The sequence below is a fragment of the Ochotona curzoniae genome, unplaced genomic scaffold, assembly GCF_017591425.1.
Source record: "Ochotona curzoniae isolate NIBS_2020 unplaced genomic scaffold, NIBS_Ocur_1.0 patch345, whole genome shotgun sequence".
In the NCBI taxonomy this organism is placed as follows: domain Eukaryota; kingdom Metazoa; phylum Chordata; class Mammalia; order Lagomorpha; family Ochotonidae; genus Ochotona; species Ochotona curzoniae.
This window is the reverse complement of record NW_024466912.1, coordinates 914,584-982,809: the sequence shown is the minus strand read 5'-3', so window position 1 is coordinate 982,809 and position 68,226 is coordinate 914,584. Positions and strand designations below refer to the sequence as shown.

The following is a 68,226-nucleotide window of genomic DNA, read 5'->3' as shown; positions in this document are numbered from 1 at the left end:
GTGTGGGATTCTAAAGAGTCCTCCAGAGTCTGGTGTCTGGACCAGAGGCTGCTGTGCATCATTGTGGCCCCTTGGTCTGTTGCAGGGAAGCCCTCCATTCCCCTGCCTTCCCCATATGCCACATTCTCATTGGTGGCTTGGCCAGGTCTGAGGGGACCCAAACGTTCCTTGGGAACCAGCCTCAGTTCTGGGAGGGTGGGCACGCCATGGGGCCCAGAGTGGGAGGCTGCTGGACCCGGAGTGGGTGGCTGCTGGGCCTGGGGTGGGCGGCTGCTGGACCTGGGGTGAGCACGCCCATGGGGCTGGGTGGCCACTGGGCCCGGGGTGGGCAGCTGCTGGGCCTGGGGTGGGCGGCTGCCCTGGGCCATGCTTGCAGCCTGTGGCTCCGAGCCAGCCTGCCCTGGCCTTGTCCATCCCTCAGCCCTTCCTGATGTCCTAGCAGAGACTTGGGACGAAGGGACAGATGTGACCTCATCCCACCCACAAGAGGCTTCTGGAGGTCACTCCGGGAAGGCAGGGCCTCTGGGCCTCAGCCGGGAGTGAAGTCAGAGCTGTGAGCAGAAAGCAGCCTGTGGCAGTGGCTCTATCAGCAGCGTGGATAAACCCATTCCGGCAGGCGCATGCCCACGTGTCATCGCCCACTGCATAAACTTGCTGCCCAGACTCGGACACAGCCAGAGGCCTGAACTGTCTGCTTCTTGGCTGAGTTACACCTGCTCCCAGAGTGGCTCGGCATGTGGAGGAGACTCAGCGCAGCTGCTGGGCAGTCAGAACCAGGTGACTCGGGGTGCTGGTTACCCCCTGAGGATTACGGCTCAAGAAGACCTGCCGTGGGCTTTCGTGACCTGCTCGCAGACGACACATAGCGGGAAGGATAAAATAACATCCTGTGAAAGTGAGAGTAGCAGCGACTGAGACCCGTGACCTGTTAATGTTGCCCTTTGTAGTGGCGTTGTCCTCCTCGGCCGGGCCACTCGGCCTTCCCGTGACAGCCACCTTCGTGGTGTGACCCCTGTGTTCTGAGTGATCAAGTGGATGGATTGTCCTGACTGTGTGAGCCACGTGGCTCGCCCTGTGGGGTCAGCGACTGCATCTTCTGGGGTTGGGCTCCTGGGCATGCGTGCGGGCCATGCACGTGACACGTGGGTGTGTAAATGCAGTGATGGTGTCTGAGGCTGCTGTGGGGCCTTTACTCTGTCTTTGGCCTGTTCTTGGTGACCATTGGAACCCTCTGAGAGGGCTGTGCCCAGCCACCCTCTTGCCAGGAGCAGGGAGAGGCGTACCTGTGCCCGGCCGGGTGGTCATTATTGGCAAAACTCGGCCGCCTTGCTCCCTTCCCCTCCACTTCCCCGTCATTTTCCACGAGCACGGGGTATTTTTGGAGAAAATTGCCAAGTTGATTGTACTAATGGAAATTCATGAAAACACTCATTTGAATTGTTGAAGGATGTGCGTTAAAGAACTTGAGTGGCAGTGCCCCTTGGCGCGGTGGGTATGCCGAGTTACAGTGCATGCCTCCGCTCCGCGTGGCTGCAGTGTCTGCTGTGCGTGCTGACCTCACGGCTGCTTCTGTCTGTGAGAGCAGTCGGTCACTGATGTGCTGTTTTGGGGTGTTGTACCTGGGACTGCCCCTGCGTTGGCCTTTGTGGATGGGCTCGTGGGAGATTGCACTGTGGTCTGTCCTGCCCTTCTCTCCCACAGGATCGCCACCCCTCCTACAGTGGCCCGGGGTGTCCGTCACTGGGGCTCTGCTGGGTAGGACACGTCCGACACACACGTGGGTGCCAGGGGAGGGTTGCGCCAGGCAGAGTCCATCTCTAGCTTTGGCTCAGGGCTGCTGCCACCCTTGCTGCTTGCTCGCCTGCTCTGTGTGGCCAGCGCGGGCTTGGGGTTGGGGCAGCTGTGTTGGGGGACCCTCCTGCTCTTCCGTGTCTCGTCAGCACCCCTACACCCCTTCTCCTGGTCACGGGCATGTCACTCGTGGTATTGCTTTGTTTCTGGGAAGTCTGTCCGTTTTCTCTGAAGTCCATCGGTGGGCCAGGTGCATTCCGCCGCCTCCCGCCTGCAGTTGGCCAGCCACGTTCCATGGTCTTCCGCCTGCGGTGGGCCAGCCACGTTCCATGGTCTCCCGCCTGTGGTGGGCCAGCCGTGTTCCACCATCTCCCACCTGCGGTGGGCCAGCCACGTTCCACGGTCTCCCGCCTGCGGTGGGCCAGCCACGTTCCATGGTCTTCCGCCTGCGGTGGGCCAGCCACGTTCCATGGTCTTCCGCCTGCGGTGGGCCAGCCACGTTCCGTGGTCTTCCGCCTGCTCTGCCCCAGAATGGCTGCTGGGGTCGTGTAGCACGCCACACAGGCCAAGCTGCTGCTGAGGCCTCGGTTCCCTTTGGGCGATTCTTTTGTTTTTTAAATGTTATTCCTTTTTTATTCATTTATTTCAGAGGGAGAGTTACAGTTTTACTGGCTCACTCCCCAAATGCCCGCTGTAGTCAGGAGGGCCCCAGGCTGCAGCCTGTTGTGTGGGTGGCAGGCACCCAAGGACGGAGCTGTCCCCTGCTGCCTGCTGGGGTGTGCGTTGGCAGGAAGCTGGAATGAGACGCAGCGCGGGACTCAGGCCGGGGTCCTCTGATGTGGGAGGGTGTGTCCATTCCGCAGCACCACACTCACACTGAGGGCCGAAACAGCCCCAGCTGTCCACTTGTTCTTTAGACTACGATTTCTGAGAATTCCTTTAGGTTTTTGGAGAAGATGCCTCTGTGTCCACCAGGTGTCCCTGCACTGCCAGCCCAGGCTGACCCAGTGCTGTGGGCGCCACTGGGCGCCAGCTGCCCGTGGTGGGCCCTGGCCGCATGTTTCTCCTGCTTTGCTCACTGCCAGGGCTGCTGTCCCCGGAGCCTTGAGCCCAGTGGTGGGGTGGTGCCTGGGCAGGGCCTTGGGCTTGGCCCTTGGTTTCTGTCCCTTGTGGAGTGGACGCGGTCTCAGCACCCAGCAGACCCCTTCCTGGCATGTCCTCATGGCTGCCCCAGGTGGAGGGGAGAAGGGCAGTGGGCAGTGTGTAGGGCCCAGGCCCTGGCTGTCGCCCCCTCTCCACGCTGCCCAGGTGCAGCTGTGTGCTGGGCCGCAGGGGGCCGTGCGGTGAGCAGCTGTGTGCTGCGCTTCCCTGGGGTCACTGGCAGAGGGCAGTGGGGACAGCGGGAGACATTTCTGTCAAATTTGGTTGCAAAGTTTTCCTACACATTCCCTTTCTGCAAGGGGGCGGGGCAGTGCTGCCACCTGCTACCAATGGCCAGCAGGGTAGCTGAGGCGTGGCCCTGCCCAGCCACGGTGGCCACATCACTTTTTCCAAGTTGAGGTTGTCTCCTGGGACCGCTGTCCAGTAGGTGGCTTTGGTGGCTGTAGTGCCCGGTGGCGCATGACTGGATAACACTTGGACTACTTAATAAGTGACCTGACTGAATGCTTTCAAGTTGCTGTGCTGTGGGGAGACATGCGGGGGTCCTGTGCGTGTCCGAGGACCACTGCCGAGTGGCACAGGCGGCGCAGGCAGGAGGGCTGCCGAGTCGGGTCTGGATCCAGGGGACTTTGCGGGCTCCATGCTCCGTTTTTACCCTTCAAGCTGCAGAAGTGTCCCTGGAGTTTGGGTCCGTTTGATTTTTAATTCTTCCTTCCACTCTTGGAAGTACTTGTTCTATTCTCAGAAACTTCTGGTTCTCTGCACTTGTTCCTTTTACAGACGGCTCTGAGTCAGTTTAGGAGAGTGTGCTGAGATCGCACGTCCTCTGGCGTACCAGGCAGGCTCTCCAGGGGACGGGGCGCCAGTGTCTGCACAAAGGAGTTGGAAACGGAGCCTTTGAAACGGGAACGCTTCGAAAGCACGCATGCCAGGCCTTTCCACAAGTTTTAGCAGAAACCTACGGGTTCCAGAAAACTTGCCATCAAAATGAACTTTTGTTCCATTTATCCATGAACATGCTGAAGTGACTTCAAACGCTGGTGTGTGTTGAGGCCTGCATGTTTGCACGTGTCTGTGTGAGCCTGCGTGCCTGTGTGTGGGTCTGCGTGTGTCTTCACGCCCGTGACTGGCCATGCCTGCTGGCTGTGACTGGGCATACCTGCTGGCTGTGACTGGCCTTGTCCCCTGGCTGTGACTGGGCATACCTGCTGGCTGTGACTGGCCTTGTCCCCTGGCTGTGACTGGCCTTGCCCACTGGCTGTGACTGGCCTTGTCCTCTGGCTGTGACTGGCCTTGTCCCCTGGCTGTGACTGGCCTTGCCTGCTGGCTGTGACTGGCTGTGTCCTGCTGGCTGTGACTGGCCTTGTCCCCTTGCTGTGACTGGCTGTGTCCTGCTGGCTGTGACTGGTCTGCCCGCTCGCTGTCACTGGGTGACTGAGGCTGTGATTGCAGAAATGCACTCCCTGAGGGCAGTGAGACATTCCTGGTGGAATAATGGAACCTTGGTTGTCACAGGACCCAGCAGGTGCCAGGGCCGACCGATGCGTCCTGTCGCTCCCCTGGTCCCAGCAGACCACGTGCTGTGTGATGGGTGGGAGAGCAGGTCCCCCCGCCCGCGTGCCCTGAAGGCCGCCGGCCGTGTGACACAGCCACAGACATGTCATGTGGCTCATGGCACAGAAGGTGCAGCTCGAGAATGTCTGTTTTGCTGCAACCGTTTTTCGTTGGCATCTGAGTGTATTTTCATAGTGACCCTTCTCCGTGAATTTTCTGTTTTGCTGCACATTTTAATTCCTGCAAACTTCTCATTTGATTCCATTGTCTCCGTGACTTGTTTGAGGAACGCTCTTGTCTGGCAAAGGGTAGACAAGCGTGGCACGGGTGGGGCCTGAGGGAGTGTCTGTGGACTGGGGCCTGGTCCCTCACCACGTGTGGCCACCCCAGGGCCTCCTGTCGGGCTGGGCAGGTGCGTGGGCCTGTCAGCACGGCGGGGCCAGCGCGTGCCCTCACTCTGCCCGTCTGCTCTCTGTCTCCACTTCCTGCCTTCTCTCTCTCTCCCTCTCCTTTCGTCCTCTCCTCTTTCTCTCCCTCTCTGCTCCTCTGTCCCCTCTCTCCGTCTCTCTCTCTCTCCTCTCTCTGAGCATTCAGTTCCTTTTCAGTGTTGATAAACCACGAAGTCTAGCCAGGCCGAGACCCATCCTGTGTAATGAGCTGTTTTAATGTTTGCCAAAAGCTTTGATTTCCCATAAAGCCTATGGCTGCTGAGAGTGTGTGTGGGGAGGGGGACGTTTCCTCTCTGGTTATAAAGCATTTCCAATAATGTCCACTAATGCACTTCCAAAAATTAACACAGCACATTTCAATGGAAGCCAGAGTTGCCTTTAAAAAAAGAAGTCTGGTTGGGGCATAATTGGACAAACCATGCAGCTTAGGGGGCCCAGTGTGGGCCATGTGGAGACCCCAAGAGAGGCCACGTTGGTGGGGGGGCAGACAGACAGCTGCCCGGACCCCGCGCCTGCTGCTGCTTTGCTCCCAGCCCCAACTGGGGCGTATTGGCTGTCCTCTCCGAGTTCTTTGTCAGCACGTTCAGAGTGTGAGCCACTCCTGGGGAAGTGAGGGCGCCAGGGCTGAGGCTCAGGCTGTGACAGGCTGTGACAGGCTATGACTGGCTGTGACAGGCTGTGACTCGGGCTGTGACAGGCTGTGACAGGCTGTGACTCGGGCTGTGACAGGCTGTGACAGGCTATGACTGGCTGTGACAGGCTGTGACTCGGGCTGTGACAGGCTGTGACACGGTGTGACTCAGGTTGTGACAGGCTGTGACAGGCTGTGACTCGGGCTGTGACAGGCTGTGACAGGCTGTGACACGGTGTGACTCAGGTTGTGACAGGCTGTGACAGGCTGTGACTCGGGCTGTGACAGGCTGTGACAGGCTGTGACACGGTGTGACTCAGGTTGTGACAGGCTGTGACAGGCTGTGACACGGTGTGACTCAGGTTGTGACAGGCTGTGACAGGCTGTGACACGGTGTGACTCAGGTTGTGACAGGCTGTCACAGGCTGTGACTCGGGCTGTGACAGGCTGTGATTTGGGCTGTGACAGGCTGTGACTCGGGCTGTGACAGGCTGTGACAGGCTGTGACAGGCTGTGACTCGGGCTGTGACAGGCTGTGACAGGCTGTGACAGGCTATGACTGGCTGTGACAGGCTGTGACTCGGGCTGTGACAGGCTGTGACAGGCTGTGACTCGGGCTGTGACAGGCTGTGACAGGCTGTGACACGGTGTGACTCAGGTTGTGACAGGCTGTGGCTCTGTGCGATCTGGGCTGTGGTTCTCAGTGATCAGCTGTGGTGGTCTTTGCGCATCCTATCACCTGTAATATCTGTTCATGTCATTGTTTTTGGCTGAGAGTTTAATTTAGGAGGCATTACCGTGACAAGGTATGTGTCATTCACACCTAACATAGGGAAGGTCACTGCTGCCACCGTGTGAGGTATGTGCGGCTGTTCCAGGTCCTCTGGGAAGGCACCTGTCCGGGTGTGCCCTCCCTGCAGAGCGGACAGCCCGTGCTGCACCCCCTGGCTCCCTGGCTGCCGAGCCCTGTGAGTGTGCTTGGCCTGTGGCTGTGGTCTCGGCAGATGGGACTTGCTGTGCTCCAGTGTGGGTCTTGGTCGCCACACTGCCTGCTGCGTGATCTTCCTTCTGCATCGGCCTCCCACGTCCCTGAGCCCGGCCGGGCGTTCCCGTGGGAGGAAACTCGTTCCAGCCGCCGGATGGAGCTTGGGACCCCGAGTCCGTTTTATTGTGGTGCTGCTCCCTGCCTGTCCTGGGGGAGGCTCTGCATTCACTGGGGCAGCCGACACCAGCCATGCTGGAGGCCCTGGTGTCGGCTGACTGTGACTGGCACAGCTAATGTGCTGGCGCCAAGGTGGGCCTGTGGAGCGCTGGCCACGTCACTGCCTGGCCCTCCACCTCGACGCAGCATGTGGGTTCTGGTTCTAGTTTGTTGCCAACACCAAATGTGGGAGTAGCTGTGGATGGCCCAAGTTCTTTGGTCCCTGCCCCCTCCAGGGGACTCCTGATCCAAATACCTGCTGCTAGGGTCACCCCGGCTGGCCTCAGCTGTTGGGGGTGTTAGGAGCGGACAGCAGCAGGTAACAGCCATGCCAAAGCTGGTGCCCGCCCTGCTGTGGGTCTCTACACGTTGCCCGAGGAACATCCCACCTGCTCTTGGGAGGGGCTGGAGTCCCGGGCTCGTTTCTGGCATCATCCTCATGACCGGGCTGGGGTCCTTGGGCCCCTCTGCCCCTCAGCTGCCCTCGCGGAATGCTGCCTTGCAGCCTCGTCTGTTCACATAGGCTTCCTCCCAGTGCCTGTACCCTCCCTGGCACACAGATCCCACCTGGCCGTTCTGTCTCTGCCGTAGCGGCCCCTCTGGGTGCAGGGGCTGGGACCCCGCTGCATCCCTCCCTGTGCCCAGCTCCTGCACGTACTTGGGGGCTCTGGTTCCTAGACCCGCGGCCAGGCAGCGGGGGCCCTGGAGCTCTGCCTTGCAGCCGCAGGCTCCTGTCGGCATCTCTGGTGTGCAGGCCTGTGTTCCTGTCTGCCCAGGAGCTGCCTGTGCTCAGGGTGCACCGCTCTCATTCCCCTACAAGGTAGGGAGTGAGCGTGCCCGGGCCTTGGCAGAGCCGAGCCCTGCTTCCCACGTCTAATTAAATCACTGTGATAAATATCGTTGTGAAAGGAGACACAGTTGCCTCGTTCAATCAATGTGGTTACTATTACTGGCCCGGAAAGCCGTGCAGCACAGCTCGTGCCATGCTGCTTCCTGGAGCAGGCGTGCAGAGTGGAGTGGCCCCTGGCCTCTGCCCGTGTGGCACCCGCGTCTACCCCGAGTGGGAGCGCCCTGGCCTCTGCCCGTGTGGCACCCGTGTCTACCCCGAGCGGGAGTGCCCCTGGCCTCTGCCCGCGTGGCACCCACGTCTACCCCGAGTGGGAGCGCCCTGGCCTCTGCCCGTGTGGCACCCGTGTCTACCCCGAGCGGGAGCGCCCTGGCCTCTGCCCCGCGTGGCACCCTTGCCTGACCCCGAGCGGGAGCGCCCTGGCCTCCGTCCCGCGTGGCACCCACGTCTACCCCAAGCGGGAGCGCCCTGGCTCCCTGGTGCATAGATGCTGTTTTCAGAAGAGAATGCCTTGAGAGCAGCTGGCATCGCTGTCAGCTCCAGGACGTCGTGGCAGTGGATCGCAGCTGAGCCTCGGGTGCCAGGCAGGCTAGGTCAACGCGGAGCTGTCATTCTCCCCTGTGAGAGTGGCTTGGGCGCACAGACAACCTTGGCCCCAGCCCCGCTCATGCCCCTGAGGATCTCAGACCGTGGCCCCTGGGCTTGCTTCCCTCCCCACTCCGTGTGCTCTGCTGCAGACTCAGCATCTGTGGAGGCCTCGTGCTGGCTGCGATCTTGGGTCCCTGGCTCTGGGCTCACCCGCCGTGGGCGTTGGCAGGTCCCCGTGGTGGTGTGCCCTGGGGGCACGCGTCCTTGTGGGGTCTGTGTGTGTGTGCTTGTTTTACTGTGCGGTGTTTGCTCTGTGTGTGTGTGTGTGTGTGTGCGCGCGTGCGCAGAGGCTGAGCGAGCATGAGAGAGGCCAGCCTGTGCGCTGGCACTGCGTCTCCTTGGGTGCCGGGCAGAGCTTCCCGGGGCGCTCCGGCGTGCCGTGCCCCCCAGGGACTGGTTTCTGCTTTCTTCTTCCCGTTCTGTCATGTCTGGGGCTTCCTCAGGTTGACTCACTTTGGTTGGTTGAATTTTTAAATTTTTTTTTGCATCAGGTTGGAAATGCTTTGGAATGAGGTTTGCGGTGTCTCCCATTGGTGTCCCAGTGGTGTCTCTTCACAGGGAGGATTCAACCTGGAGAACCTTCTGGAAATTTACTGGCCACAGCCACACCCACTCTGCCACCCTGGAGGCTGGCAGGCTTGGGCCTGTGCTCAGTGCTTCCAGCAGCTCAGCTGAGCTCCACGCGTCCCGGCTAGGGAGTCCTCTCTTTCCTGGGGCCTGTCTGCGAAGTCTCCTGCCAGCCGGTGGGGGCATGGCTGGCACCTGCTCAGGCCTGGTGGGTGGGTGCTTTCCCCAGAGGGCGTAGTCCGAGGGAGAGGCAGGGTGGTGCGCCAGCCCCTTCGGGCACAGGCGCCATGTCATAGAGACCAGTGTAGTGCACAGCTGGGGGACTGACGCGGTCACAGTGGCCTGTCCGGTGAGCAGGAACAACGGTCCTGCCCACCCCGAGCCCAGCCTGGCCTCAACCTCCCTCTGTGTCCCCACTGCTGCTAGCACGCGGCCTGCACCCGGTGCCATGTGGCCCGTGCCCGGTGCCTGCCCTGCAGAGCAATCTCACACTGGTCTCGCTCATGCTCTGCCTTCCTTCTTGCTATGAGGCTGTCTTGTCCTGGACATGCATGTCCGTGTCATCACGCAGGCTCAGCGTCAGGGCCATCCATCTCCCTCTGGCCACTTTCACATCCCACCCAGGTTGAAGCTGAGCTGCTTTTGGCCTTAAGCCCTGAACGTTTCCTGTTTTCTACCATGAAGTTTTTTCAGTGTGTCATTTAAACTTGTTTACATTGAGAGCTAAAGACACACGCACAGACATACACACAGCACCCCTCAATGCCCGTGACGGTCCAGGACGAGCCGAGCTGAAGCTGGGAGCCGGTCACTCCCTGGTGGCACTGCTCCTTTGCCCCCGGGGTCTGTGTGAGCCAGAAGCCGGGCAAGGGCTGCTGCCATGGGGCAGGGCTACATAGCCAACATCTTAGCCAAGAGGCCAAGTGCCCGGTCATGTGGCTTCTTTAGCAGCACGTTGGTTAGCCATGTCCTGCTCAGGTTACTAATCTCTGTGTCCGGCACGTCATGCCGGCCAGCCCCGGTGCGCCGAGCTGTGCTGTGTGCCCAGGGCTGCTGCAGCTCACGTGCCCGGCTCAGAGATGCACGTGCACCCTCGGGCCGGCCTCATGCTGTCAGCCCTACCACTCAGCCCGCCTGGCCGCGCCGCCTGGCCTGTTCCCGCACCTGCTCTGCTCACTCCCTACGTGAGCAAGGCTTCTTGCATCTCCGTCTGCCACTCCATGTGCCCCAAGATTCTTGTTAGCAAACACCTGTCTTTGTGTGCACTCCCTCACCCCAAGGGTGCCACCTCAAGGTGGGGACCCCCAGCTTCTGTCACCGTGGGCACCGGGGCCATTCTCTCCAGCTGGGCTCCCTCCCTTGGGCAGGTGGAGCTCTCAGTGTTTCCGGCTTCTAGAGCATTCTGGTGTTTCCTGGTGGCCACTGGAACTGCAGTAGGGGCCAGCCAGATCCTGTGGCGGCTGAGGGTCACCTCATTAGGTGGACCTCACCTTGGCCCACAGGTAGTCTCAGAGCTGCACTGCTGACGGGGTGGGGGCACTGATGGGGGGCAGCATTGGCAGTGGGAGACCAAGGTCGCGTGTGGCAATGAGGCAATTCCCTTGGAAGGGTACCATGCTGGACAGATGACCACGGGTGGTGTGGCCTTTGGGCCTGCCGTGCCAGGATAGAATGAGCCAGTGCCAGCCCCAGCCATGGCCTGTCCAGCAGATGCCCACACAGGCCCCAGACCAGGCACGTGCCCAGCATGCTCTGGGCTTGGAGGCCCTGCTTCGGTCACTAGTGTGGCTTGGAGCCTCGTGGCTGCGTGGCCTCATCCACAGTTCCGTGATTCTGTAGGGGGAGCCCCCCTTTTCCCCAGGCCTGCCCTCCGTCTGGGCGTCCGTTTGCTTCTCTGGAGGAATGTTCCAGCATACCAGGGTGCTGCGCCAAGTCCACGGGAGGTGCAAGTGAAGGGAGATTTGTTTTGCCACAGAAAGTTTGGGAAACCTTTCTCGCAGATTCCAAGTGTTTTCCACCAAAATCAAGATGTCTTCTAATTCCATTTCCATGAACCGTTTGAAGTGTGTGATGGCAGAGGTTGGCATATGTGGTTTTCCAGTTGAAGCAGGGCCCGGGCGGGTGGAGGTGGAGCGGGCAGGGCCTTGGTGGAGCAGGGGCAGGGGCAGGGCCCGGGCGGGTGGAGGTGGAGCGGGCAGGGCCTTGGCAGAGCAGGAGCGGGTCAGCCTGTGGCTCTGCTTAGTGTGTGGCCCCCTGGTGCTGGTGGAGGAGAACTGCATGTGGCTGTCACCCAGTGCATGTAAAAATTACTTAAAATTACTTAGACTTGCATTCAGCAAGATGCTTTTTAAAAAGATTTATTTATTTATTTGTTTATTTGAACAACAGAGCTACAAAGAGAGATCTTCCATTTGCTGGTTTACTCTCCAAATTGTTACAACAGCTGGAACTGGGCCAGCCTGAAGCCAGGTGCCAGGGGTGTCACCCGGGTCTCCCACATGAGTTCAGGGCCCGAGCCCTTGGGCCATCCTCCGCTGCGGTCCCAGGTGCAGCTGCAGGGAGCCGGATCTGAAGGGCAGCAGCCAGGATTTGAACCCGCGCTCACGTGGGGTTGGGCTTACTGTCCTGTGCCACAGTGCATCCCCTGGAAGGGTGTTTATAGTGGGAAGTGTTTATCATTAGGGTTCACCTCTGACACAATGGAGAGACTCTTCGCAGAGTAACTGGGCCTTTCCTTACCCAGAGCGCCGTCTGTGGAGTGGGGATCCTCCCGGGCTTGGAGAAGCCGCGCCTGGGCGCCTGCCTGGTTCGACCTGGTCCTGCTGGGATCTCAGCCCGGCCCGCTCGTGCTGAAGGAAGCTTTGCTGGGGACCAGAACTGCCAGGTGAGTGCAGACGTGCATGGCCCGAAGCTTCACAAGGACGCAGCCTCTGCTCACCTCACGGGGCGTCTGATGGGTGGCCTGGTGCCGGTGCTCTCGGGTGCAGAGCCATCTGGGTTCCAGGAGCATGTGGCTGGTGCCAGGCCAGGCCTGCCTGAAGCCTTTAGCGGCAGCTGTTGCCATCTTCTGGGTGATGAGAACAAGGCTGCCAGCACGTGGGGCTGCTGGTGTGTCGGGACTCAGAGGAGAGCTGAAGCAAACACATGTTTGTTAAGCGTTTATCCACTTACGTGAAGGGGGAGAGGCAGACCCCCATCTGCTTCAGTCCACTCGTGCCCACAGCTGCTGGAGCTAGACCAGGGCAAAGCCAGGAGCCACACAGGGGACGTCTGTAGGCAGCTGGCATTGGGAGTGCAGCCGGACGCCGGCAGGCCAGATGCAGGAGGTGGGCGTCACGAGTGGCACGGGCAACGCCGTGCCCCACGCTCACGCCAGGCCAGATGCCAATGCCCCAAAGAGCTCGGTGTGCTGTGGGAGGTGGCCGTCACGAGTGGCACAAGTAACGCTGTGCCCTACGCTCACGCCAGGACACGTGCCAACGCCCCACAGAGCTCGGTGTGCTGTGGGAGGTGGGCGTCACGAGTGGCACAGGTAACGCCGTGCCCCATGCTCACGCCAGGCCAGATGCCAATGCCCCACAGAGCTCGGTGTGCTGTGGGAGGTTCCCATGGGAACGCTCATGGTGAAGCTTGCTTCCTGGGTCCAGGCAAGGTGGCTGCAAGGTGCTGGACACCAGTGGTTCTGCTCTGTCCACTTAAAGTCCCTGGGTGCTGCGTGGAGCCGTCGGGGCCGCAGGCGTCACAGATGAGAGCGAGCAGGAGAGCGGCTGGGGTCACTGTGTTACGGCGTGGAGACACGCAATGTCTGACCACTGGGCTTTCCATTTGTTGCTCTGATGTCAGGGATGGAAGGCCATGGTTCCAGAGAGACTGGAAGAGGTTTTGTTTTCTCTTCAGCTTATGCCCTTCTCCTGGTTCATTGGCAGAGTGGGCAAAGCAAGGGCAAGGCTACACTCTATGGGGTGTCCTATGGCCTAGATTATTCTTCATGGCTGTGTCCTGAGGTCAGGGTTCCTCTCCATGCCTGTGTCCTGAGGTCAAGGTTAGTGTCCCGACAGTTGTACCCCATGATGTACCTTGCATTTCCACCGCAGCCGTCTCTAAGTTCGGCAGTGACATGACGTTGGCACTCTGTAACCTGGGTTTCTTGGAAGACAATGTTCATGCCAGCCTGCGGGAGCCCGAGAGACTCCAGTCCCTTGTTGCTAAGTTAGGTGTAATTTATGGCTGCCTATTTTTAACGTGCCGTAGCACTGAAGCAGTAATTATGCCATGTAGTGAAAGGCAAGTATTTTTATATACTGTAAGCACGCACTGGAGGAATGAATTATTTATAATCCTTTGCACAAATAGCCTGTTCTTAAAGGCACAGAACAAAGGTTGGGCGGAAGGCGGGAGCTGTCGGGGTGCTGAGGAAGCTCGGGGTGTAAGCCAGGCGTGCACCGTCTCCCCGTGAGTGGCCGTGCCGAGCCTCGGGTTCAGTGAGGACTGCTGTTGGCGGTCAAGGGCTTGATGTGTTGTCTGCGTTTCTGGCTGCTGTGGAATGCAGCACGAGTAAGTGCAGAAGTTGTGAGGAAAACACACCCCCTTGGAGGCCCCTGCTTGTCCCCACTCGGCAGTGGCTCCCGCGGGGCCCCTGAGAGTGGAGCACGGCTCTCACTTCAGGCAGTCACCCTGCGCCACTCCTGCCCCTCGTCCTGACACACCAGGGCCTCTGAACCTAGATGACATGGGTCACTCCACGCCAGGGCGTCTTCTGAGGTGGACACTGGGGGACAGGGAGATGGGGCCTCGATGCGGTCACAGCCAGTGAGAGAGGGGCCGGGGCCCTAATAGTCACGGCCAGAGAGGGGGGCCGGGGCCCTAACACAGTCACAGCCAGAGAGGGGGGCCGGGGCCCTAATAGTCACGGCCAGAGAGGGGGGCCGGGGCCCTAACACAGTCACAGCCAGAGAGGGGGGCCGGGGCCCTAACAATCACAGCCAGAGAGGGGGGCCGGGGCCCTAATAGTCACGGCCAGAGAGGGGGGCCGGGGCCCTAACACAGTCACAGCCAGAGAGGGGGGCCAGGGCCCTAACAATCACAGCCAGAGAGGGGGGCCGGGGCCCTAACAATCACAGCCAGAGAGGGGGGCCGGGGTCCTAACAGTCACAGCCAGAGAGGGGGACCGGGGTCCTAACAGTCACGGCCAGAGAGGGGGGCCGGGGCCCTAACAGTCACGGCCAGAGAGGGGGGCCGGGGTCCTAACAGCCACAGCCAGAGAGGGGGGCCGGGGCCCTAACAGTCACAGCCAGAGAGGGGGGCCGGGGCCCTAACAGCCACAGCCAGAGAGGGGGGCCGGGGCCCTAACAGTCACAGCCAGAGAGGGGGGCCGGGGCCCTAACAGTCGCGGCAGGTGAGAGGGGCCAGGGCCCTAACAGTCACGGCCAGAGAGGGGGGCCAGGGCCCTAACAATCACAGCCAGAGAGGGGGGCCGGGGTCCTAACAGCCACAGCCAGAGAGGGGGGCCGGGGCCCTAACAATCACAGCCAGAGAGGGGGGCCGGGGTCCTAACAGTCACAGCCAGAGAGGGGGGCCGGGGCCCTAACAATCACAGCCAGAGAGGGGGGCCGGGGTCCTAACAGCCACAGCCAGAGAGGGGGGCCGGGGCCCTAACAATCACAGCCAGAGAGGGGGGCCGGGGTCTAACAGTCACAGCCAGAGCCAGGGGGGGGCCGGGGCCCTAACACAGTCATAGCCAGAGAGGGGGGCCGGGGCCCTAACAGTCGCGGCAGGTGAGAGGGGCCAGGGCCCTAACAGTCACGGCCAGAGAGGGGGGCCGGGGTCCTAACAGCCACAGCCAGAGAGGGGGGCCGGGGCCCTAACAGCCACAGCCAGAGAGGGGGGCCGGGGTCCTAACAGCCACAGCTAGAGAGGGGGGCCGGGGCCCTAACAGCCACAGCCAGAGAGGGGGACCGGGGTGCTAACAGCCACAGCCAGAGAGGGGGGCCGGGGCCCTAACAATCACAGCCAGAGAGGGGGGCCGGGGCCCTAACAGCCACAGCCAGAGAGGGGGGCCGGAGTCCTAACAGTCGCGGCCGGCGAGAGGCGCCCTGGTGTGGTCACACCTCGTCTCACAGCCGGTGTGCGGGTCCCAGCCCAGGTTCGTGGGGCACAGGACTCGGCTGCGTCCGTGTGAAGTTTCTCTCTCATCTGGGACATGAGCCATGTCTGCTGCGGCCTCCCGCGGTCACAGGGGCCGGCTGCCTTTGACTAACCCTGGGGAGTCACTCGGGCATCGTGTGCTGTGGGGTGTTGCCTACACACCTTGGAGAAGGTGGTGCACCCCAGGGTCCTGCTGGCTGGCCTGCACCTGGGGTCAGTGTGACCCCGGCGGGAGGCAGCCCGCGTCATGCTGGAGCTGGGCCAGGAGTGATTGATTTGGGGCTGTTTCCTGTTTCACGGAGTTAAAGGCAATCTGAGTGGGACTTGGCATCATGTCTGAAAAGTTCTAGAATGGTGGAGTTCACAGTCTGCATTTGGGGTGGTTTCATGTCTACCTGAGTGTGGGATGAGCTGCAGCCCCCTAAAACATTGCTGTCCAAGTGTGTTGGGGATCCCCCAGCCTGGTGGTGTCAGTATGTGCCGAGGGCAGTCCGCTGGGGCAGCGGCCCCACAGCCTCGCTCCCTGGGTGGACCTGGAGCTGCCAGGCGTGCAGCGGCGCCCTCATGTGGACAGACTGTTCCTCACACTCCTTCCTGGCCTGGCTTCCTGTGTAGGACGAAGTGCAGGAGGAACTTGACCCCCAGAGTGGCCAGGCCCAGGTGGCTGCTGACCCCGTGGCTGCTGGCTGGCTCTTGTCTTCCAGCTCAAGGGTCTGTAGAGCGGCCTTGGGCCGTGGAGGGATGAGGGCTCGCTCTGGTCAGTGGGAAGGGTGTGCACCTGACCCCAAGGGGTGAGGGCCCCAGTCTGGGGCATCTGAGTGATGGTGGGAGTCTGCACAGCCAGCAGATGGCGCCAGGGAGGTGGGGCAGGGCCTGGTGTGGGGGCAAGGAGTGCCCTGTTTCCTCCAGGGTCCCTTGTCACCTGCCCAGAGATGGTTTCAGCAAGGCCTGGTCGGCTTCGTGACCCCGTGGCAGCACCCCGGCTCCACCCCACAGGGTGCAGACCCTGCTGTGGCTCCCCCAGGGCGGGGGCTCCTCTGCCCCCTGTGCTCCCATTTCCACATGCCACCCCAGTGGGGTCTGAGTGCAGCTGCACAGAGCTGTGGACTAGAAGCCGTGGCTGTGTGTGTGTCGCCCGCTGGGGTGCAATGTGGTAGTTCTGAGCTCCCAGCAGGTGAGATGCCAGCTCCCCCGCCGTGCCCCCGGGTTCCAGGGTGCGCCAGCCTCCCCAAGGCTGGCAGGTGGCATCGGCCTGCCTGTTTGGCCCTTAGCAGAGACTCGAGGCCAAAGCAGGAGAGCATCATTGAAGTATTCAGGTCTAAGGATTTGAAAGGTGACGGAGCAGAGACAAAGAGCTTTCACCCATTGGTTCCCTCCGTGGCAGCTGGGGCTGGATGGGCTGCAGTCGGGCGCCTGCCCCCATACGAGCTTCCACATCCGTGGGCCGTTGTCCGCTCTCGGGAGGAGCACAGGGTGGGCGTGGCCAGCAGTCGTGGCCACGGGCCTTCAGGACTGTAGGGTGACAGTGACATCAGCCAAGAGCGGCCTCTCTTGAGTCGGGATGGCCACAGTGGGCACACGCCTGCTGGCCCAGCACCGTCCTGGCCTGACATGCCTACGCCTTCCTCTCGCCACCTTAGTGTGGCCTCGTGTGTGTTCTGTGTGTGATGTGTGGGGGTCCTGGGCACAGATCTCATCTCCACAGTGCCTTGGGACCAGCTGCAGCGTCTTCCTGTCTGCTGACCTGCGGGGCCCTGAGAGCGCCTGCTCCTAGCTGGGGTGTCTCCTCTCCGGGCAGGGGCCGTCTCCTGTCTTGTGCCTGCACCTCACTCTGGGGACAGGAGCATGGCATGAGCCTTGAGTGTCCATCTGTGTCACCTCCAGCTGCCCGCCGGGGGTCCCCATCAGCTCTGTCTGCCCCGCGCTGTGTGGCGTGGCTGTGCAGTCACTCGGGATGCTGACTTGTCATCGGTAAGTAGTCCTGTGTGGGGCAAGCAGCACCCATGCCTGTGGCTTGCCGGGCAGCCATGCGCCCGTGTGAGGCCCGCCCGAGGCTCCCGGCCCGCGGCGGGCTGCAAGGTGATCCTCGGGGAACCAGCGTGTCGCACTGGGACAGCGGAGTCGTGTGCTTGCCCGCTGTCTGCAGGGCTTTCTGGAGCCAAGGACTGTACGTAGACTCCCGTGTAGCTTTCAGCAACAGGACCAGTGGTTGTCCTGAGAGCCACGCGCCAGGTGTGCGCTGCGCTTCACGCCTGCAGTCGCCGTTTGCCAAAGCAGTGATCTGCCTGTCGGTGACACAGAATGTGTAGAAGCGATCTGGTCATCAGAAGTGGCCGCCTGTCCCTCTGGGACCCTGTGACGTGCTCCGTGCCGGGAGGCAGACCTTGTCGGGTGGGCAACAGCAGCTGGACAGCAGTGTGGCCAGCCTGGGAGCCAGGTAGCCGGGTTGCGCTCTGCTCTCGGTGCCTCTGGCCAGCCGAGCAGGATACCTGAGCATGCAGGCCAGCCGTGTGTGTGAGACCGAGTGCTGGGGAATCGGTCCTTCCTGGCCGGCCAGTGTCATGGCCGGCATTGCTGTGTCCCTGACTCCAGCTCCTGGTGACGGGCACACCTCGGGCTATGCAGCCCCACGGCCTTGCTCACCAGGCGACAGACCTCACTCCTGCTCTCGCTGGCAGGCATGGCGCGGGGCACCCGGAGGGCACACTCAGCACTGCTTCCTTGCTGTCTTCCAGACGGAACCGGTCTCCGGCTGTCAAGAGCCCTCGCCGTGTGCCATGGATGCAGAAGACGAGGAGAGCATGAGTAAGAGCCCAGATCCCTCGGTGTCATGCCCGTGCCCACTGCCATTCCAGTCTGCCCGTCACTGTGGGCAGCTGCTGTCCCCTCCGACTTGGGCACTGAACACAGCCTAACTCACACTTTTCTGCAGCAGGCGCCAGTGCCACCTGGACACTGCCCTTCAGCTGTCCAGGTCCCAGTACTCCTTGGTGTCGCCTGGGTGTGCATCTCTGGGGAGGCATGGCTGGCCGGGGCCTTGTGCCTGTGCGTGGCAGGGCTCACCTCAAAGGGAGCTGCCACGGCCTGGCCTCCGAGAGGGGCGCAGCTGCACCTGCGGCTCCACGAGCCCCTCTCTCCACTCCACTCACACTCTCTTGGAAGTTGGGTGAACTCTTGTCCCATGCAGCAGTGTGTCTCAGTGAGGGTCTCCCTCCAAAGCTGCTGGGGCGCAGAGGGGGTGAGGACGAGTATCCGCCTTCCGGTCACTGGTGGGTGTCCGCTGCTCTCAGGGCAGGACACGGGGTGCCCAAGCAGGAGCACATCTCCCTGCAGCGACAGCTGGCGCTAGAACTGGCTCTCCCCTGGACGGTGTCTGCCTGGGCCGTCAGGTTCATGGGCGCTGAGCTGTGGGTGTGACTGGGCCAGCAGGGCCCGTGCGGCCAGCGTGTTCCTCTGCTGGGGCTGCTGGCCTCCCCCCAGGCCCGCTCCCAGAGCCCAGCCCCGTGCTTCCCCTGGTGACTCTGCTGTGTCCAGCGTGTGGACTCTGCTATGTGCAGAGCCTGTGGCCTCTCACGGGCTGAGCCCTCTGCTAGGTGAGCTCCCGTTTTAGATGATTGTCACACTTGGCATCTGCGGGGACGCCCTGGAAGGAGGCCGTGCGTGTCCCCTGGGCCACGTGTGCAGACCCTGGGGACCTTGTGCATGGATTTTTCTGGAAAGATGAGCTGCCAGTTCTAGTGCCACAGTGTTGGAGTGCCCAGTTTAGCCCCAAATGTTGACATTCTTGCAGCGCATCGGCCCCGTGGAGGCAGCGCCCGCCAACAGGCTCATGACGCTCACCTGCAGCTGTTATCTGGTCTTCCTTCCCGCAGAGGCCTTGCCAGCAGAGTGCGAGCAGGACCGCAGCTCCCTGCTCACAGAGGAATTGTGCTTTGCAGGAACAGTGTGACTCCATATGTGTTTTTCTCAGGTTCGCAGAATTGTCAACATGGCGCTGGCACCCTGTGTTTCTGAAGAGCGTGGTCATGGATACGTGGCACGTGTGTGTGGCGTGCGTGTGTACTGGTGTGCCCTGCCGTGTGGCCACGAGCCAGCCTGCAGGTGGCAGCCCAGGGTGTCGTGTCCTCACCCGCACAGGTGCGGGTGCCCCTTCCCTCCCCCCCTCACCGCCTCGCTCTTTCTCCCGACCCCCTTTCCCATCCCGCTCTCTCTAACCTTTTGTTTCCTTTGAGCACCGAAAGGAGTAACCTATTGAGCTTTTGCTGGAGGATGTTATAAATGAAAATTTACTGTCCAGTCCATCGGCTTTGCCGCCTGGGAGAAGTGGTGTGTGCTTCAGGACTGTAAGAGCGGCTGTCTGCAGGGACAAGCCCCAGGGCCCTCCTCCACCATGGGTCACCTCCCGGTCCCCATGGAGCTGCCCACACTGACCGGTATGAGATCCTGGGAATTGGTGAAGCTCCGCTTCAGGGGGCACTGCTTGCTAAGGCCATCTGAGCTGGCAGCCTCCCATGGGCTGAGCCCAGGAGCCCAGACCCCAGAGCCCAGAGCTGGCAGCCTCCCACGGGCTGAGCCCAGGAGCCTGGAGCCCAGGAGCCCAGGAGCCTGTGGCCTCCCACGGGCTGAGCCCAGGAGCACACCATGGTGTCTTAGGTGTTGCCTGGCCTGCAGAGTTCACTGGAGGTACTAGGCCACCATCCTGTGAGCTGCTTTAGTTTTTAGAAAGCGCTGTGATTTCCAGCTGTTCTTTTAGGAGACGTGCAGTTTTGAAAGCTAGTGCTAGGAGGCCGGCACCTGCAGGCAGTGAGGCCGTGCCAGGCTCCCGTGCCCGATGCCACGTTCCCTCGCAGAGGCGTGTCTGTGGACTGAGGGGGTGTACGCTCGCTCTTATTCCCATTTTTAAGAATCAGCCTTGTTTTTGTACACTTTGAACACTTTCAGATTGTACCCCTTTGTTCATTTTAAATACAAAATGCCTTAAAAATAGGAAAATCAACTCTGTGAAAATCTACCAAATATCCCAAAAGAAAAAAGCAGTCTGTATCCACCGAGGAGGTCGGCAGGTGTATGCGAAGCGCGAGGCCCTGGCCGCGTGCAGCCCCGCGCCCCAGCGGCCCTTCCTTTCGCTGCACCGCTAGATGAGTCTGGCGGGTCAGAGAGCATTCAGACCCCATGGAAGAAGTTTAAATTGATACCATAAAATCATAGGCTCCAAAAATTACTTTTAAAAAGTCCAGCACTTTCCTAAGATCTGTGAGTGCAGTCTGTCGATTGAATGACTGGGGGTGCATGTTTAAGGGCGCTGCCTCTGAGATGGCCTGGCACCAGTAGGAAGGGTCAGGGCGAGAGGCGTAGACTGCCGGCGGCACTGCGGCCGCTTCTGCCGACTGGCCGACAAGGCCTCTGGGGCCCTGGCTCCTCCCCCAGTGTCTGGACACTGTCTAAGGCATCCCTGGATGCCCCAGAGCATTCTCACTAGAAAGAACAAGGAGAGGGGCAAGGGCGGCTGCAGGAGTGACAGAGCAGGGCTCGCCCGGGTGCAGCAGCCTCAGCGGGCCGGGCCCCGGTGGCTGCAGCCGTCTGGCCCAGGCGGGCCCGACAGAGGCCTAAGCACACACCACTTGCCCAGGGACAAAGGCAGATGACGGAACTTATAAATTTTGCATTTACAAGATCCTGCACCGAAGGCGTTGTAAGCTACTCTTTCTGGGCACCACAGGTTCCAGCAGTGCGGACATTAAGGAAAACCGCAACCTGGACAACGTGTCCTCCAAGGATGGTGGTGCACCTGGGCCCAGCGAGGGGACCCAGCTCTCCAACGGGGGCGCCGGCAGGAAGCGGCCCCTGGAGGAGGGCAGCAACGGCCACGCCAAGTACCGCCTCAAGAAGCGGAGGAGAATGCCGGGGCCCGTGCTGCCCAAGAACGCGCTGATGCGGCTGAACCAGCTCAAGCCGGGGCTGCAGTACAAGCTGGTGTCTCAGACGGGGCCCGTGCACGCGCCGCTCTTCGTCATGTCTGTGGAGGTCAACGGGCAGGTGTTCGAGGGCTCGGGCCCCACCAAGAAGAAGGCCAAGCTGCACGCGGCCGAGAAGGCCCTGCGGTCCTTTGTCCAGTTCCCCAACGCCTCCGAGGCCCACCTGGCCATGGGCCGGACCCTGTCCGTGAACACGGACTTCACGTCCGACCAGGCCGACTTCCCCGACACGCTCTTCAACGGCTTCGAGACGGCCGACCAGATGGAGCCGCCCTTCTACGTGGGCTCCAACGGGGATGACTCGTTCAGCTCCAGCGGGGACCTCAGCCTGTCCGCCTCCCCCGTGCCCGCCAGCCTGGCCCAGCCCCCGCTGCCCGTCCTGCCGCCCTTCCCGCCGCCCAGCGGCAAGAGCCCCGTGATGATCCTCAACGAGCTGCGCCCGGGCCTCAAGTACGACTTCCTGTCGGAGAGCGGGGAGAGCCACGCCAAGAGCTTCGTCATGTCCGTGGTGGTGGACGGCCAGTTCTTCGAGGGCTCGGGCAGGAACAAGAAGCTGGCCAAGGCCCGGGCCGCGCAGTCGGCCCTGGCCACTGTCTTCAATCTGCACCTGGACCAGACGCCATCTCGCCAGCCCATCCCCAGCGAAGGGCTGCAGCTGCACCTGCCTCAGGTGAGCGCCGCTCGCCTCCGGGGCCTGGCCGCCCCAAGCGCCTGGTCCCTCCTGCGCAGAGTGACGGTCCTAGGTGGCCAGGCAGGGCTGGCCTTTCCACCTACAGCAGGCCCTTGTGGGGGCTCGGGGCCGTGCCCGGGTTGTCCTCAGCGGGAAGCCTGGATCCAGGCAGGCGTGAGTGTCGGGAGGGCACTGCTCCAGCCACCGGGACAGGGTAGAGACAGGAAGGCTCCTGGTGGGGGCTTGGCTCCCACGGTCAGCAGGCACCCTGGAGTCTGTGTCCCCGCTCGCCTCACTCCCGAGACATGAAGCCCATTGATGGTTCCTGTCCGCAGCCCTGGGTCCCACATTCTCACACACAGACGTAGGCAGGGTTGGCACAGGGCACTGAGACACCTGTCATGTGCAGTGGCCTGGGCTGGGCAGGCTGTGTGGCTACCCTCTTCCTCCTGCCCACATCCGGGTCCCTGAGCCCATGTGGTCCAGGGCAGGAGAGTGGTAGGTGGTGCTGTGTGCCCCCACAGGCTGTGCCCGAGTGCCCGGGAAGCTCCAGGGTGTCACCACTTGTCACTCCTGGCGCAGTCCTGCTGTGTGATGCTGGACTGGGCTGGCCCTTGATGGGCTGTGAGTGTGCAAGGCGCTTGTCCAGGGCCCTGCCAGGTACCGCACGCGGGCTGTGGGCTTGTTGCCTCATAGCGTCCCACAGGCATCACAGTCACTCCGCGACTGTTTATGAATACCTGCACAGCCAGCCAGGCGCCCTGGGAAGGGCTGTGCGCCCCTGCGGGTCTGCCCAGGCAGGTGGCACTCGCCCCGGGCCAGGCCTCCCTGGGATGGACACTCACCTTGCTCCTGGCCTTCTGGAGCCTGGTGTTATCTTTCCCTCCAGGTGTTCAAAAGCATCCTGACCCATGGGGCCACGGGTGGTTGTGCACCGCGGTTCTGCCGGCCTCTCTGAGGCCCTGTGCAGGAATGGGGCTGTCATCCACGCATCTCATCTTTGCCCCTGGAACACCCTGGTGCTGGCCGGGCAACGGCCACAGGAAACATCTGACCACTGACTTCCGCTCGAATAGCTGCCTTCAGGGCACTGGCTTCTCTGCTGAGCACCTGAGGTTTACCTGGTGGCTGCTAGAGCACACAGGTTGGCGGGGGAGGGAGGGGCGGGGAGTCAAACTTGGTCCATTGCACCCCCAGCAGTTCCCAGAGCACTGTGAGTCATTGTGTCCTGGGTCCTTGGTAAACCTCAGCCCAGGTGTCACCTGCTCTGCCAGGCATGGTCTGAGCTGTCTGGATGCGACAGGGAATGTACCCACAGGGGACCTGGCCTAGGACACTATGGCACACCCCCGAAAACCATGTGGGCACTGGTGTGGGACGCCACGGCACATCCCTGGGAGCTGCGTGGGCACTGGTGTGGGGCACCATGGCACATCCCCAGGAGCCACATGGGCCCTGGTGTAGGGCACCACAGCACCCTCCTGGGAACCATGTGGGCACTAGTGTAGGACGCCACAGCCTCCTACTGGGAACCATGTGGGCATTGGCCCAGGATGCCATGGCACCCTCCTGGGAACCATGTGGGCATTGGCCCAGGATGCCACAGCACACCCCCAGAAACTGTGTCTTCCCATGGGCTCCAGGCTGGCAGGGCTGTGAGCGGGCTGGGCCCAGCACACGCCAACGCTGAAACTCAAGTGTGGTGCCAACAGCAGGGAGCCGTGCCAGGCTCCATGGTGCTTGGAGCACATTTTCTGGCTGTCCCCTCTCCTGCCTGGGACTGTTCACATCACTCCTTGGCACATGCTCCCAACAGGTATGCCGTGTGTGGTTATGGCAGAAGGCAGCTCAGGGCGTAGGGTCACAGCTTGGGAGGGTAGATCCCCATGGGTTGCTCCCGTCGGCCTGCTGCTGACTCAGCCAGAACCGGGCTGGACCCTTGGCACCTGATCCCATGTTTGCCATTGCCCATGCTCTGCCTGACCTATATCTGTGCCCCCTCCCAGGTGCTGGCAGACGCCGTCTCCCGCCTGGTCCTGGGTAAGTTTGGAGACCTGACCGACAGCTTCTCCTCCCCTCACGCCCGCAGGAAGGTGCTGGCCGGGGTCGTCATGACAACAGGTAACTGCCCGGGGTGTGGTAACCACCTGGGGTGTGGGGTCACGACCACAGTGCGGGGTCATGACCACTGGTAACCACCTGGGGTGTGGGGTCACGACCACAGTGTGGGGTCATGACCACAGGTAACCTCCCCTGCGTGTGGGGTCATGACCACTGGTAACTGCCTGGGGTATTGGGTCGTGACCACAGGTAACTACCTGGGGGGTGTGGGGAAACAACCACAGATAACTGCCTAGAGTGTGGGGTCATGACCACTAGTAACCTCCTGGGGTGTGAGGTCATTACCACAGGTAACTGCCCGGAGTGTAGGGTCATGACCACAGGTAACCTCCCTGGGGTGTGGGGTCATGACCACAGGTAACCTCCTGGGGTGTGGGGTCATGACCACAGGTAACTTCCCTGGGGTGTGGGGTCATGACCACAGGTAACCTCCTGGGGTGTGGGGCATGACCACAGGTAACCTCCCTGGGGTGTGGAGTCATGACCATAGTAACCTCCTGGGGTGTAGGGTCATGACCACAGGTAACCTCCCTGGGGTGTGGGGTCATGACCACAGGTAACCTCCTGGGGTGTGGGGCATGACCACAGGTAACCTCCCTGGGGTGTAGGGTCATGACCACAGGTAACCTCTTGGGGTGTGGGGTCATGACCACAGGTAACCTCCCTGGGGTGTGGGGCCACTCCTGTGCTTGGCTGGTGGACAGCCCCTCGCTCTGGGCAGGCTCCTGCCACCTGCCGGGACACCCCCTTTCCTAAGGTGCTGGTCTAGGCATCTGAGCCCTTCACCTGGACGGAGTGGCTGATGTCCTCTTTGTGGGGAGGACACATTTGCTCTGGGAATGCCAGGAGCCTGCTGACAAGCTCCCTAGTGACCTGGGTCTGACTGATTTGACACTGAGTGTTGGGGTGGAAGGGTGCTACAACAGGAACAGAACAGCTGGAAAAATACCATGTAGGATGGCCTAGAGGGGCACTGCCCCTGCTGGCCAGGGCAGAGAGGCCTAGAGGGGTACCTCCCCCTGCTGGCCAGGGCAGAGGGGCCTAGAGGGGCACTCCCCCTGCTGGCCAGGGCAGAGGGGCCTAGAGGGGCACTCCCCCTGCTGGCCAGGGCAGAGGGGCCTAGAGGGGTACCTCCCCCTGCTGGCCAGGGCAGAGAGGCCTAGAGGGGCACTCCCCCTGCTGGCCAGGGCAGAGGGGCCTAGAGGGGCACTCCCCCTGCTGGCCAGGGCAGAGGGGCCTAGAGGCGGCACCTCCCCTCCAATGGCCGAGGAGAAGTCCTCCGCTCTGGAAGCTATCCCCCCAGCCAGTTAGAAGGGGCTCCACCCTGGGATCTACCGCTCAGAGTAGGAAGGAGGGAGGCAGAGTCCTCAGTCCTGTGGTTGTGAGTTCTGGGTGACTCCCAGTGCCGCTGCCCACGGCACTCAGAGGCCAGCTCACTCTGCCTTGGCAGCACGTGTGGGCGAGCTCACCTTCCTTAGGCTTTGACTCCCGCTGGCAGGGGTGCAGCCCCCTGGCGGGGGTGCAGCCTAGGCCCGCCGGCACAGGCGCTGCTGCGGCGTCCGATGCAGGGCTCCCGATGGGCCTTTAGGTCTGAGAGGCCTCAGCTGTGAAGGCAAGTTGGGGGAGCGTGGTGAGAGCAGAGGATGCTGCGTCCGCCACACTGCACACCTGCCTCTCACACAGGGCCGCCGGGCAGCTGGTGGGCCCAGGCAGGCTCAGCCTGTGGCCGTGGTCAGTGTCCCAGGATGAGGCCATGCAGGACCCTCCTGGGAAGGTCAGCTGTGCCTGTAAGGCCTCCCTGGTCACTCTGTCCTTTGCTGTTTATTCCAGAACCCAGCTGGCAGGTGGCCTGTCCTTATGTGGGGTCCCATTGTGTTTACTGTCAGGGGTGCTGCAGGCAAGGCCTGTCTCAGGTCACCTGCGGGTTCACGTCTGTGCACCTGACACGCATTCACCCGGGGCTGGGCAGGGCACGTGTGAGAAGCTGGCACGGTGCAGGGACCCTGCAGAGTCCCGCCCCCTCGTGCACCGTCAGTGCGCGTCCTGTGGGTCACAGGCAAGTCTGTCCCGTGCAGGCTCTGACGTTAAGGACGCCAAGGTGATCAGCATCTCCACGGGGACCAAGTGCATCAACGGCGAGTACATGAGCGACCGCGGCCTGGCCCTGAACGACTGCCACGCCGAGATCATCTCACGGAGGTCCCTGCTCAGGTTCCTCTACACGCAGCTGGAGCTTTATCTAAAGTAAGTGCAGCACTCGGCCGTTGCCTTCTCTGGGTCCCCGGAAAGTTCTCCAACAGTGGCCAGTCTGCTCCCAGTTAAGGCCGAGCTGACTGAAGTGCCACAAGGCGTGTACACACATGTACATGTGTGTGCTTGGCATGACCATAAATTTCAAGCCTGCCTTCCAGGTCATGTGACTGTGGTGACGGCTGTGAGGACATGAGCAGCTCCCCACACCGTCGCTGGGGTCGCTCCTTGCCGCGTGTCTCTGTGCGGAGGCCATCTGTTTGGGGGCACATATGACAGGGGACAGGCTCTCCATTGCTGTCACTAAGACACGTGACTGGTCCATCCCTGTGGGAAGCGGCGGAGCTCGGGCTGTGTGCGGCCCAGGTCACTCGGCCATGTCTCCCTTCCCAGCAGCAAAGACGATCAGAAGAAATCCATCTTCCAGCGCTCGGAGCGGGGCGGGCTGCGGCTCAAGGAGAACGTGCAATTCCACCTGTACATCAGTACCTCCCCGTGCGGCGACGCCCGGATCTTCTCACCCCACGAGCCCATCCTGGAGGGTAGGCCGCCTGGGCACCTGGGGTGTCAGGTGGCACTGCGGACCCCAGGGGAGAGTAGGCCTCCCTGGGCACCTGGGGTGTCAGGTGGCACTGTGAATCCCCCGGGAGGGTAGGCAGCCTCGAGTGCCTGGGGTGCCAGGTGGCACTGTAGACTCCCGGGAGGATAGGCTGCCCCACAGCCCCGCCTGGGGTGTCAGGTGGGCAGCACTGTGGACCCCCCAGGAGGGTATTCAGCCTCGAGTGCCTGGGGTGTCGGGCGGCACTGCGGAGCCCCAGGGAGGGGAGGGTGCCCCGCAGCCCCCGGTGCCTGGGTGTCGGGTGGGTGGCACTACGGATCCCTGAGAGGCTGCTTTCATAGTGCTGGTCTCCATGTGAACCATGGAGCGGCTGTACAGCGTGGATTCTTGTCTTTGGGATACTGAGAAAAGTCTAATGAATGAAAATGCTGACTCTAAAGCAAAGTGCTGGTTCTAACTAACCAAGTAACTCCTGTGGAGTAAGGCTCCAGCGGCCGCACTGGAGAGCAGGAAGCAAGTAACTCCTGTGGAGTAAGGCTCCAGCGGCCGCACCGGAGAGCAGGAAGCAACAGTAGGAAGAAGGCTTCACACAAAACAAGGCTGCTGTGACAGTCACAGCGCCACAACCACGCCGTTCGTCACCCCTGACCACCCTGCCACAGCCACGCCTGCCGGGTACACCACACGCTGCCAGCGAACAGGCTCCAGCTGCGGCAGCCTTCGCCCAGCCTTCTTTGCACACAGTCAGAGCTTTACTTCCTGGTGATGTGTGTTCGCATCCCCTCTCCACACGTCAGCGTTATTTATACCAAATCCAACATTCGGCCCCTGGAAAGGCAACGCACACATTCACCGCGCAGGGCTGCCGCGGGGTTTCAGCTCACACCCCACACCCAGTGCCAGAAATACGTCTTGTTAAAACAGCCCCCATTTTCCCTCAGCCCCACCCCGCTGCAAGGTGCCCACGCCCAGGAGTGTCATGGGGTCCCCCCATCTCACCTTGCTGTGTGTACACGTGTGTTGTACACATGATGTACGCGTACATGTGTGTACGCACGTCTGCCCCACAGAGCATCCCTGGCCTTCAGGTGGGTCTGAGCCGTCTGCTTCTCTCCTAGAGCCGGCAGACAGGCATCCGAACCGCAAAGCGAGAGGACAGCTGCGGACCAAGATAGAGTCTGGCGAGGGCACCATCCCCGTGCGCTCCAATGCCAGCATCCAGACGTGGGACGGCGTGCTGCAGGGCGAGCGGCTGCTTACCATGTCCTGCAGTGACAAGATAGCACGGTGAGCCAGGCCCCACCCCGCCTGCACCTGCCAGGCGCCCCTCATTCCCCACACTGCCTGACATCGTCTGATTCCAAGCGGGATTCAAAGCAACAGGATGGCTCTCCCGAGTGCCAGGCTGTGCCAGGCGTTGGTTTGTTTGTTCTTTTTTTAAAAGTTCTATTTATTTTTATTGGAAAGACAGATTTGCAGAGAAGAGAAACCAAAAGATTTTCCACTCACCGATTCACGCCCAGACGGCTGCACTGGCCAGTACCACCAAGTCAGCCAGGAAACCAGGAGCCTCTTGCCAGCCTTGCGTGTGGGTACAGGAACCCGGCAACCTGAGGCATCCTGTTGCATGTGCTAATGTCGTTCTGCAGTTGCCTCCATGACTAAACTCATGCTTATTTGAAAATAAGACAATAAACTGTTAAGTGCTAAAAGGCACATAAAAATGCCTCCCTTGTAAGCGCCCTGCGGTGGCACCACTGCTGAAGGGTTCCTGGTGGTGTTGGTCAGCATCGGCAAGGTGGCAGGTGCTGTCGGCCAGCCTTCGCTGCCAGTTTTCTTTGGTAGATCTTGTCTGGAACCTCCAGGTTGCCCACCAGCAAGTACTTACTGGCGTGTACTTGGTTCTTCCAGCCCAGCGCTGGCTCGTGGGTACTTGGTGTGTGTCACCGTGGTGTGTGTGCCTGCTGTGGAGTGTGTGGCACTGTCGTGTGTGTGCCTGCTGTGGAGCCCAGCTCCAGCGCCAGCATGCACCTCGTGTTCTCTGCACATTTGCTTTTTTTTAAAATTTTTAAATCATATTTTTGACAATCTTTACATAGTTAATTAGGGTAAAAAGGTTCAAGGGCTACAGGAAAGTGGGTAAGATTATTATTTCCATGTTATTTCCTTCATTTTTTTTTTATTTCCTTCATGTTTAAAGGGGGGTATTAAGGGAGAAGGCCCACCCAATTTCCCACCCTCCCCAGGTCCTGGATGTAGGGTATGCTCCGAGGTTCTTGCTCAAGTGCTTTGATATTTCAGCAATTATGAATCGTGCCATCTTGCCACTCCAAGCACTGTGAGGTCTTTGAAGAATCCACTGGTTGACATAGTCCAGCATAGAGTCTCTGTTTGACCCATATTTCGCTGCCAAAATATAGCTGAGGTGTTTGATTGACCTGTTCTGTCTTCTCTCTTTTCTTGGTGAGGCTTCTGAGTCCTGTATTTCGGTTGGGGAGATCCCCAAAGAAACTTTGTCTGAGGTGTTCTCAAACCAGATTCTTGTATGTGCTAGCAAGTACAGGGCCCGGCACAGTCCATCACCCTGATCAGCTGGTGGTTGCAATTGCTGGGTTGGTTCTGTTTTCACTCCCAACTTCCACTGGAACCAATGGGTGTTGCAGTCCAGACTGGTTCTGCCCAGCACATACTCGGCCCTCACATAAACCAGTGGGAACTGCAGCCTAGTTGGAGCGACCTACAATAACCCCCACCAGGCCCGCCCTCTACCCTGATTTGCCAGTATGTGTAGCAGTAGTCCAGTCTGTCCCACACCCCATTCCACCCCAGCCCCTAGCCTGGTTTTATGCTCTTTCGTGGAAGTGGTAACTCAAGAGGAAGGAGCCCACAGTTTCCCTCCCAGGTCACTCCCACTCCCGGATTATGCACTCTCCAGATAGTTCTGTGGTTTGACTTGACAGAACTAGCCCTCAGTGCCAGCTTCTACCAGCTGATGCTGTGGCTAAGCCCAAACAACCCTCACCCACTCTAATTTTGTTTGCACCAGTAGGAATAATCAGCCCAGCCCGGCTTTTCCCTGATCTAGTCCACATGAGGCGCACAGGTGTGGTAGCCCTGCCTAGTCTGGTCTGCCCCCATCCCATACCACGCTCTCCAGCGGCAGTAGCTGTCCAGCAAAGGAACCTTCCCTTATTCCCCTGCCAGCTCTGCCCCCTCCCTTCCTTGTTCTCATGCTTGCTGGTTGGGCACTGCGGTCCCTTCTGGTACAGGCAACCTCACCTTGGCATTCCGTATTGTGCACTAGTCTTTGTTGCACCCGAACCTGGCTCGACCCACACTGTTCTGGTGTTTGGATTTGCCAGTGGATGACGTGGACAGATTCAGCCTGGTCTTCCCCACCACCCCAACTCTTGAGCTAACCAGTGGGGCTAGAATTTCCACAGGGTTTGGCCCACACATCCCTCACAGAATCTGCCCCGGTTATGGTTCTAGTGCTAGTTAATGTAATGGCCCTGCTTAATGTGACCCTTCTCCTGATCCATCATCATGTCAGGTAACAGGATATGATTCTGCTGGACAAGCCCCGAGCCATAGCTTTTGCATGGACTGGTATTTGGTGGTCAGCATTGTTCAGTGATTACAAGTTTTTCAAAGGAAGAGTTACTGTCATTGGGAATCTTTACGAATGCTTCACGTCCTAGAAGCACAATGGGTTCAACCTGGAGCTAACTAAGCAGTGACTCAAAGAACCAAAACCCCAGAGCTCCTGGCCAGGTAGCCAGCAGGCAGAGCCTGGCACCAAATGGCACACTGGCCGCCCAGGGACAGCTCACCATGTGCACATGGTGGCTGTCGTCTGGGATCCAGGCATGAGACGCCCTGTCCTGAGACCCACCAGCAGCCGGGAGGCTGCTGGAAGTTTAAACTCCCAGGCCCAAGGTCGCGCCCCTCCCCAGTCCCATTCACTGCCCAATGAGGGCGGCGGGTGGGCCCTGGACCTGCCCAGTCACAGAGACCTCCCCCCTTGGTGTACTCACCCCAAAGGGAGCAGCCCCCGGAGCCCAGGCAGGCCCAGGACAGCTCACCACGTGCACATGGTGGCTGGCGTCTGGGATCCAGGCATGAGACGCCCCGTCCTGAGACCCACTGCACATTTGTTTCTGCAGGCCTCCAAGCAGACAGAGCCCTGGGGTCCCCTCAGTAGCTGCATGCTGAGGGCTCACATTTCCTCACCTGCCTTCCTGGATCCCAGTATCACAGATCACAGGCTCACATGTTGGCTAACCATTAGTGTGGAGGTCCCAGATCCCATGTTCACATGTTGTCTGTGGTCAGTGAGGAATTCCCAGATCCAATGTTCAGATGTTATCTGTGGTCAGTGTGGAGTTCCCAGATCCCATGTTCGCATGTTGTCTGTGGTCAGTGTGGAGTTTCCAGATCCCATGTTGTCTGTGGTCAGTGTGGAGTTCCCAGATCCCGTGTTCACATGTTGTCTGTGGTCAGTGTGGAGTTCCCAGATCCCATGTTGTCTGTGGTCAGTGTGGAGTTCCCAGATCCCGTGTTCACATGTTGTCTGTGGTCAGTGTGGAGTTCCCAGATCCCATGTTCACATGTTGTCTGTGGTCAGTGTGGAGTTCCCAGATCCCATGTTGTCTGTGGTCAGTGTGGAGTTCCCAGATCCCATGTTGTCTGTGGTCAGTGTGGAGTTCCCAGATCCCGTGTTCACATGTTGTCTGTGGTCAGTGTGGAGTTCCCAGATCCCATGTTCACATGTTGTCTGTGGTCAGTGTGGAGTTCCCAGATCCCATGTTGTCTGTGGTCAGTGTGGAGTTCCCAGATCCCATGTTCACATGTTGTCTGTGATTAATGTAGAGTTCCCAGATCCCATGTTCACATGTTGTCTGTGGTCAGTGAGGAATTCCCAGATCCCATGTTCACATGTTGTCTGTGGTCAGTGTGGAGTTCCAAGATCCCATGTTCACATGTTGTCTGTGGTCAGTGTGCAGTTCCCAGATCCCATGTTGTCTGTGGTCAGTGTGGAGTTCCCAGATCCCGTGTTCACATGTTGTCTGTGGTCAGTGTGGAGTTCCCAGATCCCATGTTCACATGTTGTCTGTGGTTAGTGTGGAGTTCCAAGATCCCATGTTCACATGTTATCTATGGTTAATGTGGAGTTCCCAGATCCCGTGTTCACATGTTGTCTGTGGTTAGTGTGGAGTTCCCAGATCCCGTGTTCACATGTTATCTGTGGTTAGTGAGGAGTATGGCTGTACAGACATTCCTGCTCTGCAGTCCTCTGCACGCCAGGTATACCAGGTCACCTTGATGCCCACATGGCTTTGCACTGCCATCCTGTGCTCTGCCTCCACCTGTAGCGTGCCCGCAGCATCTCCTGGGGGCGGGACTGGGGTGAGTGAATTTTCTGTTTTTATTTCTCTCCCAAAGTCCTTACTTCTCAAAAGTGTCCATGAGTGGTGACTTTTCTTCCCCACTGGCCCCTGTCCTGGCCATCGCAGTTTCTGTGAAGCACACACTGATGGTCTTGGAGAGAACTTGTACGTGACCATGGCTTGCTGCTGTGGCCCTGGGGAGTCTTGTGTGTACTCAGGGCTGCCTGTCCAGTCAGAGTGCCCCTCTGCAGGTCTCGGGGACTGACATGGTCACTGGGCTGCCTGTCCAGTCAGGGTGCCCCTCTGCAGGTCTCGGGGACTGACATGGTCACTTTCCTGGATGACTAGCTCGCAGGCCCTTCCTCCTCCTGCTTTAACTCCTAGAAGATTCACATTTGTCCGCGTAAAGGGTGGTCCAACTCCCTGCAGTGTCCTCTGGCTCGGAGATTTCAGATGCTGAGTCTTCACAATCACTTTCGTAATTCTTCCCTCCGCGCCTCTGACGCATTTCAGGTCAGTCCTGGTAGGTTTGGCGTTGGGTCTGCTTGAGCTCCATCTCTTACCAACACGTGAGTCTTAACTCCTGGAGCATCTCATGACCCTCAGCTCCTTGGGGCAGCTCCGAGATCTGCATTTCCGTAGCGTCAGTTTCTGTACATTGATTTTTGTCCTTTGAGTGGGTCATTGTCCCTGTTCCTTTGTACACCTTGGGTTCTGTGCTTGCTGGCATTAGAAGAACCAAATTATGTGCAGGCTCTACACGGGGGAAGCTTCTGACCGGTCCACTGGGCTGCTGGCCGGGTTGGGAGTGATTTGGGTTTTTTTGCTCCTTTGACCCCACGATCTGCTTCTGCTTGCGCCACCTGCTCTCAGTGGCTCCTGCCCCAGGGCGCCTCTGAGGTGGCAGGCCAGTGCCTTGCGCAGACAGCAGGTGCTGGAGCCCTGGAGTGCCATCCTGTCCCCCAGGGGAGCAGCTCTGCAATGGGAGGCCTCTCCCCAGTTGCCTGTGTTTTCCACGTGGGTGCTGCGGGTGTCCCTGCTACGTTTGCTGGACCCCTCCTAGTGTCACTGTAGCCTATGAGAGGGTCTCAGGAGTTGTAGGACCCCCGGTCCATGTGTCGTTACTTCCGCATCTCTCTGGACACTTCATCATGGACCCAACACTGAGCACATGAAACAGTTTCCACTCAGACCCTCACAAATGTGCTCGTGGAACTTTCTAGGCAGTCATCAGAAGTTGGCAGCCATTCGCAGGTAAACGGGTAAACAGATGGCGGGGTGTGTCCCAGTTCTGGGCACTGCCATGTAGAAGACTTGCTATGCCAGATTCTGTTTTTACATTTCTAGAAATGCCAAGGGCAGGGCAGAGCGCAGGCGTGAGTGCCCGGGGATAGGTTCTGGGTCAAGGAGGGACAGTTGGGGAGCCAGAACCTGGCTTAGGCAAGCCCATCCTTGGCGTGTCAGTCACTCCTTGCAGTCACAAAACCTGGCGGGGGCTGGATGCCCCTGCGCTGCCACGGGTGAACAGCAACCCTGGCGGGGCAGGATACCCCTGCACTGCCACGGGTGAACAGCAACCCTGGCGGGGGCAGGATGTCCCTAAACTGCCACGGAGGCAGGATGCCCCTGCGCTGCCATGGGTGAACAGCACCAGGAGTGAGTTCCCAGGAAGCAGCCACTGCCCCACGGTGCCCCAATGTCCTTTAGGGTCCCCGGGACCCCAGTGGTGCCGTCAACAGCTACAGCACTCTGACAGCCTTGCTCCTGGCGTGTTTCTGTTTCCAGTTGACACACATGGTGCAGAGCTGGACCAGGCGGAGGCCACGGACCTGGCCTGTGCAGAGGCAGTGGGGCCCAAGGACTCATGCGTTCTGTGCTGTCCCCAGGGCACACAGCAGTGGGAAGCAGGGACTGAGCCAGGGCCTGACCCCAGACATTCGGGATGTGACATGGTATCCCAAGTGGCACTGCAGTCACCGTGCCAAACACCCACCACAGTGACATGTTTTAAAATGGATGTGAGTGGGAATGCCTCTTAGGAAAACATATATTCTTTAAATGAACGCCTCAGGTGCAGGCAGAACAAGAAATCGCACACACACACACACACACACACACACACACACAGGTCTGGAGATGCAATCCTGGCTCCATTTCTCCTGCCTGGCACGGGTGGGGGACGAGTTCCATCTCCGAGGTCTCCATTGTGAACTCTGTGTCCCAACACAGGGGGGGCTGTCGGCAGAGGGTGGCCCTCAGACCCAGAGCACTGGTACCCAGATCTGCACCAGGCAGCCACGGCTCTGCTTGCACAGGCTCTGCGGGGCGGCTGGGCCGGGGACCAGACAATGCGGCTGCAGTGCAGGCAGCAGAGGAGGCAGTGCTGGGGGCCTAGTGCTCTCTGGTGGAGGCGGGCAGGTGAAGCCATCCTGTGAGGCCACCTGAGGGCATAGGGCTCTACGCGGGCTACATGCAGGGTGGGTGTGGTGGGAGTGAGCAGGCAGCTGCCGTTCTGGGCGGGGACTGCGCTCAGTCCTCAGGGCCAGGCTGGGTCCTGGGTCCAGGGGACGAGTCAGCAGTGCTGGGAACTTGCACAGGTGTGCTGCTGACCAGTGCTGGGTACAGGGCCGCAGCATGAGGCCACACCTGGCCAGGGTCTAGCTGGGGAGATGCAGCTACACCTGAGGGGCGTCAGTGTGCGTCTGAGACCCTAACCCGATGAGCGCTGCTTCTTGCCAGGGCTGCGGACCCTGCCAGCGCCCAGGGTCCTCCCGCAAGTAGCACAGGGCAAAGGCATTCCTACAGGGTCACTGTCAGGAGTGCCCAAAACAGAACTGACTGTACCCCGGCACAGACAGGACTGAACCCTGACCCTAACCTGGCCCAGTCAGGGCTGAACCCTGGCCCTAACCCGGCATAGACAGGGCTAAACCCTGACCCTAACCTGGCCCAGTCAGGGCTGAACCCTGGCCCTAACCTGGCCCTAACCCGGCACAGACAGGGCTGAACCCTGGCCCTAACCTGGCCCTAACCGGGCCCAGTCAGGGCTGAACCCTGGCCCTAACCTGGCCCTAACCTGGCCCAGTCAGGGCTGAACCCTGGGCCTAACCCGGCACAGACAGGGCTGAACCACCCAAGGTGGCACCTGTCCTGAAGCACAAATCTGGGTTTGCCATCCTTCCTGGGACTGCCATGCCTGTCATGTGTGGCCAGGCGTGTGGGCCGCCCCCGCTCGCTCACATAGGAGGCATGCGACGGGCTGACACCTTCTACAAGCCCTCAGTGTCCTGCTGGGAGAGCAAAGGTAGAGACTGCCTCCTAGTTTACAGTGACTTTCCCGAATTTTCTCAGACTGTGGCCTGTTGCACGGCTGGTCGCTGCCCCCGGGACTGGAGCCTGGGCTGCCGTGTGGGGGCGGGGGCTGGGCTGCACGCCCCAACACGGTCTCCTTCCCCACAGGTGGAATGTGCTGGGGATCCAGGGAGCACTCCTCAGCATCTTCGTGGAGCCCATCTACTTGTCCAGCATCATCCTGGGGAGCCTCTACCACGGGGACCATCTCTCCAGGGCCATGTACCAGCGGCTGTCCAACATCGAGGACCTGCCCCCCCTCTACACCCTCAACAAGCCCCTGCTTAGCGGCAAGTACCTCCCGGCTGCCCGCCCCGTCGGGGGCCAGTGCCTCCCGGCTACCCGCCCCGTCGGGGACCAGTACCTCCCAGCTGCCCGCCCCGTCGGGGACCAGTGCCTCCCGGCTACCCGCCCCGTCGGGGACCGGTATCTCCCGGCTACCCGCCCCGTCGGGGACCAGTGCCTCCCAGCTGCCCGCCCCGTCGGGGACCGGTGCCTCCCGGCTGCCTGCCCCGTCGCCCCGTCGGGGACCAGTGCCTCCTGGCTACCCGCCCCGTCGGGGACCAGTGCCTCCTGGCTACCCGCCCCGTCGGGGACCAGTGCCTCCCAGCTGCCCACCCCGTCGGGGATCAGTACCTCCCGGCTACCCGCCCCGTCAGGGACCAGTGCCTCCCAGCTGCCTGCCCCATCAGGACCAGTACCTCCCAGCTACCCACCCCGTCAGGGACCAGTGCCTCCTGGCTGCCCGCCCCGTCGCCCCGTCAGGGACCAGTGCCTCCCAGCTACCTGCCCCATCAGGACCAGTGCCTCCCAGCTGCCTACCCTGTCGGGGATCAGTACCTCCCGGCTGCCTGTCCCATCGGGGACCAGTGCCTCCCAGCTGCCCACCCCGTCGGGGACCAGTGCCTCCTGGCTACCCACCCCGTCAGGGACCAGTGCCTACCGGCTGCCTGCCCATCGGGGACCAGTGCCTCCCAGCTGCCTGCCCCATCGGGGACCGGTGCCTCCCGGCTGCCTGCCCCATCGGGGACCGGTGCCTCCCTCCTGCCTGCCCCTCCCCAGTGGCCAGTCCCTTGCCAGCCTCTCTCCACCTGTTCCAAGTTGTGTAGCACCACCCCCTGCTCTCAGGGCAGCAGCAGAGCCTCCTCTAGGCTGACTTGAGAAGAGCCGTGTCCCTGGGGCTTCCTGGGTTCGGCCCTCTTACTCACATGGAAGAAATCCCAGCGGGCTTGGCCCCCGCAGACTCCTCTGTCCCCCAGCAGCTGTGCTCGCCACGGGGCTGACTTGGGAGATTCCTGAGTGGCCACTTCCCTGGTCACTGGCTGGTCACTGGTCGTCCTCTCCCGAGCCACCAGGGAGCCCTGTCACAGCGCAGCCTGGCACGCACCTGCAGCCCCGGGCCGTGAATTCTCAGCCCTGTCCACCCTTTACTACAGCTCTCTCTTCTGTTTAGAATTCAGTGGCTGGCAGTAAAGTGGACAGGAGCTTTTCAACTCATGGTCCTAACTTCTAAGCCCACCTTTATTTAAAAGGAAACAGCAAAGGTACTTTGATCCTTCTAAAACTTATCAACTTACTTGTTTTGAGCTCAAAACTAAAACCATAACTCAAAACTAAACCATATTCCTTGGTGTGTACGCGTCTGCCCCTGGCCTGGCTACTAGCATGCCTTTAATGTGAGGCAGTGTCACTGGGGACGTTACTCGGTGTGCTGTAAGCTGTTTAAGATCAAAGCTGGCTGATGTTCTTGGGGCGAGTGAGCTCATGCTGCTGGGCCCGGCTGTGTCCACAGGGCCAGGCTGTGTCCACAGGGCCAGGCTGTGACCACAGGGCCAGGCTGTGTCCGCAGGGCCCGGCTGTGTCCGCAGGGCCAGGCTGTGACCACAGGGCCAGGCTGTGACCATAGGGCCAGGCTGTGTCCACAGGGCCAGGCTGTGACCACAGGGCCAGGCTGTGACCATAGGGCCAGGCTGTGTCCACAGGACCAGGCTGTGTCCGCAGGGCCAGGCTGTGTCCGCAGGGCCAGGCTGTGTCCACAGGGACCGGCTGTGTCCGCAGGGCCAGGCTGTGTCCGCAGGGCCAGGCTGTGACCGCAGGGCCTGGCTGTGACCGCAGGGCCAGGCTGTGACCGCAGGGCCAGGCTGTGTCCACAGGGCCTGGCTGTGTCCATAGGGCCAGGCTGTGTCCGCAGGGCCAGGCTGTGTCCATAGGGCCAGGCTGTGTCCACAGGGCCTGGCTGTGTCCGCAGGGCCACGCTGTGTCTGCAGGGCCAGGCTGTGTCTGCAGGGCCAGGCTGTGTCCACAGGGCCAGGCTGTGTCTGCAGGGCCAGGCTGTGACAGCAGGGCCAGGCTGTGTCCATAGGGCCAGGCTGTGTCCGCAGGGCCAGGCTGTGACCCCAGGGCCTGGCTGTGACCACAGGGCCAGGCTGTGTCCATAGGGCCAGGCTGTTACCGCAGGGCCACGCTGTGTCCATAGGGCCAGGCTGTGACCATAGGGCCAGGCTGTGTCTGCAGGGCCAGGCTGTGTCCACAGGGCCAGGCTGTGTCCGCAGGGCCAGGCTGTGTCCGCAGGGTCAGTTTGTGTCCGCAGGGCCAGGCTGTGTCCGCAGGACCAGGCTGTATCCATAGTGCCAGGCTGTGACCCCAGGGCCAGGCTGTGTCCGCAGGGCCAGGCTGTGACCGCAGGGCCAGGCTGTGACCGCAGGGCCAGGCTGTGACCACAGGGCCAGGCTGTGTCCACAGGGTCAGTTTGTGTCCACAGGGCCACACTGTGTCCGCAGGGCCAGGCTGTGACCGCAGGGCCCGGCTGTGACCGCAGGGCCCGGCTGTGTCTGTAGGGTCAGTTTGTGTGCACAGGGCCACGCTGTGACCGCAGGGCCTGGCTGTGTCCACAGGGCCAGGCTGTGTCTGCAGGGCCAGGCTGTGTCCACAGGGCCCGGCTGTGTCCACAGGGCCCGGCTGTGTCCACAGGGCCAGGCTGTGACCGCAGGGCCAGGCTGTGTCCACAGGGCCAGGCTGTGTCTGCAGGGCCAGGCTGTGTCCACAGGGCCAGGCTGTGACTGCAGGGCCAGGCTGTGTCCACAGGGCCCGGCTGTGTCCACAGGGCCCAGCTGTGTCTGCAGGGCCAGGCTGTATCCACAGGGCCAGGCTGTGACCGCAGGGCCAGGCTGTGTCCACAGGGCCAGGCTGTGTCTGCAGGGCCAGGCTGTGTCCACAGGGCCAGGCTGTGACTGCAGGGCCAGGCTGTGTCCACAGGGCCCGGCTGTGTCCACAGGGCCCAGCTGTGTCTGCAGGGCCAGGCTGTATCCACAGGGCCAGGCTGTGACCGCAGGGCCAGGCTGTGTCCACAGGGCCAGGCTGTGTCTGCAGGGCCAGGCTGTGTCCACAGGGCCAGGCTGTGTCCACAGGGCCCAGCTGTGTCTGCAGGGCCAGGCTGTGACTGCAGGGCCAGGCTGTGTCCACAGGGCCAGGCTGTGTCCACAGGGCCCAGCTGTGTCCACAGGGCCAGGCTGTGTCCACAGGGCCAGGCTGTGTCCACAGGGCCCGGCTGTGTCTGCAGGGCCAGGCTGTGTCCACAGGGCCAGGCTGTGTCCACAGGGCCAGGCTGTGTCTGCAGGGCCAGGCTGTGTCCACAGGGCCAGGCTGTGACTGCAGGGCCAGGCTGTGTCCACCACGCAGCCAGCTCAAGGCAGAGTGGCAAACCCTCCCCACTCACCATGCTCTGCATCCGGGGGCTGTCTGCTGTGGGCGCTTTATGAAGAGGTTGGTTCTGCTCAGAGCTGGGCAGGCTGGCCAGTGTCCGGCACAACGGGACTAGCCTCCCACACTGGTGTTGAGCCTGATGTTGGCAGGAAGGGGCAGATTCAGAAGCTAGTGACGCTGTGAGGGGAGGTAGGGACAGGCCTTTGGGGGCCGAGTCAGCTCTGTCCTCGCCCAGCAGTCACGCCGCAGGAACCACCTGGATCCCCGGGGAGCCACAGCACCCCTCCACAGGCAGCCATGCCCCGCCACCCTTGTCAGCATTTACCAGTCCAAGCACCTGCCTTGTTGATGGGCCCAGCCCAGGCTCTCCTGGGGGAGGTCTCAGCAGACTTCAGCATTGGCCCCGTCTCTGGCGGCCGCCTCGGGACAGGGTCCTCTCACCTGGAGACTAGAGCACATGGGTTTAGAGCCTTCACATCCGGCTCCTGTGTGTCCAGCAGACCCCAGTGCTGGTCTCAGTGAGCAGGCATTCATGAGTGTGCACCCCCCACAGGGCCAGCCCTGTCCCCTGCATGCTCACCAGTGCCGGCCATCCCTCCACTCCTCTGCCTACGGCATACCATGGGGCACCATGGGCAGCTGCAGCAGGCGTGTGGATCAGTGCCCACCTCAGCTTCATCTGCTGAGGCAGGGACGGCCCGCATGCCCATTCAGATCCTCCAGGGGGGTCGGCAGGAGCTCCAGGGAAATGGAGGGAACTGATGCCAAGTGTTAACCTAGGCCAGGCCTGCAGCCAGTGGCCCCTGGCCCTCGGCCTGAAACAACGCCTCCAGAGCCTGGCTGTGTGCTGAGTGCTCAAATCAGCCGGACAGGCAGCTCCGACCCTGTCAGGGAGGTCAGCAAGCGGCCGTGGGCCTTTAGTGAAGCTGGACCCACGAGCATGGGTGTCACTGAAGTGGAAGGGAGTCAAATAAGCAATGTGGAGCAGTGGGAGGAGCAGGCGGACGCGTCCAGGGACGTGGAGTGGCGGGAGGAGCACTCGGACGCGTCCAGGGACGTGGAGCGCTGGGAGGAGCAGGCGGACGCGTCCAAGGCAAAGGGTTTGGAAAGGCCAAGACTGATCCCTCCTCAGCTGGTGACCCGCACACAAGAACAGCTGGGATGCGTGGGACTGGGTGTCCGTGTCCGTGCCTGCATGTCCACACTGTGCATGGTGTGCTGTGCCGACTCACGCCTCCCCACTGAGGTCTGGCCCCAGTGTACTTCACTGACCCCCAGGTCACACAAGGTCAGCACTGACCCCCAGGTCACACAAGGTCAGCACTGGGTTCTCTGTGCCTTGTGTTTTCCACCTTGTTAATGCCAGCATCTTTCCCAGCTTGCGTGGCCTGGTCTGTTGGGTGCTGTCCCAGCTCGTGTGGCCTGGTCTGTTGGGTGCTGTCCCAGCTGTAGGGCCAGGTCTGATGGGTGCTGTCTGCCGGTAAGCCTTCCTTAGCCAGAATTCCGTCTCATGTCGTGTAGTCATGGGGCCGCCGAGGGCATTGTGGGGATGGGCCGTCCGTTCCTCAGGGAGCACCACGCTGGCCAAGGCCGTGCCGCCTCAGGACGGAGCCAGAGAAGCATCTTTGGGATACAAGTCAGCCAGGACAGAAATCCTGAGTGAGCGGAAGCCTTGCCCCTCCTGTGTCTGCGATGAGCCCAGGGTCAGGTCACTCTGCAGGCGCGGGAGCAGCCCTCTGCCAGGGACCTGCCCTCAGGTGTGGAGCAGCAGGGCCGAGGGGCTGCCAGGACAGCATCAGCAGGAAGGAAGGGTTGTGTCCAAGCAGGAGTCGCCGAGGCCAGTGGGGTCAGGGTCACCGGGGAAGGCTCCGTGGCTGAGCCGAACACTGATGGCAGTCGCCTTCAGGAGAGCGAGAGTCGAGCCTGGTCCATGCGGACACGCTCCCTGGAACAGGAACTAAGTGGAAGGGCTCTCCCCGGCCTGAAAGGCGTTCCACCAAACACTGGGACAAAGCCATTTTTTAAGAAGATGTGTTTATTTGTATTGGGAAGGCAGATTTACAGAGAGGAGGAGAGGAGGGGTAGGGAAGGCACCTCAAATCTCGCCACACCCCCTTTTTTTCTAGTTGAAAGGCAGATGAGATTTACATGGGAAGATCTTCCATCCCCAAGCAGCCGCAGCTGGAGCTGAGCTGATCCGAAGTCAGGTGCCTCTTCCAGGCCATGATCGAAGACCGAGTTGACACTCACAGGGCTTCCCACGCCACAGTCGGGCGGAGATGCACCGGGGGTTGCCGAGCAGGTGGCTTTCCCTCACTACAGCGTCAGCTGTAGGAGGTTTAATTAAAACAGCGGCGCTCCAGGCACTTGAGTTAAACCCTGCGGTAATTCTTGGAGCAGCAGGCAGAACTGGAGCACGGCGTGTGCGGGACACGACACTCCAGCAGAGGTCCCAGGTGACACAGCAGGAGCGGAGGGACCTCGCCCAGTGGTGGCAGGTCCACAGGACATGCGTTGGTCCCAGAACCTCAGCTCACACCTCGCACCCCGTGCTACCGGCTTGAGCCTGGCCCTGCCGTAAACTCTGCAACACTCGAGGTCACAGCAGTGCAGCCAAGAGACTCAGAAACACACCCTGGGACAGGAGAGAACTGATGAGCCTCCGTCAAGATGTGAGCCACGCGGTGTGCCAAGACCCCAGCTACAGGTGTGGACGAGGACGCCCGACAAGCACCTGACCGCAAGACTCAGTCAGAGGGAGTCCATCCGCCCGGGGAGGCCCACCTGCAAGTCTCAAGGACAGCTTGAGAAAGGCAGGGCTCGTCCTGACGAGATCCGAACCCACATGCCGCTGTCTGCTATGCCAGTCCCGGCTTGGGTGGAGCCTGGGAGCCTGGGAGTCCGTATCGGGCCCCACGCTGCAGCGCCCCGCTGCTGGAGTGCAGGCCTCGCTGAGGCCATGTCCCAAAGCTGCGTGCTGTGTGTGGCTGCGTGGGCCCGTGGGTGCTGCGGCTGGGGAACACGTGGGTGGGTAGGACTTCTCTGTTCAGCCAGCATGGCCAGGGCATGGCAGCCTGTGGGCTAGCTCTTCCAGCGGGTTCTGCGGCTGCAGCCCGAGCCATGTGATCCCCTGGGGAGGCAGGGCCAGCCCTGGGGCAGGGATGGCTGTCACAGTCACCCGTCGTCCAGCCTGCTGACCTGCTGGCAGCAACAGGTGCAGCCCGGCTTTTCCACGTATTTGTTGGTTTTGCCACCCTTAGACAACCCCCACCCGAGTCGTAGGACAGAACCCGAAGATGGGGTGATCAGAGAGCCCAGGGGGCGGGATTCATCTAGAGCAAAGTCGGAAGTAAAGCAGGCAGGGAGAGAGAAGAGACCAACAGGCGAATCAGAAAGACCCCCAGAAACCCCTCATTGAATAAACAGAAGCCCCTCCGGGGGAAAAATAACCTAGGAAGAAAAGCTGCCCTCCCGCTCCCCCTTTCTCCCTGGCTTGTTAGGCGCAGACCTGCCTGCACGGCACAGGCATCACTCGGAACCCACCCGAATATCCCAAAACGGGTGGTATTGGACCAGGGTCACACTCTGCCCACTTCCAGGCTCCCGGTAGATTAAAACCATCATGGTACCAGGTGCATGATGGGAAGTGAAGTGCCCACTTAAAGCTGGCAGGACCCTGGAGCTGGGGCAGTGCCTCCTGGCCAGGCTACAGCACCCACTGGCAAATGCTGAGGTGAGGTGGGCCATGCCAGACTGGGCTGCAGCACCCAACCAGCACACGCAAGACTGCGGGGTAGGGAATGAATACAGTAGGGGGAGCTGCATGGAGCTCCCCTGCTGGGCCACTGCTCCCACTGGTGAGCGTGAGAGCTGGGACTGGGGGCAGACCAGGTCGGGCAGGGCTGCAACACCTGCTGGCTTCATGTGAACTCAATCAGGGGAAAGCCAGGCTGGGCTGACTGTTCCTACTGCTGCAAGCATAAATCAGAGTGGGTGAGGGTTGGTTGGGCTTTGCCGCAGCATCAGCTGGCAGATGCTGGCACAGAGGGCAAATTCTGCCAAGTTAAACTGCAGAACCACCTGGAGAGTACAAGATCCAGGAGTGGGAGTGGGCCCAGTAGGGAAACAGTGGGCACCTCCCTCTTGGGTTGCCACTCCCACTGGTGAACATGAGAACCAGGACTGGGGCAGGCATGGCTAGACAGAGAGTGGCACTCACTGGCATGTGTATGGGCTGGATAGTGGGCTGGTTGGGTTGAACTAGGCTTCAATGCCCATTGACGTCTATGAGAGCTGAATGGATGTGGGACAAGCTAGACCAGTCTGCTGTACATACTGGCAAGCACAGGAACCAGGGCAGAGGGCAGGCCCGGTGGGAGTTATTGAGGGTCGCTCTGACAAGGCTGTAGCTCCCACTTATTTACGTGGCCAAGTGTGTGGTGGGTGGGACCAGGCTGGGCTGCAGCGCCCGTTGGTTTCTGTAGAGGACAGAGCTGGAGACGGAACCGACCCAGCCAATCACCAGTGTGCGTGTAAGCTGTTTGGGATGATGGTCTGTGCTGGACCCTGTACTGGTGAATACACACAAGAACAGGCCTGGGATTGCCCAGCTGAATGCTGGACTCAGAACTCACACCATGGAGGAGAACTGCAGGTTCCATGGTCTGACCATGGAGTGCATGTCAGAGCCGGGCCTCCTCAGAGGCTCAGACGGAGCAGTGGACAGCATATCCAGGTGCACATGGAGGATATGGCAGTCCATCAGAACCTGCAGAGGACACCTGGCACCACAACAGAGGACAGAACAAATCAATCAACTACCCCAGCCAAGTGCTGGCAGTGAAAATCTGGGCAAATGGAGACTGTGTCAACCAGTGGATTCTGGAGAGATTTCATCGCGCTTGGAGTGGCGAGATGGGCAGCCATTCAGAACTGTTGGACTAGCAAAACCACTTGAGCAGGACCCCGGAGCACGCCCCACGCTGGGGACCTGGAGTGGGAGGCTGGGTGGGGCTTCTCCCTTTATGTCCCTCCTTACCCCAGACACAGGAAGGAAAAAGAATGTGACAATAATGGTCTTACCCACTTTCCCTTGAACCTTTGCGCCCTAATCAACTATGTAAAGATTATCAACAAAAGAAAAGTGCCAGGACCTAAAGGTGGCAGGTGAGGGTGGCCTCATCCTGAGGCTGGCACTGATTTACACATGCCCAGGTAAGGGCACTGGGCCGGACTGAGCTGCCCACACAGGTCTGAGCAGATGCCCTGTGGGCAGGGAGTGCCTGGCCAAGACTGCAAAACTTGGACTCCTCTCACAGTGGCCCGGAGCGGGCACCTCGGCCATCGCTCGTGTCTGAGCTTACACGTGGCAGGCTCTGTCTCTGGTGGTCTGGCTCAGGGTCCCTCCAGCTGGAGGCCACCCTGACCGCCCCCAGGCACCTTCCTCATGCCCTGGTCTGGTGACCCAGGCCACCTGGCTTCCCTGCGTCGGCCCTGCCCGGGGTCCTCGCTCTGAACACAGGCCCTGTGGTTCCAATGGCCCTCCAGGGAGAAGTGGGGCAGTCCAGTGAGGGCATGCTGACCAAGTGTGTACTTGGCAGTGCTGGGAGCCCAGGGTGCTGTGTGCCAGTGAGGGCATGCTGACCAAGTGTGTTCTTGGCAGTGCTGGGAGCCCAGGGTGCTGTGTGCCAGTGAGGGCATGCTGACCAAGTGTGTACTTGGCAGCGCTGGGAGCCCAGGGTGCTGTGTACCAGTGAGGGCATGCTGACCAAGTGTGTTCTTGGCAGTGCTGGGAGCCCAGGGTGCTGTGTGCCAGTGAGGGCATGCTGACCAAGTGTGTTCTTGGCAGTGCTGGGAGCCCAGGGTGCTGTGTGCATGTGCTCTGGCCCTGGCTTGTCCTCAGACCCTGCTGACCCATGTGGCTCTATTGGTGTGTCACCCCAGGGCCTGCACTCCAGCCCAACATCTGCCTACAGCTCCCCACAACCCAGCAGGCTCCCAGGGTGGGGTGGGTGGCAGAGGAAAATGGGGTGTCCTGTCCCTCCCAGGGCTGTGCACATGACACTGTGAGGCCCAAACCCCTGGCCTTGGTGCCAGGAGTGTATACAGGGCTCGTGTCCCGGGGTACCCCGTGATGACTGGGCGCTGGTCCCCCCAGCTGGTGACCAGGGGCTCCTCCCCTCTGAGGGCCTGTGTGGGAAATGCACGTACGAGAACATCCCGTGTGCACTGAGGCTCGCTGACCCAGCCCAGCGTGACACACGCCCCAGTCTGTCTGCTGACAGTGTGCACCGGGGCCTGCTCACCCTGCTCTGTCACCTGCAGGCATCAGCAACGCAGAGGCACGGCAGCCAGGAAAGGCGCCCAACTTCAGTGTTAACTGGACAGTGGGTGACTCGGCCATCGAGGTCATCAATGCCACGACAGGGAAGGACGAGCTGGGCCGAGCGTCGCGCCTGTGTAAGCGCGCGTTGTTCTGTCGCTGGACGCGCGTGCATGGCAAGGTACTGAGGGCCCCGTGGCCACTGCCTCCACCTCCCCCCAGTGCCGCTCCCATGGCTCTCTGTTCCTGCCACCGCATTGGGAGCTGGATGCTCCACAGGTGTCCTCGGTCCCCGGCTGGCCCAGCCTGTCCGGGTGGGGCTGGCTGCAGAGCCGCCTCTGGCCACACACGCATTCTGGAGGACGCCCCCACGTTGTCCCTCTCTGGCCAACTGTGCAGCTTTGGGGCCCACTCGTGTACCTGCTGTGGTGGCCGCTATGTGGCCTGCTGGCTGGTCAGTGGTGGTTTCCTTGGCTTGGCAGCTGTGTCTGCCGCCTCTGCTCTGGGACCAGCCTTCACACTGGAGTGGGAGGTGGTGCAGGGCACTTCTCCTGGGAGTCCTCTGCCTCCAGCACCCTCCCATCTCTGTTCCTCCTCCACAGGCGCCCCCCCACTTGCTGCGCGCCAAGATCACGAAGCCCAGCATGTACCACGAGTCCAAGCTGGCAGCCAAGGAGTACCAGGCGGCCAAGGCACGGCTCTTCACGGCCTTCGTCAAGGCGGGTCTGGGCGCCTGGGTGGAGAAGCCCACGGAGCAGGACCAGTTCTCGCTTACACCCTGAGTGGGGTCAGCTGTCGCCCAGCATCGCCCCGAGTATCGTGGTGGGATCTGGGGCCCGTGCTCACCTCGGGGAGGGTGTGGGCACCATGGGGACCCCCGGCGCCTCCTGCCTCGTCCCCCGCATCCCACACCCTGGACCAAGGCAGGCACAGGCATCCAGCAGGGCTGAGGCTGGGCCTGTGGGGTGCTGGCCCGGTGCCGCCATCTGCTGCGCCGGGCTCTTGAGTTCAGCACACCTCCCCGTGCGCCCGGCACCTGCTTCTAAACTTGGTTTGCATTTAGAAATTGAGTTCTACTGAGTAGGGCTTCCATCAATTTAGGCAAATAGAAATTCCTTTGTGTAAAATTCTTGAATAAATAATTTATTCAGAGCTAGGAATGTGGTCTATAAAACAAGAAGCAATTCTGTCAGGCCCCTTCTACACCCCATGAACTGTGTTCCTGCCAGGGGAGCGAGGGACCGGGCAGGACAGGACCACCTGCACACAGCCCGGCTCACGATCCCGGGTCCTGCCCAGGAGTTCCCCACGTCCTCAGGGGAAGCTGGAGCTGGTGGCGCAGGGCGGAAGCAGTGAGAGGCCACTGCCCCTTTCCAAGTCAGGAAGACACGGGTGGCGGCTGCCAGGAGCCAGTGGGGTGGAGAGACAGCAGCTCAGCCAGGCCGGGCCAGGTTGCATGTGCTGTTGGCGCCCTGGGGACAGACCTGGTGTCACAGGGGGTGGGGCCAGGAAGGCTGCTCGGCTCCCCCACCCTGGGCCAGCCAGGTGGCCGGGCCCCTGCAGCCTATGCTGGGGGGTCCCCCTGGTGCCTTGCTCCCACTCAGGACAGAGCAGCCAGCAGCAAGTGCCCTCCACCAGGCTGCCTCCGTGGCACTGGGTGTCCTGAGGGGAGACTCGGGGGGGCAGCCCCGCCACAGCAGAACCAGGGCACATGTCGCTGACCCCACACTTGGGCATTGCAGGCTCAGGACTGGCAGAGCGGGGCCATCCAGCTCCCATCAGCCCAGTGGGCGTGGGGGCCCCCGCCGGGATGGGCGGTCCCACTGGGGAAGCCCCATGGGCACCTCTTGCAGGCCCACGTGTGGACCATCCACAGGGCAGTGGCTGTGCGCCCGCAAGGTGGTGTCCTCATTTCTAGAAATCATATTTTTTTCTAATGGGGATTGGGAGATGGACCTAGTTTTTGAAAAATACATGGACTTTGGTTAGAGAGCCCTGTGCGCATGGGGTCTGGGTGGTCCCTGAGCAGAGGACAGGCAGGCTCCCGAAGTGCCTGGCCCAGAGCCCCAAGGCCAGCGGGCAGTGCCAGGGCAGCTTGAGCTGGGCAGGGTGCTGGCGCTGAGCCCACCTCACAGGAAAGCCTCCACCCCAGGAGCAGGTCTTCTGAGTCAAGCATCCAGTTGGGGGCATGTGGACAGGCGGGCGGGCATGTGGACAGGCGGGCATGTGGACAGGCGGGCAGGTGGGCGGGCGGGCGGGCAGGCGGGCCGCTGCTGTAAGCTGAACACAAAGGGGTTGTTTCAGATGGCCCGGGACCCCAGTGCTCAATGGCCATCCATGGGGCAGCCCTGCGTCCCCCGGGACGGCCTTGTACCGCAGGAGATGGTCCTCAAGGTTCGGCGCCCCTCCTCCGTGGACACCTGCCGGCCGACAGCTGACCGAGCCAGTGTCTCCTCCTCCCTCCATTCCTTCCCTCTGGTCTGTTCCTCATCGGGCTGGGTCCGTCTTGTTTGTGAAGGCAGCTGTGGACACCCCAGAATCCATCCGTGTATGTAGGGGCACCCATGGATGCCCCCGAGTCCCTCCTATTTGTGGGGCACCTGCAGAGGCCCCAGAGTCCGTCCTGTTTGTGGGGGCACCCGGACACCCCCGCTTCCGTTGCTTCCAGACGGTTCCCCCGGAGAACTCAGGGCCGCCCCAGCCGCAGCCTCGGTCCAGCGAGGACCCGACGTCCCCATGGAGACAGCGTCCTCCTGGCAGCCCCGACTGTGTCCGTGCAGGGGCAGTTGTCCGCGTGTCCTCGTCCCTGCCATGTCGCATCTCCCTGAGCGTGAGGACGGGGTGGGTGCCGCGCCCGTCTGTCTGTACATGTTGCCCGCTCTCGCATGAACTCACGCAGGCCGCGCATGAGACGCTGTCGCTGTAGACAAAGGACCGAGTGCTCTCGGCACCAATAAACGTTCACGACCATGGCACGGCTGGCGTCTTCCTTCCTACTCACACCGTGCCCCACCCAGGCGCCGCCCCATGACGTCCCGGTGCCCATGGCGCCCATGGCACCCATACCCCTCTGTTGTTGCTTCACCACCTCCCTGTCCCAAGCAGCAGGGTCCCAGCACCCGTGGAAGACAAAATCCAAAGAAATTTATTGTAGCACAAAAACCCTTAGAAGCCTGTCCTTCTGTCACGGAGTGTGTTCCCCCAACCCTGTGGGAGGGGGAGGGATGGGGTGAGGTGGGGGAGGGGAGGGAGGGGGAAGAGAGGGAGGGGTGGAGTGAGGGGAGGGAGGGGGAGGGGTGGGATGGGGTGAGGTGGGGGAGGGGAGGAGGGGGAAGAGAGGGAGGGGTGGGGTGAGGGGAGGGAGGGGGAGGGGTGGGATGGGGTGAGGTGGGGGAGGGGAGGGAGGGGTGGGATGGGGTGAGGTGGGGGAGGGGAGGGAGGGGGAGGGGTGGGAAGGGGTGAGGTGGGGGGAGCGATACAGCTGCGTGTTGGGTTCCATCTGTGGCCAGGGCTCAGGGAAAGGGCCGTGCAGGGGAGGGGCTGGAGGGACCCCAGTGGCCAGAGCTGGGACGCAGCAGGACACGAGTCACGTGTACTCAGGGTCCGCTGAAGGGCTGTGCATGCACAGGTGTGGGGTCCCCCTGTGGGCAGGGGCACACCCTGGGGCAGTGTGCAAGTCTCCTGTCACCCTGAGTGCACCGGGCACTCGCCGAGGGGCCTGGGGCAGGGGCCTTGAGGGTCACTGCTAGGAAGGATGCCAACACCATACAAAGCAACCCAAACAAGAGGTAAGACACCAGATGTACACGGCGCGTGGGCTGGAGGGGCACCAGGAGGAGGGCGACCACAGCGGGCTGCCCATCCTCGCCTGCCACACGTCCTGCCTCTTGGGGTTCCTAGGAGGCTTCCAGGGCGAGGCCCGTCAGAACAGCCTTAGGTAAGGGCCCTTCCGAGCTGCCACCGCTGCCTGGGACTCCACTCACGGTCACGGGAAGGGATCCTGAGGTGTCAACTTGCTCAATTTCAGAGACAGACGATCTTCCACGCCCTGGTTCACTCCCGGAGCCTGCACTGGCCAAGGCTGAGGCCAGGCTGGGGCAGGAGCTGTGACTGCAGGGGCCCTCCTGCGGTCCACGCCACTGGCCCCTCACGCACACGTACAGTGGGGCGTGCCTCCTGCATGCTCCAGGATTAGTGCCGGGGTGCGGATTGCGTGGGCCGGTTACCCTCAGGCTAGAGTCCTTCCTCAGAGCCCTCAGTGCCTCGTCACACATCGACGTATTCTGTAACTCATTTCTGTGATTCTTAATGTCGCTGGTGAACCACACAGATGCTTTGATCTTCCCCGAGGAAGCAGGTCCAGCCCAGGTCACCGGCTTTCCCAGAGGAGCAGGGCGCCCGGGGACTGCAGTGGACCAGGCGTGGGGCTTCCAGGGAGACGCATCTGGCCAACAGGCTGGTGACAACCTTTCATCAGAAAGTGCTAAATTGGCAAAAATATAAAGATCACATTTCGAAGCCTGCTCTGAGGTGAGCTGGGAGAGGAGGGACAGTGGCCGTCGGGAGGATGGGGGCTGCAGAGCACAAGGCTGGCCCTCAGAACCAGGGCTTGCTTTTTTCATCTTTCTTTCTTCATCATTTAAACACTTTTCATTTGGAAGTTCAGGCCTGAGGCTCAAGCCTGGCATGGGGGCTGTGGATTACCCGAGGGAAGGGGGCTTGGGCATGTGTGCAGTGGGAACTGCAAAGGGTGTACTTTACAGGTGTGGAAGGGCTTCTGGGGGTTCCACGGATCAGGCCACTGCACTCACAGGTGTACTACAGGGCTGAGACGGGGTGGCTTGGAGGAGGGAACCAGAGGGTACATCTGGGTCAGACCCGGATACCCAACCATGAGGGAGATCTGGACTGGGCTAAATAGGACCACCTGCCCCCCATTAACACACACAAAAGTGAAGGCCAGGGCCTCTGGGGGCCTCTGTGCCCACCAGTGAGTGGGAGTGGACCATGTGGGGCTGGGCCTCTGTGCCCACCAGCAAGTGGACCATGTGGGGCTGGGGGCCTCTGTACCCACCGGTGAGTATTGGGACAGGGCGTGGACCATGTGGGGCTGGGCCTCTGTGCCCACCAGTGAGTGGGAGTGGACCATGTGGGGCTGGGCCTCTGCGCCCACCAGTGAGTGTTGGGACAGGGAGTGGAGCCATGTGGGGCTGGGCCATGACACCAACCAGTGACAAGAGAACCAGGTCTGGGCAGATTCTGTAAGTAGATATGTGGGCTGAGCCCTCTAGGCCCGGGTGTAAGTCAGGTCCGACTAGACCGTGGTACCCCCTGGAAGTGTGGGAATGAGCCTGGTAGGGAAACTGTGGTCAGTCTTCTGCTCGGCTACAGCTTCCACTGGTGAGTGTGAGAGCCAGGGCTGGGGGTGGGCCAGGCACCCTGGGCGTGCACAAGCACCAGCTGGGGTACAGCAGGGGCATGCAGGCATGCACAGGAACTGGGGCTGGGGGTGGCCCCGACCAGGCTACGGTGCCCCTGCTGTGCACAAGAGCCAGGTCCATGGCAGGCCGTGTCAGGTCACTCTGCAGCACCCACTAGTCTGCTTGGAAGAGGGGGCTGTGGGTGGAACTGAGCAGGCAGCTGCACTCACCAGTGTGTACCGACCCACGCCAGAGCGAGGGCTCAGGTCACCCCAGGTGAGGTTTCTAGAAAAACTCTCTACCCTGGAGCAACGAAATCAAAACCACTCAAGTAACGCCCTCAGAGCACTTCCCCACACCAGGGTCCCTAAGATGACAGCAAATGGCCATCCCTTTTCCTGGGTGCTCATGAAATTTGGCAACAAGGAGCCAAGTTCACCTTCGCGCCGTCCCCTGGATATAAGAGGGAAAGTTATGAACATTTGCCCCATCCTCCATCCTCCGTGCCTCTATCTCCCCACCCTAACTGGTGGCCCACACAGGCACATATACTTGTCAACTTCACAAACAGCATTATACACAGAGCAGGGTAGGCGGTAATGTCTCCCACCACTGGCCCACTCTGCAGATGGCTGCATGGCCAGATGCCCCATGTGGATGCTGGACTTCAGCCCTGGGGCCAGCCCTGGCTGCTTCCTGGGGCACCAGCAGGGAGCTGGGGGGTGAAAGCCACTGCCCGCTGGGAGACACCAGCCTCAGGCCGAGTGATTTCGAGCCTTAACCAGCTCAGCACCGAGTGAAACCCTGACGGAGCTGACGGCCGGCGAGGGGCTGGGATCTGACCCAGGTCACCTGCACTCAGGGGACGGGGCAAGCGGAGAGCAGAAGTCACCCCCCCAACACGTTTACACCAGCAAGTGTCCCAACACCAACGTGTATAGTGGCAGAATCAGAACTTGGACCGAGCCCCGGCTCACACTTGTCAAGACCAGCAGGGCAACAAAATTTTGCTGTCATCTCTGACACACATGACTCAGACCACATCTACGAGGCTGCAGCACGGGAAACGCTGGCACAGACGCCGACAGACACCATGAATAGCTGCAGCGTGTGGGCCCGAAGCAGGCGCCACAGCACAGACAGGCCACGGCTGTGGTCTGTGTCCATGTGGGCACTGGTTCTGATCCCGCTTCTCCACTCTGGCTGCAGCCGACGCACCTGACGGCATGGCAGGCCAGGCCTTTTGGGTGGAAGATCTCAATGAGTTGTCAAGTAACTGACTATTTTAAAAAATGCCAACTCTTGCCTGCAGTGTTTCGGTGCCAAGGATGGAACTGTGGGCAGGACAGATACAGGGACCTGCAGGGGGTGTTGGGAGCAAGCAGGAGGAAGAGAAGTCTGCTTTGGGAAGCCGGCCTCGGAGCACCGTGGGGAGCCCCAGGGAAGAGGTGGCCCAGTGGATGTTGTCTGTGGTGTTGGCAGAGGACAGGCTGGGGCAGGCAAGTCCAGCGGCAACCTCCCCACACACACAGCTGGCCACTGACCATAGCCGGGGCACAGTGGGCCAGCACACCGCCCCTCCCTTGCAGCCCAGGGTTCTTCCCATGCAGGGAGGGGCCATGTGGACCCCAGTAGCTCCAAGCCTAGCAGGCAAGGGCTCTGGGTGTGAGTGAGCAGCAGGCAGGGTGCTGGCTAGAAAGAATGTGACCCAGAGCACATGGCTGTACCCAGAGAGGAGTCAGGTGGAGGGGCCTGGACTGGCACGGGCGGGGGGTGGAGGGGTTCAGCCCAGGCCCCAGAGCAAGGAGGCTGGGCTGGCAGTGGTGCCACAGCAGTTGTCCTCTGTCCCCTGGGCAAAGGTTCTGTTCAGGAGATGCCAGTTAATGGGAGCAGGGGGAGGAACAGGGAGCTGTGGTTGGGAGCCCCAGCACGTGTGGTGGCATTGTGTCACAGTGCCACACACTGTAGGGATGGCCATGGCTCACAGTCCCAGTGCCATTGCCCCACACCATGGGCTCTGCCAGGCTCTTGTGAGCCCTGGGCAGGAAGCACCTTGTAGGAGGTGGAGTGAACCTCCCAGACATGTGGCCCCTCATTTCACTAAGGACTCATGAAGCTTGGCCCTGTCAGACGGTGCCTCCAGATGGCACAGGGCACAGGGAAACCCTGCAGGGAGGGCTGTGTCCCCACTGTGCCCAGCACAGGGGCTCCGCGAGAATCCTGGGCAGAACTAACCTGCTGGGTCTGGGATGAGAGGAGCTGGGCAAGTTCTGCTCTGTGTGTCCCGAGGCCCCAGGACGAAGAAGACAGACTAAGGGGTGAGGTGTGACCTGAGGGCCTCACATGCCCTGCAGGCAGTGTCCCCCTGTAGCCCGGGCACCTTGGCATGGGGGAAGACCGCTTCTCATCAGGACTCCCCACCTGTCTGCATTGCGGACAGGAGGAGCCGTGGGTGCTGCCAGCATCCTCTTGCCCAGAGAAGCAGCCAAGGCTAGGTACAATGGGGGCCTTCAGTGCTGCCCAACCTTGGATGCCATGGGGCTGACTGAGCCATAGCTCAGAGGGCCGAGTGTCCACTCCTGGGGTGGTCGTGCACCATCCCTAAGATGGTCTGAGCCTGAGCCCATCCACCCTTGTCCTGGATGTGACCAGGAGGTTGTGGACACCGTGGGTGGGTGCAGAGGTAACACTTTCCACCCCATCCCTATATGAGAGTCTACGGTCAGCACCAAGGACAGCGCTGAACAGGGCCGGGGCCAGGGTGGGGGCGCTGACAGTGGAGCCTGTCCCACGCCAAGGCCAGGAAGGGGCACCCAGGGAGGGGGAACGGCCCCACCACCCCATACCATCACCTGGAGTTCACATCCCAGCTGCTCCACTTCCCTTCCGTGGGGCCTCCTCCGAGGGTTCTGCTCGACTGGTCTCAATAGTTCTGAAATGCTGCCGATCTCACGGACAAGGATGAGGAATCCTTCCAAGGACTCCCCGCTGACAGACCCCCCCAAAGTTTCCATTTGTCCAGGTATTCACTGCCACCTCTTGCCTGGGGTAGTTGACGGTTTGTTCTGTCCTCCATCCTGTTGTGGTACCAGGTGTCCTCTGCAGACTCCAGGGCACTGCCGTGTCTCCCATGTGCACCTGGCCATGCTGTCCACCGCTCCATCCGACCCTCCGAGAAGGCCCAGCTCTGACACATGCACCCCACGGTCAGAGCACGGCACCTGCAGTTCTCGCCATGGCTGGGATTCTGAGTCCAGCGGTTCAGCTGGGGCTCTCCACAAAAGCCTCACTGCAATAATCCCTACCTGACTTTGGCGTGCGTTCACTGCTACAGGTGCCGGCTCAGCCATCGCCCACAGCAGCCTACACACACACTAGTAGTCGCAATTGCTGGGTCAGTTCTGTTTCCAATTCCATTTCTTTTACTAACCAATGGATGCTGTGGTCCAGCCCAACCCTGCCCACCACTCACTCGGCCCTCACATTCACCAACAGGATCTATGAGCTAGTCAGGGCGACCCCTAATAGCCCCCACGGGGCCCAGTCCCGGCCCTGGTTCCTACGCTTGCCCGGTCTGTCCCACAGCTCATTCAACTCTGATACACATCGAAGCTGGGCTCCCGCAGGCCTGCCTGCCCGGCTCAGCCCGGAAGGCTCCAGCTCCACGTGGAGCCTAGGACAGGCCAAGCCTGAGACAGGCTGGCAGTGATGGCAGCTCGTCCGGTCCGGGACCCACAGAGAAAGCCAGCTGTGCTGCAGGAGTGACCCGGGACAGGCTCCCTCCCAGACTCCCACTGCACCTCCCTGTTGTCCGTGCTCAGGGGGTCACTGACCTCGCCTCGGGCATGGCAGAGACTCCCCAACCCTGGCCTCATAAGCCCAAAGCCGTGGTACGGGCCGCTGCCGGGTCACCCAGAAAGCAGGCTCCGCTGAGCACGGCCCCCCAAGCCCCAGTTCCTGAGGGGACGGAGGACATTCCTCATGGTGGGGAAAGATGACCAGGGGTAGATATTTCTACCCAAAAGCCTTCAGTGCAAAGTGACTCCAACATACTCCCATCCGAGTATCTTGCTCGTTGCATGCGCCAGGATCCCACATGGGTGCTGATTCTAATCCCAGCAGCTCCACTTCCCATCCAGCTCCCTGCCTGCGGCCTGGGAAAGCAGTTGAGGATGGCTCAAAGCCTTGGGACCTGTGCCCATGTGGGAGACCCGGAGGAGGCTCCTGGCTCCGGATGAGCTCAGCTCTGACTGCTGCGGTCACTTGGGGAGTGAACCAGCAGACGGAAGATCGTCCTCCTTCGCTCGGCAAATCTCTTCCCCCACCCAAAAAAACCCCAACAAAATTTTAAAAGATATTTATTTTTACTGGAAAGGCAAATATACGGAGGGAGAAAGATCTCTGGCTATCACTCGGCGCCGACGGCCAAGCCTGCCCGCAGCTGACCCCGCCGGAGGCTGCTGGCCGCTCAGCCCTGGCTCTGCCACCAGGGCCGTGCCATGACCAGGGCCGTGCCATGACCAGGGGCTGTGCCATGACTGGGGCCTTGCCATGACCAGGAGCCGCGGCCATAACCAGGGGCCGTGCCATGATAGGGGCTGTGCCATGACCAGGGGCCGTGGCATGACCAGGGCCGTGCCATGACTGGGGCCTTGCCATGACCAGGAGCTGCGGCCATAACCAGGGGCCGTGCCATGACCAGGGCCGTGCCATGACAGGGGCCATGGCCAAGGACGGGGCGCTGGGCCCACCAGACGTCCCTCCCCACACAGACGACCCCACGCACAGCCGCCGCCACCTCCCCTTCCCAAACTTCGCACTCACTTCCCGCAACAAACACCATCCTTCACCCCTTCTCCTCCGCGGGGCTGAGCACAGCCCTCAGGCCACAGAGCCTGCCCGCACCTCACCCGTGTCACCACCAACGTCCCCATGTCGGCAGTGCCCGCACCTCACCCGTGTCACCACCAACGTCCCCATGTCGGCAGTGCCCGCACCTCACCCGTGTCACCACCAACGTCCCCATGTCGGCAGTGCCCGCACCTCACTCGGTGTCACCACCAATGTCCCCATGTCGGCAGTGCCCGCACCTCATCCGGCGTCCCCACGTGGGCCCTGCCCACACCTGATGCCGGCATCACCACGCGGCGTGCCCACACCTGATGCCGGCGTCACCGTGCAGCGTGCCCACACCTGATGCCGGCGTCACCGCGCAGCGTGCCCACGCAGCGTGCCCACACCTGATGCCGGCGTCACCGCGCAGCGTGCCCACGCAGGCCCTGCTGCACCTCTCCCGCATCCCTCACAGTGTCCACGCCCGTGTCCCTCCTGCCTTCTCAGTGTGGGTCCCGGGGCCCCGCGAGAGGCTTCGGGGTCACGTCCAGTCCGGGAGCCTCGTGGGAACGTGACCCGGAGGCCACGGGCCACCCGCCCCAGGAACTCAGCCACCCTGGCCGCTCCCTCCCCTGCTGGCCACGCCGAGGAAAAGCACGCGTTCTGGCTTTCTAGAAAATTTATCGTTTGGATATACAAATGGAGACAGAATAAATACGTCATTATTTACCAGCACAGCTTTGAGCGACGTGTCCCTTGTCACCAAGGGACGGTGGGCAGGTCACCCTGGCGGGTGGGCAGAGCCCCAAGCGCCCACAGGGCCACAGGTCACTGCCACACGGTGGGTCAGGAGGGCACCCTGAGCCCAAGCACCTGCCCAGTACGGGCGCCGCCAGGAGCTGCTTAGAGGCGAGGCTCCCACGGGGACGGCGAGATGCGGAAAACCACGTGTGAACCTGTGGACCCGCAGCGTCCAGTCCCGAGCCTCCCGGGCGCTGGGTGGCAAGGGGCTCACCCGGGCCTGGAGCAGGCAGGCTCAGCTGGGGCCGGACACAGGACACTCTCCCGTCCACTCTGCCATGCCCCGTCCTTGTAGAGCTCCAGCTCCTCCCAGTGAGGCCTCCGCACACACGGCCCACGCCCACCCTCTTGGGGGGGACACGGCGGCCGCTGGCAATACACCTGTGGCACCCCAACGCCCGTGGCCGAGCCCTGCAGGCGGGGGCCAGCAGGGCCTGTCCCGCGCTGACCAGGGCTGGTAGCTCAGTAGGTGATCTTCCAGTGGGTGGGCTGCTCGCACGCCTTCTCCTTGTCGCCGCAGAACCTGTTATAGGTTGTCCTGGGGTCCAAGCCCAAGATCTCTCTCTCTTCGTGAATCCGGAAAGAAAACGTGGAGACCGACGTGCCGATAAAAAACCTGAGGCACACGGAGGTGGCAGGTCACGCAGGGCAGCGGGCATGCTCCCAGGGCCCTCACAGCTCCCGCACTGGCCCAGTGTCCTCGGGCTCCCCGGCCTCCTCCCCATCATGCCCTGCAGGACCCTGGGCACCAGGGCCACTGCCCATCCCCCTGCAGTGCCATGTGTGGGTCTCACTCGAGGACACCCAGGACCCAGTCCAAGAGCCGGCACCAGAGCAGGTGTGGGCTGGAGCAGGGCTGTGGGGTGAGGCCACAGGGGCCCCACTGCCAGGCTGGATCCTCCCAGAAGCCGGCCCTGGGTATGCCAACTGTGCTTGTTACAGAACAGAAGAGGATCCTGGGAGGACGGCTCAGGATGGCAGCAAGTGGCTGGGCAAGGCATTACCTCTCCACAGAGGACGCTGGCCTGAGACCCAAGCGGGAAGCCAACTCCTGGCAGGGGACTCTGACGGAGGCCAAGGCCAGGGAGTGGTCCCTGCACACACCCTACCCACTCTGGCGTGCGAGCAGACCCACTGGTCAGTGATGGCCGCCCCGCCCACTCTGAGCACCAGTGCCCAGGGCCCGTGGCGGGCAGTACCTGGCATGCGAGCAGACCCACTGGTCAGTGATGGCCGCCCCGCCCACTCTGAGCACCAGTGCCCAGGGCCCGTGGCGGGCAGTACCTGGCGTGCGAGCAGACCCACTGGTCAGTGATGGCCGCCCCGCCCACTCTGAGCACCAGTGCCCAGGGCCCGTGGCGGGCAGTACCTGGCGTGCGAGCAGACCCACTGGTCAATGATGGCCGCCCCGCCGTCCTTGTAGAGCTCCAGCTCCTCCCAGGTGGGCTCGAACCGCACCGCCTCGGGCACCAGTCTCTTCAATTCCTCGTACTCTGCACGGCAGGAGAGCCCGCTGGATGGCGTGGTCCAGGCGCCCCTGCCCACCCTACAGATGCCGGCCAGCAGCCAGCCACACTGCTCTGCCCCAACAAGCCACAGGCACGCCGAGCTCCGTACCAGCTCTGACAGCATCTGTGGCCACGAACACCCTGTCCAGCCGGTGCGTCTTCATGAGGCTGCGGATCTTCCTTGCGGCCCCTTCCAAGCTGGGCACGTCCTCCCTGTGCCCCCAGATGAAGTCCTTCCTCCTGAGATGGACGCCCAGGTACGGGCCCCCGAGGGACGAGCCCAGCGTGACCTGCAAGAGGAGCCGCGCGGGGTCAGTGGACAGGCTGGGGCCGGGGGTGCCCGGTCCTGCAGCAGCCATGCAGCGAGGGTGGAGGACCCCAAGGAGCCCTGGCGTGGGGGCATCTCAGGCACAGGGCGCACGACCCCGCAGGTGTGGGATCTGAGGACCACAGTGTGGGAGACACCGACTGCGTGGGAAGCACACTGCTCACTCCTTCCTCCGGGCAGAGGCCAAGCACGCAGCTGCACCTCAGCCTGGGCAGTGCCCTTCCCCAACAGCCCCAGGCAGGGACACATCTGTTCTTCGTGGAGCTCGTGAGGATGAACGTGGAGGGACGGGGCCACGCGGAGCCCGTCAGAGGAAAGCAGGCTGGGGTGCTGACCAGAGGCCCGTCCAGCTCTGGCCCTGCTGGCTCCAGGCTACCTACCTTCATCTTGGTCCAGTCCTCCTGGAAGGGGGTCCTGTCCGCGTCGTCGGTGGAGTTGAGGTGTCTGCTCCTGAACTCGTCAGCCACCGCCCGCAGGTGCTTGGCAAACACCATGCTACGCCGGGTCTGTGGGGACAGCACAGCTGATGGCCGACCTGGTCACCCCGGCCCAGGCTGGGTGAAACTCGCCGGAAAGGTCGCAGAGCCCAGGCTGGGTCCCTGCAGGCCGCTGGACAACGTGCCCCCGACCAGCACCATGCGGGTCCTGCCTGAGCACGCGAGTCTGGCACTTCCCTGCGTTCTCACTGCGGACCCCGCACCATGCAATGCAGGCCCCACCTCTGCACGGGTGTGGGGGGCAGCTGGTCCTGTGACCGCCTCCATTCCGGGCACCAGGGGCTTCTGGTCGCGCAGGCTTCCCCCAGGACAGAAGGAGCAAGTGCACCATCTCAGGGCCCAGGGCCACCAGCGAGAGCCCGGGGCAAGCTCCCGCACAGTGGGCAGGAGGATGAGGCGGGGCCGAGCCCGAGCCCACGCTGATACCCCAGGCAGGAGCTGTGTGTTGGGAGGGCATCGGCCAGCCTCTGACCGGGTGCTCCGGGTCCCTCTCGCCCACGGCACTCACGTCCCAGTAGTCCTTCCCTCCGTAGTGGTCATGCAGCAGGTTTTCAGCTCTGTCCAGCATCACCGACCTGGGACAGAAAGCAAGCCACGGTCGCTGCTTGAAGCCAAACAGGAAGTGCTGTCTCTAGGAGTGAAAGTGAGGGAACCCTGGCCCGGGCAAATGCCCAGGACCCAGCAGGTGCCCAGGGCAAGTTATGGAGGTTCCTAGGGGTCACACAGTCTGCCCTGCCCCAGGAAGGAACAGCAAAGAGCAGGACATGGAACAGGATTAGCAAACGGAGCCACAGACACACGGCCGCCGTGGAGGATCAGCCACGGTCAGACACACGGCCGCCGTGGAGGACCAGCCACGGTCAGACACATGGACACCGTGGAGGCTCAGCCACGGTCAGACACGGACACCACGGAGGACCAGCCATGGTCAGACACAGACACCATGGAGGACCAGTCACGGTCAGACACACGGACGCCGTGGAGGTCCAGCCATGGTCACGTACACAGGATACTATGGAGGACCAGCCACGGTCAGACACACGTGGATGCCGTGGAGGACGCAGCAAGGTGAGACCTCGAACACCCAGACTAGGACGGGGGTTCCCTGAAGCCTGAGAGACTCTCCCCGGGTGGGCAGGGTCAATGCTGGGATGGGCTCACTGCCATTCCCATGGGCCCACGGGAGGAAGGGAACCCCGGGTGACTGCACAGCCACAGCAGTGACAGCAAGGCCATGCTGGGATAGGGCTGGGTCCTGGGGGTGTCCTGACCTGAGGACACCCTCACACCTGGCACTGGGACACTGGGGAAAATCACATGAAGGGACCAAAAGGGCTGATGACCTCAAAATCCAACAGTCCCAGCGGGTCCCAGGAAGCCCACCCTCCAACGTGTCCTCTTGCTGGACTCCCCACCCCATCCCCCAGCAGCGGAGACTGGCAGGCCCCACACTGCATGTACAGGGCTGGGAGAGGGCCGGGGAGAGGCCACAGTGGACCTGCTGTGCACCTGCAGCCAGACCACAGGCCCAGACAGGCAGGACGCCCACCTGAACACGGCCACCCAGGCCCCAGGGTCAGACAGCCCTCCCATTCCCCCTCTCACTGCTCAGAGAGGCCCTGGGCTGGGCCTTCCCCTAGCAGGCAGCCTCCTCCCACCGTGGACACGTGGGAGCTGAGCCTGAGGTCCAAGGGAGGGCACTTGGCCTGGGCACTCACCGGGCAGAAGTGTTCCGCAGCAGCACCGGTGCCATGATCGAGGCGGAGCCCTGGACTGACAGGCATGAGACGTTCAACCCCCTGGTTTCCTCGTAGCCCCAGAACCAGCCTCTGCAAAATAAAGCCAACAGCCCCCTTGGTCCATCTGCACCGGTGAGAGGATGCACGCATGTCCCAGCCCTACGCTCAGCTCAGGGAGAGCTGCACCATGGCACACACGGCCATAGCCACACGTCTGGGGCAGGCAGAGCAGCAGCGGGCTGGGCAGCCTCCTGGGCCACCATCATCCCAGCACATCCCATCTAGTTCCTGTCAAGAACAGCCTGGCAAGGTGTCCGGGCCATCCCCAGGGGAGGCTTGAATGGTGCTCCACGCCTCTGCGGGTCAGCCTCAGGAGGCCCTGGGCACCACGGGGGGACTCATAACCCAGGAAACCCTGGGTACTACGTGGGGTTCCGTGACCTAGGGCACCATATGGGGTTCCGTGGCCCAGGAGGCCCTGGGCACCACATGGAGATCAGGACCCTGGGCACCTCGTGGGGACCTGTGACCGTGTGTCTCTGAACGTCTGGATGATAGCAGACCTCAGGGCTCTGCACACAACACTGCTGGGAGTGGCCGCTGCAGGAGCGCTCCTCCGGCCAGCCTGGCTTCAGGTGGCCATTCCCACTGGGGCTGCCGTGAACACGGTGCCTGGCTGGGCAAGCACACGGGCGCCCCGTCCTCCCGGCACGTGCACACCTGTAGTACTCGTGCTTGTCCTGCGAGTACAGCAGCGGGTCCAGGCACGGCCGCGGGTCAACCTTCTCCTCCCACGCGCCCTCCTTCCAGCCCTCGGCGTAGCCCTGCAGCACGTAGACCTGGTCGATGAAGGGCCCGCCAGACTCTGAAAGAGATGGGAGACACGCAATGGTGCAGGCGCCACGGGCACAGAGGGCTTCCTCGTGCCCAGAGCGGAGCAGTGGGCAGAGCCTGGGGACTCCTCCAGGGCCCGCTGCTGTCCTCCTGGCCTGGCCTCACTATGGGCAGGGTCTGTCTGCTGTCCCTCCCTCCCTCCTGTTCCTGCAGGCCCCTCCCTTCCCCATCACTGTCCAGGGCCTGGCAGTTCAGGTTCTGCCCCTACTGGAGCAGGAGCCAGGAGCAGGGTCTGCCGTCCCCTGGCCCCCTTTTTGCCCACACCCAGGTGGTCAGAGATGGTCTGGGCAGGGCCCACAGGACAGATGCATGGCATGACTAATTGGGGAGACTCCTGGCCCAGCTACCTGCTCTCAGCGTCCAGGGCGGCCAGCCACACTGCAGGGCGCACTCAGAGCTACCGAGGGGCGCTGACTCAGGAGGGGGTGAGGGCACACCCGCCCCAGCCAGCTCAAGGAATGGGCTCGCATGCCCCCAGGCACAGAGGCCTGGCCAGTCCCTGGCACACCAAGGAGAGCCAACCCAGGCAGGAAACCGGGGGCCTGGTCTGGAACCAGCGGCGAAGTCTCAGGGTCCCCCATTAGCTCCGTGGCGGGAGGGCTGACCGTGGGCCCCAGGGCGCAGCTCGCCCACCTGCGATGAACTGCTCGTACTCGATGACCGGGATGTTCCTGTTGAGGCTGGGCACGTCGAAGAAGTCGGCCCAGGGGATGCGAACCTGGCGGATGTCCGGGCTCTGCCAGTGGTAGAGGCGGCCCCACGGGGGCAGGACCAGCACCCAGTCCTCACTCTTGAGCAGCGTCTTGAGCAGCGAGGCCACGCGGATGTAGACATCACGGCGCAGGTTGAAGCCCTCCGGAGGATTGACATCATACAGCAGGTACCTGGGGTGGGGGTGTGCGCTCAGCGGGCAGCCCTGGGCACGACGCTCCTGGCACCCACATCCTCTCCCGGGGCGCAACCTCTCCAGAGGCGCAGACACTCCCGGGGCGCGTCCTCTCCCGGGGCGCAGGCACTCCGGGGGCACAGGCACTCCGGGGGCGCAGGCACTCCGGGGGCACAGGTATCCTCTTCCGGGGCACAGGCTCTCCCGGGGCGCAGACTCTTCTGAGGCACAGGTTCTCCCGGGGCGCAGGATCTCCTGTGGCGCATCCTCTTCTCGGTTGCCGGCGCTCCCGGGGCCCAGCGGGTGCTCAGGTCCTCGGGGCCTGCTGGGGGGCCTCCCACGCCCAGCCCAGCGGCACACAGACCTCCCGCACCCACACGACACCCTGGCTCCAATCGCTCCCCCTGGGGTCCCTGCCTGTGCCCACCCCCGGTGGACGCCGCTCGCTCACCGCCTGCGCGCCGCCGCCCCCGACAGGAGGTCGGCCGCCGACTGGCCGGGCCAGAACTCCTCGCCCGAAGCCGCGCCGCGCGGCGTCCACGCCGCCCCGAGGAGCAACCACAACACGCCCAGCGCCGCCATGGCCCCGGCGGCCACGCACTTCCCGTCGCCGCGGCCCGCCCCGGAAGCGCGCGTCGGCCGTCGCCAGGGCAACGCGCCCGCGGCCGTGACCTGGGCCCGGGTCCTGCGGAGGGCGCACGATCGCGCGAGGACAGGGTGGCCACGGCTCGCAGCTCGGGGCGCGGACCAGGGCCGTGGTCAGCCTCCGTGGGAGCCGGCCCGGCCTGCCGAGGGCCCAGGGCCGTGGGGTCCAGGACTCCATGGCCACCCCTGGAAACCAGGCCTGGCCCTGGCCGCTCCCACACAGCCCCACACTCAGGGCTGGGGGGCCTTCAGGGAAAGCAAAGCCCACCCCTCCCCTGGGGCAGGGAGCTCCCGGCCGAGGACACCCACGTCCTCCGCCCTGCACAGGGTCCCTCCCGGCCAGGAGCCCACAGCCGGACAGTTACGTGGGGTCCCTCTCTACGGGGAAAAATCCACCCGTGGCGGTCACAGGCGGTCCACATGGCCACGCAGTGGACAGGTGCTCCCCTAAGAAGATTTGAGGACCTTCTGCCCAGCACCCCGATTTTAAAGACAGCCTCCACGGTGGAGGGGCAGTGCAGTGTCATCCCTGTAGGACACTGGTTCGTGTCCTGGCCGCTCCACTTGCAATCCAGCCTGTGGCCTGGGAAAGCAGTGGAGGACGGCCCAGAGTCTTGGGACCCTGCGCCCACGTGGCCGACCCAGAAGAGCTCCTGGCTCCTGGCTGCAGATCGGCTCAGCTCTGGGTGCGACCATCCAGGCCTGCTGAGGTCTTGATCACACCTTCAGGGGTGCGGCACCAGCATCGCCCACCCATTCTAATTGATTAAGAGACCACCAATGGGGAATATCTTACCTGTAGGTTCCTGCCCAACAAGGAGGGGTCAGGTTTAAAATCCCAAGACCCTTCCTGGAACTTTGGGGTCGCTGTCCCTTCTTTGAGAGGCACCCCACCTCCCCCCTTTCGGGAGGTGCCTTCCCCCGCCCTCTCCCTTCACTGCTCACCCGGACCTTTCGCAAAGAAACGGTTCTGTCTGCACCGGATTCCTGGATTTTCCTTTCTGTTTTTGAGCCTGGGAGTCCCTTCCCCGTTTTCCACCCTGTTTCTATTCTAAGTGGAGGAAAGAGCCCACCAGGCTGTTCTGGTAACCCTGGGCACCACTGTGGCCATTGGAGAGTGAACCAGGGCCTGGACAATCTCTCTCTGTCCCTCTCACATACATACGAGCAGAAGGGGCCGCGGAGTACCCTAAGCCAGACGTTGGAGCTCAGCAGAGGTACCCTGGACACCCCGGGGCCCAGCCCGGGCCCAGTCTCTGCCTCTGGTTGCGGTGGCCCCAGCTGGACCCTCTCCTGACCACCGCTCCCAGGAGGACCCGGGGACCCGGCAGCGCCAGCACAGGACCCACGCTCTGGCTCCAGTTCAGGACACATGAGATCCGCTGCAGATGTGGCCTGCCCTGGCTCAGACCCCGGACCCTCCCCTGCCGGCAGTAGGCGCTGGCAGCACTGCGGCCTCTCAGGTCTGGGTGCCCTCACTTCCTTCACTGGGGTGTATAGGGAGTGGGGAAGGAGAGGGGCCTTTCAGGCACAGCCTGGGCAAATGTGGGGAGTCTCCATCAGAGTAGAGGGTCTGCAGTCTGTCCCCCAGGGCCTGTGCCCAGCTGGAGCTGGCTCCTGGACAGCAGAGGCCACCAGCCACAAGAGGGCGGAAGAGCCCTGCTCCAGTAGCTGGCCTCCGGCTCCCAGGGGGATGGGCTCTGAAGCTGGATCAGAGTAGAGGAAGTTTCCATCCCACCGTGATGGGGCAGGGTCGGGGTGGGGAGGCTCCAGGAATGGGGACGGGTTGTTAGGAGCTGAGCGGAGCTGTGGTAACCTGGAGTAACCCATCCTTGTCCCTTGTCCCTTGCAAACCCCCAGAGCAGGCCTGAGCACCCCCAAGAGGCCCCTGAGGATGGAGAAGGGACCCCAGCAGGTGTGCTTTGTGGGTGCTGGGGCCTCTCTGTCCCCAGACATTGGAGGGCTCATGAAGGTCCTGGCAGAGGACGCCTTGGGCCTGCTCTTACCTCGTGGGGCCACCCCAGGAACTGGCCGGGAACCGGCACCCCCGTGCCCCAGGGATCCTTGTCACCAGAGTCTGGCTCTGTCCCTGGAAATGCATGGCTGGGCCAGCTTGTGAGTCACCAGGGCTGGGAGCTCCTGTTTCCGGCTCTGGCCTCCTGGCCGCAGCAGGGTTTCCTGAGGGTGGGCACCCTGTGGCCTGAGGGGCACCAGTGGGAGCAACACTGAGCCTTCTGTGGGGTCACAGCCCTGGGGGAGACGGCTGACACAGCCCTGGGGGGAGACGGCTGACACAGCCCTGGGGGGGGGAGGAGACGGCTGACACAGCCCTGGGGGGCACAAGGAAGGACTTGTGAGGCAGCCAAGATGCCCAACTGGGCAAACGGGCCTGTCCTCCCCTGTCCTGGCTGCCTCCCTGGCAGTGAGAACCTGGGCAGAGAGGAGAGACAGAGAGAGATAGGGAGAGGGAGAGATAGACAGACATGTGTCTGGAGTGTGCCCCGGGCACTGCTGGTGGACACGTGTGTCCAGGGTGTGTCCCAGGTACTGTTGGTGCAAACACGCTTCCGGGGTGTCCTGGGCTCCACTAGTGGACATATGTGTGCAGGGTGTGTCCCGGGCTCTGCCCTTGAACACACGTGTGCAGGCTGTGTCCCAGGCTCTGCCCTTGAACACACGTGTCCAGGCTGTGTCCTGAGCTCCGCCTGTGAACACACGTGTGCAGGCTGTGTCCCGGGCTCGGCCTGTGAACACACGTGTGCAGGGTGTGTCCCGGGCTCTGCCTGTGAACACACGTGTGCAGGGTGTGTCCTGGGCTCTGTCTGTGAACACACGTGTCCAGCGTGTGTCCCTGGGCTCGGCCTGTGGACATGCGTGTTTGGGGTGTGTCCATCTCTGTGCAGTTGCCAGAATGAGCAACGCAGGCTGCATGGTGCTGTCTGTCTGAGGGCATGTGGGTTTGAACATGGTTCAGCTGCACGGGACCCCACCATGACCACAGCCGTCCACAGACCAGGAAGCAGTTCACGTCCACTGGTCCAGCGGGAAAACTGAGACACAGACATGAATGTCGTCCGCCCAGCCAGTCCCCTGTGGGGAGGGTGGAGGCGCTGGTCCACGGCCCCACGCCTGGGCAGGGGTGCCAGCAGAGCGACTCTCGTGGCTGAAGGTGAGCCTTGAGCACCAAGGACGCAGCTTGTGTGTCCACTACACACCCCACGAAGCAGCTTGCACACCCAGCACAGCCTCCCCGACGCGTCCCTGCCAAACACTTGGCCCTCCCAGATCCTCCCCCACCCTGGCCCTTCTCTTCGTCCTGCATTGAGCTTCTCCCCAGCTCTGCTGGGGCCTGGCAGTGGGGAGCCGACTCACCTGCCCAGAGGTCTCAACCCAGAGGGGCTATGGGGACACCGGGTTCCCTCGGGCTTGAGTGGACACTGGGCATCTCAGGCCCTGTCCCCTTCCAGGCTTGGCTCCTGGTGGCTGTGGGATCGCGGTAGCCATGCCTGCCAGGCCCTGCCCAACGCCGTCCACTGGGCATGCAGAGGGGCTCGGAGCAGCCTCTTCTCTAGTTCTCTCTCCATCTCTCCTCCTCTCTGCCAGGCAGCTGCCAGGACAGCACAGACTCAGTTTGCGCAGCATAGGGCTGGGGGAGTGGCCAGGGATGCTGCTGGCTGTCCAGGTGGACCCAGGCTGGTTGCCCGCAAGCCCCGGCATGATTCCATCACCTTTCTCCAAAGTTGGGACCACAGCCGGTGCTCAGGGGCCGTGCCCCGTGGGTGACGCTCTCTGCTCAGGCCGTGTGTGTCCGCCCCTCTCGTCTGGGGCTTGGGGGTGACCAAGCCTGAAGGTACGAGACCGATCAGACAGGGCATGGCCTCGCCTGCCAGGAGACGTGGGTGAGCAGGTAGCAGCCCCAGCACTGACGTGGGGAGGACACAGCCCTGTGTGCCCTAGGGTCTTTGTGTCAGCTTGCTCGACCCTTGGACAACTGGGAGGGGAGTGGGCACCCGCGGAGGCCGGGCAGCCCTGTGCACGGTGGTTCCATGGCGCTGTCGACACAAACATGCACGCAGTGGCTGACTGAGGCAGAAGCCAGCAGGGCCATGGCGGGCGCACACGGATGGCACAGCCCTGGGACAAGGACAAGCAAAAGATCACACGGACCCCCAAACGGGGCGTTCACACCGTGGTAAGGCCAGGGCCCCGCGGACAGCACCTCCGTGACAGCACCGGGGCCACCACGACGGGCTCTCCTGGTAGGGGTCCAAGGTGGTCCCTAGGCGACACGGGGTCCTGTCCAGGAAGGAACTGTGACAACTGCCACTCCAGATCCTTGCAAGCAGCACAGGCGCTCCTGCGGCAGCAGAGTTCACGTCTCCCAGCTCAGGGTTGCCGGCGACTGATGCCCTGACGGTCTGGCACACCGCTGTCCCGTTCCCCAGCTGTCCTGCCTCCCAGACCCTGGGAATGACCAGAGCCACCTGGGCTGGGACACAGGACGGTGTCCCGCTCCCTGCTGTGTGGCCCTCCCAGGCCCCCAGTGGGGCTGCCTGTGGGACTGTGCTGCTGGGACCAAACCCCAGGATCCTGCCTCTCTGCCTGGCCCTGTCCAGGGGCCATCGCAGTGGGCCCAGCAGTCATCTCACAGGGCCTTACACCAGAGTCTGCCCAGAGCCCTCTGAGTCTCACCCCGGGGATGTCTTCCTGCCTCCGGCACCTCCCCCAGGGAAGCCTGCACCTCATTGGTCTGCAGACGCCTTCCCCAGCCAGGAACTCCTTGGACTCCTAGGTCGAGCTGCATCCGGCCCTTCCAGCCTCTCCTCAGTTGGACCCGGAGGCTGGTCCAGTGGGCTGCGGCGGGGGTCACTGCCCAAGGCAACAACCTAGCTCAGCTCACAGAGGACCAAGGACCAGGCCTCCCGAGCCTGCTGGCCATTCCGGCCTCCAGGGCCTGCTGGCCGCAGCCCCTGAGCCTAGGCTCCCTGCGGGGACCCCGGCCTGCTGCTGAGCTGCCTGCCCCATCTGTGGCCCCCTGGAGTGGGTTTTGCAATCCCCAATGTTTATGACCCCTTTCCGCCTGGCTCAGTGTAAACACACACAGTGCAGGCTGCGTCACTGCGGTTTTGGGGAGGCTCCAGCAGCGCCCCCTTCCCATACCGGGCGGGGGGAGACCCGGCAGCATGGGCTCCCACGTGGCCGTCCCTGTAGATGGCCATAGCCCCCTCCTTCCTGCCGGGCCTAGAGCCGAGGGACAGCCTGGAGCAGGCCTGGGCAGCCAGTTCCGAGCCCTGGCTCTTGAAAGCTGGTATGCACACATGTGCAAAACCACGTGAGGAGCA

At 62.1% G+C, this 68,226-nt stretch overlaps 2 protein-coding genes across 3 annotated transcripts; one reads left to right on the top strand and one right to left on the bottom strand.

Annotated features, from left to right (window-relative positions):
• Positions 1 to 11,669: 11,669 nt before the first annotated feature.
• Positions 11,670 to 46,183, top strand: LOC121167179 (double-stranded RNA-specific editase 1-like). The gene is made up of 10 exons (XM_040996568.1): positions 11,670 to 11,733; positions 17,729 to 17,798; positions 20,713 to 21,638; positions 23,645 to 23,759; positions 25,835 to 26,003; positions 26,403 to 26,551; positions 27,687 to 27,855; positions 35,418 to 35,599; positions 45,336 to 45,514; positions 45,936 to 46,183. The coding sequence occupies exons 2-10, from the start codon at positions 17,771 to 17,773 to the stop codon at positions 46,113 to 46,115; spliced, it is 2,097 nt and encodes a 698-aa protein (XP_040852502.1). The 5' UTR covers positions 11,670 to 11,733; positions 17,729 to 17,770; the 3' UTR covers positions 46,116 to 46,183.
• Positions 46,184 to 56,250: 10,067 nt separating this feature from the next.
• On the bottom strand, positions 56,251 to 62,821 carry LOC121167185 (GDP-fucose protein O-fucosyltransferase 2). 2 transcript variants are annotated; one of them, XM_040996576.1, is made up of 9 exons: positions 62,691 to 62,821; positions 61,987 to 62,237; positions 61,180 to 61,324; positions 60,439 to 60,549; positions 59,229 to 59,295; positions 58,604 to 58,729; positions 58,005 to 58,185; positions 57,757 to 57,880; positions 56,251 to 57,003 (listed from the first exon to the last, which is right to left on the bottom strand). In XM_040996576.1, exons 1-9 carry the CDS (start codon positions 62,819 to 62,821, stop codon positions 56,850 to 56,852), a joined length of 1,290 nt encoding a protein of 429 aa, XP_040852510.1. In that variant the 3' UTR covers positions 56,251 to 56,849. The 2 variants fall into 2 exon arrangements, 1 of the variants encoding a protein (XP_040852510.1); XR_005885564.1 differs by having other exon boundaries at positions 56,917 to 57,003; positions 57,587 to 57,880.
• Positions 62,822 to 68,226: the final 5,405 nt, after the last annotated feature.

Coding starts and splice junctions, on each gene's coding strand:
- LOC121167179 (XM_040996568.1), top strand. CDS start 17,771: ATGGATGCAGAAGACGAGGAGAGCATGA. Junction 17,799..20,712: donor AGAAGACGAGGAGAGCATGA/GTAAGAGCCCAG, acceptor TGGGCACCACAG/GTTCCAGCAGTGCGGACATT. Junction 26,552..27,686: donor CCACGAGCCCATCCTGGAGG/GTAGGCCGCCTG, acceptor CTTCTCTCCTAG/AGCCGGCAGACAGGCATCCG.
- LOC121167185 (XM_040996576.1), bottom strand. CDS start 62,821: ATGGCGGCGCTGGGCGTGTTGTGGTTGCTCCTCGGGGCGGCGTGGACG. Junction 61,325..61,986: donor GTACGAGCAGTTCATCGCAG/GTGGGCGAGCTG, acceptor CATCTCTTTCAG/AGTCTGGCGGGCCCTTCATC. Junction 59,296..60,438: donor CTGCGGAACACTTCTGCCCG/GTGAGTGCCCAG, acceptor TTTCTGTCCCAG/GTCGGTGATGCTGGACAGAG.